Source organism: Pelodiscus sinensis, chromosome 30, assembly GCF_052426305.1.
Source record: "Pelodiscus sinensis isolate ZL-2025 chromosome 30, ASM5242630v1, whole genome shotgun sequence".
Lineage (NCBI taxonomy): Eukaryota > Metazoa > Chordata > Testudines > Trionychidae > Pelodiscus > Pelodiscus sinensis.
In genome coordinates this window covers 9,320,153-9,389,866 of record NC_143081.1, presented here as the reverse complement: position 1 = coordinate 9,389,866, position 69,714 = coordinate 9,320,153, and the positions used below count along the sequence as shown (strand labels likewise).

At 54.7% G+C, this 69,714-nt stretch overlaps 2 protein-coding genes and 4 non-coding genes across 6 annotated transcripts; all 6 read left to right on the top strand.

The window, feature by feature from the left end:
- Positions 1–6,841: 6,841 nt before the first annotated feature.
- On the top strand, positions 6,842–7,004 carry LOC142821393 (U1 spliceosomal RNA). The gene has a single exon (XR_012898167.2). It is a non-coding gene; the product is annotated as a U1 spliceosomal RNA (small nuclear RNA).
- An 8,538-nt stretch (positions 7,005–15,542) lies between these two features.
- LOC149521166 (U1 spliceosomal RNA) lies at positions 15,543–15,706 on the top strand. The gene has a single exon (XR_016348123.1). It is a non-coding gene; the product is annotated as a U1 spliceosomal RNA (small nuclear RNA).
- A 2,347-nt stretch (positions 15,707–18,053) lies between these two features.
- Positions 18,054–18,194, top strand: LOC149521165 (U4 spliceosomal RNA). The gene has a single exon (XR_016348143.1). It is a non-coding gene; the product is annotated as a U4 spliceosomal RNA (small nuclear RNA).
- A 12,368-nt stretch (positions 18,195–30,562) lies between these two features.
- Positions 30,563–31,504, top strand: LOC142821067 (olfactory receptor 10A7-like). The gene has a single exon (XM_075911854.2). The coding sequence runs from the start codon at positions 30,563–30,565 to the stop codon at positions 31,502–31,504; it is 942 nt and encodes a 313-aa protein (XP_075767969.2).
- Positions 31,505–46,131: 14,627 nt separating this feature from the next.
- LOC102460642 (olfactory receptor 10A7-like) lies at positions 46,132–47,073 on the top strand. The gene has a single exon (XM_006112953.5). It carries the CDS (start codon positions 46,132–46,134, stop codon positions 47,071–47,073), a length of 942 nt encoding a protein of 313 aa, XP_006113015.5.
- An 8,635-nt stretch (positions 47,074–55,708) lies between these two features.
- LOC142821395 (U1 spliceosomal RNA) lies at positions 55,709–55,872 on the top strand. The gene has a single exon (XR_012898169.2). It is a non-coding gene; the product is annotated as a U1 spliceosomal RNA (small nuclear RNA).
- Positions 55,873–69,714: the final 13,842 nt, after the last annotated feature.

Sequence of the window (69,714 nt, the reverse complement as noted above, 5' to 3'; positions counted from 1 at the left end):
CAAGAGCCCGGTTCCATTGTGTCAGTATCCTGCAGGGGGTCTCAAATCTAATCTCTCAGTTTGCGTCCTAACAATACTATCGGCTTCAGTGACTTTTTCCTGCAATAATCGCATTCACCTGCCAGCCACAGACTGGGGGCTGCTGGCTACGGTGACACCAGCTGACCAGCGGGGGGCGGGGGGGGGGAGGGCTCAGCAACTGAACATGTGGAACAATTCTCCTATTCTTTAAAAAAAGAGTCAGGAAATCTTCAGGGGACTTAACTACAGGACTCTCCCGTTCAAAACGGGACAGATGGGCACCCTATTTACAGGAAATGTATTATCGTGAGGGGGAGGAGGGATAAATTCAGGTGAATGCGGCAGGCAGCGCAGCCAGTAGAACACGAAGCAGCCTGTGTGTGGTAGAGGGGTCAGGGTGCGGCGGTGAGACAAAGGTTTGTGTCACCCTCCCCATGGGCACCATAAAGAAGGGTTCCTAAGGAGAGGGGGTTGTCACCCTGTTCAGCCTGCGGTGCTGACGCCCCAAATCCTGACTCCTGCTGCGGGGCTGAAATGTTGATCCCTGGTGGCCCCTTCCATGCTGAATTCCTAGCGCCTCCCAGGCTGAAACTCCGAACCCGGTGCAACCCCCTGAGTTTCTAGCACCTCCCCAGACTGTAGCCGTAATCTGCAGTGCCCGCTGAAGTCCCAGCACCCCACACCGCAGACTGAAATCCTCATCTTTGGTGCCCCCCTGAACCCGCAGCACACACACATGCGGTCCAAGCTGGGAGTGACAAGCCTCCAGAGCCCATGGGCAGAGTTGCGGGGCTCTCTAGCAAGTGCAGCGCAGTCCCCAGGAGAGCCCCCCAGCTCTTTGGCTCCCTGCCCCCGGCCAGGTCAGAGGCAGGCGCACAAGCCATGGGAATCACTCTCCGTGCCAAAATCTCCTGTAGGAAAAGTGCCGCGTATTTATCAGCAGGTGGCGCTTTTGCTGCAAAGGGAGGGACTAGCCCAGGGAAGAACCCCCTGCCCGCACATAGGTCGATGCCCTCCCAAAAGGGCTTTCGGAGCCAGGCCATTGGCTCCCATATCACGTGGCAAGTGCCAATCTCTCAATTCCTGTGAGAGGAAACACAATCACCGCCGGCTTCATTCCTTCCAGGGGTCCAAAAGTGTCAGGATCGTCCCTGTGCCCGGCGCTGCACAGACACACAGGCCGGATCAGTCTGACTCCTGCTCTCAGAGGCCTAGGGCAACTCAAGCCCTTCCCTGGAAGGAGCAGGGCGGGGCTCTTATCAACAACGAGGTATTCAAATGAGGAAGTCAGCGTCCTGTTTAAATCTGTCCCTCCCTGTGCCCAGGCTGCACCCGCAGGGACAACCCACAGCCCCGTGTCTGGGCAGTGAGCAGCCAATCCTGCACCGAGCCGTAATCCGTCCGCAGAGAACTTTCCCCGCCAGCGCCAGGGAACATGAACTTTGTGACCCTGCTATGTTCCGCTGTAGCGGTGTGGACAGGTATTTTCTTCTTCTGAATAACGGGAGGAGAAAATTAAGATCCTCTGCAGTAGAGACCAATATTTATAACCGGTCTGTTTCCCCAGGTGCCCGGTGACAGGTGCAGCTGGTGGAGTCCGGAGGGGATGTGAAGAAGCCCGGAGACTCTCTGCGCCTCTCCTGCAAAGCCTCCGGCTTCACTTTCAGCAGCTACGGGATGGTCTGGGTCCGGCAGGCTCCGGGCAAGGGGCTGGAGTAGGTCGCTTATCTCAATTGGGGATGAAATAGATTACCTTAATGCCGGGAAAGGCCGAGTTATCATCTCCAGGGACAATCCCAGCAACCTGCTGCACCTGCAAATGACCGGCCTGAAGCCCGAGGACACCGCCCGCTATTACTGTGCGGGAGACACAGCGACACGAAACCTATTGATGCTCCTGCAAAAACCCAGGCTGCAGAACCTGCGGCCGCCACGCGGGGGCAGCAGAGACACAAACAACCAGGCTCTGGGCACAGAACCGGGAACAAGTTTCTGCGGATGAAAGACAAACTCATTGGGGGATTCTCCATTTCCAAAGACATCGCCAACAGCCCGGTGGGCACCTTCCAGACTCACACACATGCGGAGAACCTTGTGTTTAGGTGGGCAAGACCCACTGCATCTGATGAGTTCTTTGTGACGTCACAGACTGAGAAAGTCCCACGCTGCCCCTGCAGACTCCTGTCCCTGCCCCCAGGCGTTCTCAGGTGCGTCCCCTCCCTACTGACACTGCCTGGGCGGGGCTTGTATTTGGTGCCATTATTTGCCCGGCTTATTTTGCGGCAAGGCACAGACACCACTGACTGCGCTGGCATTTGGATCCTACAATAAGACAGACAAGAGCAGGGGTGGGCAATGACACAGTAGCGACTCACCAGTGTTAGCTCCTGGAGGGCCGCTGCCGCCCACCTCCGCAGGCGATCCACGGCCAATGGGAGCTGTGGTCCCCTGTACCTGCGGTGGCGCAGGTCAATACGGCGGTGTGGGACTGGATCTGGCCCGCGGGCCGGTATTTGCCCCTGCCCCCAAGAGTCTCTCTCCCAACAGACAGCTCCGGCGGCTGGAGGTGTCTCTGCCAATACATCCCAACCGAGTGGACACCGGCATGGGACTCCCTGTCCCAGCGGGATCTGCGGAGTCTCAGTCAGGCCCTGTGCTCACAGCTTCCTGCCCCCTCACAAAACCGTCCCCCTCCATTCCATGTGCGCTGAACTGCAAGCGGACACCTGCCCCTGAGGGCACATCGCCCCGCACTGCGCGCTCAGCCCCTGGCCTCCCTTATAACCGCCTCGGAACCCGCATGCAAATCCCTGCCCGAGGGGTTCCAGTTAAATACCAGCCCCTGGTTCTAGGCGCCTCAGTCTCCGCCCAGACACAGACCTGCCCGGCCCTGCCCGATCCGGAGTTTCCCTCAGTGCCTGGGAACTAGAATGGAACCTCTGCTGCTTTTCCTGGCCCTGCTCGCCGCCCCCCGCTGTGAGTGTCTGTGGGGCACGTGGGGGAATCAGGGACACACACACACACACACACACACACACACACACACACACACACACTGTCTGGCTAATTCCTTCCTTAATTTGTTTCCCTTTCCGCAGCTGTTCTCTCTCAGGTGCGGCTTGATCAGTTCGGCCCGACGACAGCGAAGCCCGGAGAGACCCTCACTCTGAGAAGCGCTGTCTATGGGGTCTCCATCACTGACGGCAACTACGGCTGGGACTGGCTCCGGCAGCCTGTCGGGAAAGGGCTGCAGTGGCTGGGGGGTATTTATCCGGCAGGCGGGAGCACCAGGTACTCCCCGGCTTTCCAGGGCCGGGTCACCATCTCTGCAGTCACCGCCAGGAACCAGGTCTCCCTGCAGCTCCGCTCGCTGACAGCTGCAGACACCGCCACCTATTACTGCGCTAGACACACAGTGACACGGCGCATAGCAAGGACCAGAACAAAAAGGGGAAGCCGTTCTCAGAGGCCTTAGGAAGCAAGAGCGGCTGGGCACAGGATCCATTTATGGGAGCAGGCGGGGAATTGAATCCAGTTTTGTCCCTGTGCCTTACAGAACACGAGTCATTGCCCGCAGCTGGGACAGGACACACGCACACACACACACAGAGAGCACAGAGACACACTCAAGTCTCCTTTCCTCTTCTGAAGCAGTAGCCACCATAGTGAGCCTGTTTATCCTGATTTTCCCCTCACACACACAGGTGTAAATCAAGACTAACACCACTGATGTCCATGCAGTTACACTGTTGCAAAACGGGTGTACTCAACAGAAGGGTCAGTCCTTTTATATTTGACTGATCACTTTCCTTGAGCATTTTCCTGTCTTGTTTTCATGCCCACCTAACGCATTTCGACCCTAGTTTGTTTCCCAGAAGGACGGGCACACACACACACACACACACACACACACACACAGAGAGAGAGAGAGAGAGAGAGAGAGAGAGAGAGAGAGAGAGAGAGAGAGAGAGAGAGATTCATTCATGGACTCGCCCAAAGTGACTCCAATATGAATAAAATAGGTAAAATCGGGCTTTAAACTAGACAGACTTTGGGACATTTCTCGTATCACGTGCTCTGTCCGGGACACGCTCTGCCTAGTGCCCCACAATGGGCTGTCCCAAAGCTCTGTGTAAACTCAAAATCAGTCTCAACGTGGGTCTGCTCCTCCGACCTGCCATGGGGATTGTGTCACACGGACAGCCATGGGGAGAGGGCCCGAGCACAGAGGCCCACACGCGGCGGGCGGGGGCGCTCTCGGGCGCGGAGGTGCGCACAGACCCTCAAGGAAACACTCTCGGCGCTTGCAGTAGGGGGCGGCGGGCTGAGCAGGCGGTACCTGGGAACACTCCCTGTGGGCAGCTTGACCAGCGATCCTCGGGGAAACCCGCTGGTCCGTGCGCTGCTGGGGCTCGGGTCAGGCGGTCCTAGAGGTGCCGTCGGGACTCAATAGCCATGAGGCGATTCACTTGCCACTGACACAAACCACAAACTGCTGCTCCCCCTGCCTGTTAGCTCGGGGTTCCCCGGGTGCAGTCAAAGCTCTTCATGGCACGAACCCCAACGCTGCATTGTCCCTTCCGGTCTCCATTTCCTCCTGCCTCCTGGCACCTGTTTATCCGTAGCCCCTGCCCAATGCCCAGGTCTCTCCACCGCTTTCCCTGTTGGCTCTGTCGGCGCGGCAAGGCATGAGTTAACAGAAAGGAATCACTTTCCCCTTCACATCCTCTCAGCGGCTCATTTCCACCGGGGAGGATGTTTCTGCGCTTTGGTTTAATCTATGTCATCTCTATTCTCAGGAGCCGCAGCTGGAGGGCACCAAACCCCGCTAAGCCCTGTCCTCAGGGGAAAGGCTTTTCCTACCGCCTGTGACCGCCCCATCCCAGGCCGGATGCGATGACGAGTTGCAGGTGGCTCCGCCAGACAGCGCTCCCCTTAGACGTCCCTTTGTCACCTTATATCCGCTGGGTGCGACCCGCATGCAAATCCCGGCCCAGGCCTTGCTGCTTAAATACAAACCCAGGGTTCTTCGAGCCTCAGTCTTTGCCCAGACACAAGAATGGAAACTCTGCTGCTTTTCCTTGCCCTGCTCCCCACCCCCCGCTGTCAGTGTGGAGGAGACGGGGAAGGGAAGAAGGGGGAGGGGGAATCAGGGACAGAACCGTGGGTTGGTTCAGTGGCTAATTCTTTCGTCCTTTTGTTTCCCTTTTCCCAGGTGTCCGCTCCCAGGCGCAGCTGGTCCAGTCGGGCCCAGGGACTGTGAAGCCTGGAGAGACCCTCACCCTGAGCTGCGCTGTCTCGGGTGTGTCCGTCACTGGCAGCAGCTACATATGGAACTGGATCCGGCAGCTCCGCGAGAAAGGGTTGGAGTGGGTGGGGGCTTTGTATCCAGCTTTCGGGGAAAGCACCGACGTCCTGTCTGTCCAAGGCAGAGTCACTATCTCTGGGGACACCGCCAAGAACTAGGCGAGCGGGGCCCCTCAGAGATCAGGACACGCGCGGGGATGGATGCGAACAGCCCACAAGCTCCTGTCTGGCAGTGACCCGGGCGGGGCAATTGTCTGTCAGAGGAGAACACAGAGCGCAGGGACAGTCTGAGTCCCGGGTCTTTATTCCTGCGGGGTACAAGGGGTCTGGGAAGGACCATCCCCGCCCCCCGCTAAACGAGAAAGTCTAAATGATACAAACGGCAGAAACTCGCCGTGCCTCGTGCGCACTGGGGTGAGGCGGCTGGGCTCGGAGTCAGTCGCAGGGATTGGTTCCTGACTCTGTCACTCTCCTGTTCCTGGGAGAGCGCCTGTCAGATCTGTGCCTCTTTATCTCCCCGCCCCCCTTCCTTCTGGGGAGGGGCTGCAAAGCTGAACAAAGATTCTGGATTCTCAATTCGTGTCCATTTGGGCACCTGAACTTTGGATATGGAACCCAGAGAGCGACTCGGCCCGGGGCTAAGGACACTCTCTGGAGCTGGGGGGGACTCAAATCCCTGTTCTAATGGGTCCGTCTGGCAGCTCTGGGCGAGAAGGGCCCTGCCCCCTGAACGTTTCCGGCTGGCCCAGGCTGGGAGCTGGGGAGACGGGCGAGAGCAGGGGGCGATGTGTGGGGGACACAGGGACACATGCCCCCAGTGCCCTGGCAGAACGGGCAAGGGGCAGGCCCCGGATACTGGCGCGCCGGGTAGCTAGCGGATGGGCCTGGCACCCGCAGCAGGGGACACCCCAGCACTCACTGGCCGCGGCGGGAGTAGCAGAGCAACGCGCCTCCAGCTCCCCCGGTGACTGGTTCCGGGGAGGGGACAGGGTCACACCAGTGGGAAACGGAGCGAGCTGGGGCCACGCGGCTCTGTTTAACCGCCCAGGCCAGGAAGATCCCGAGCGTGTTCCCCGGGGCGCCCCGTCCCGCTGCGCCTCTTTCTCCCCCGTCCTGCTACTTTCCCTTAACCCCCCGCCCCTCGGGCAGCACTTGAGAGAGGCCCCTGGGTCTGTCTGCCGGCCGCTGAGCAGCTAAAGGGGCGGGTCTGGCTGGACAGGGGAGAGTGTGGACCAAGGGCAGTCAGGGGTGTGGCCCATCCGGAGGGGCGGAGCCGCGTGTGCACATATGCAGATGTGTGTGCGAGCGGAGCACTGTGGGAGTGGGAGCGGGCTGACGAGCGGGGCTCTAATTTGCAAGCGGGGCTCTGGGTGGGGTCTGGGGACAGGGGCGGGGCAGCTGACAGTAGCGGGAAGCGGTGCCGGCGGGGTTGGTTGGAGGTGGAGGTGGGAGCCACCGTGATGTGAGAGTTCGGGGCGCTTGAGGGCTGGCGGGGGCTCTGGGACAAGAGTTTATACTTACCTGGCAGGGGAAATACCACGCTCAGGAAGGTGGTTTTCCAGGGTGAGGCCCGCCCATTGCACTGCGGGTGCGCTGACTCCTGCGATTTCCTCGAATAGAGGAAACTCGACTGCACAATTTGTGGTAGTGGGGGACTGCGTGCGCGCTTTCCCCTGGTATAGTTGTTGAAAAAAAGACGATCCTGTTTTTGCAATGAAAAATTAAGCGACAGATTCCCCAAAAACCATTCCCTTCAGTGTGTAAATCAGAGTTAATGTTTGACGCTAGGAATTGTATTCGCTCAGCTTTGGAAGTTTATCATTCTGTTAAGTATGATCAGTTTATTTCCCCGCGGGGTTGGGCTTGTGTGACGTAGTGGGGGTACTTGCTGGGCTGTGGTGACCTCTGCTGTCTGGAGCAAGACCCAGCAGGGAAAACCTCATTATGCAAAGGTGACTCCATACCGGTTGAACCAGCCAAGCCCCCATGGGGAGAAACAAAGGGAGGTGGAATGCTGCCCTGGCTGGGGGCAGGGCTTGGAGAGGGGGGGTTAGTTTCTGTCTGGAAAGCAGGGAAGAAGGAACTGGGGAGGGGGCTGGGATCCCCCCATCTCAAGGGGGCACTGAGGCCTCTTAGCCCCAGTTCCTATAACCAGATTACATCTGTGCTATGCTGTATCGTGGAGAAGCAATAAACCACCCTCAATTCTACTGGCTGGTGCAGTCTGTTTGTGCCATTTCGGGGTGCAGGAGACGGGGGACCCCCCAACGCGCCGTCACAGCCTGAGACCAAGAATGGAACCTCTGCTGCTTTTCCTTGCCCTGCTCGCCGCCCCCAGCTGTGAGTGTCCGGGGGGGATGAAGGGGAACTAGGAACAGAGCCCTGGATTGGTTCGGGGGTTAATATTGTCTTGGCTTGTTTTCTCCTTTCCTAGGTGTCCTCGGTCAGGCGCGACTGGTCCAGTCCGGCTCGGGGGCGGCGAAACCCGGAGAGACCCTCACCCTGAGCTGCGCTGTCTCTGATACTGTGGATAGCGGCGCTGGCTGGAACTGGATCATGCAGCCTGCAGGGAAGGGGCTGGAGCGCATGGGGCAGAGGTGCTATGACAGCAGAAACGAGGATTGGGAAACTGCCTACGCCCCCTCCCCCCAGGGCCGAGTCACCATCTCTGCAGACACCGCCAGGAACAAGGTCTGGCTGCAGCTCCGCGCGCTGACCCCTACAGACAGCGCCCCCTAGTGCTGTGCCAGAGACACAGTGACACAGGGCAGAGCCGGGCCCGCTCTAACAAGGCGAAGCGGGTTTTCAACAGTGCGGAGACCCTGGGGACTGGGCCATTGGTCACACTGGGGGGCGGGGCTCTGGCTGTCAGTCTCCATTGCCTTTACCGGGGGTTGTTGCTCACAAAGCTCCCGTGTATGTGCCGGACTCAGGGTCCAGCAACCCCACGAGAATGGCCCGGCTCAGAGTCACGTAACATTTCCCGATCCCCTCCCAGCCCTCCAAGGCACCGCCTCTGCGCCCCTGCGCCCACCAGTGTGAAGCGCTCGGAGCCCATTTAAAGTGTCACAAACCCTCCTGGCCAGCGAGTGGTTATGGGGAAAGAACAGCGGGCAAACCTTCCAGAAACGGAGCCTCTTGTCCCTGGGAATACCAGGCCGAGATTTGCAAACTTCTCCTGGGGACATGGGAGCCAAGACCCCCCCCCCCCCAAAAAGCAATAGAAACATTGAACCGCCCACTTCGCTATCTACCTGTGCCTCCAATTGATAATCAATAACCAATAAGCTGAGGTCAATAATGCATCAGGGGTAAGTGTTTGCGGGTTGGAACAGGGAAGGGTGCGGAATAACTGGAGTCCCAGGGCCCAAAACTCGATTTCTTCGGCGCCTGCTTTGCTCACACGAATAAACCAGACACTAATGAGACAGACTGGAGCCGGGTGAGTTTAATTCCCTGCGGGCTTTCGTGTTTTCCTCCTTTGCAGCAACTGAGCAAAGTGTGAGATAGAGAGACAGAGAGAGAAGGTCTGTCCAGGGAGGCAGAGGGGCCTTTTGATCGGCTCCTTCTAGCTCCTCCCTTGGGCGCTGCCTCGTTATGCAAATCCCCGCGCCGGGCTCTGGGCTAAACTAGCGGCCCCCGGGAGCTCACAACCACCGTGTCCCCATCCGCCGAGCTGCCTCCTCCTCGTGCACCATGAACTCCCCGCTCCTCCCGCTGCTCCTCCTGGCCCTGGCCCCAGGTGAGTCACGGCTGGAGGCAGTGGGAAGCAGCGCGGGTTGGGGGAGGAGGCAGCTGAGTTGGAGTCTGACCGATCCCTGCTTTTCCCAGGTGCCCGGTCCCAGCTCCAGCTCCAGGAGTCCGGCCCGGGCGTGGTGAAGGCCGGAGAGACCCTCACACTCACCTGCTCTGTCACCGGGGGCACCGTCACCAGCAGCTACGGGTGGAACTGGATACGGCAGGCTCCGGGCCAGGGGCTGGAGTGGATGGGCTTATGGACCGGGGGCACGAGCTACAACCCGTCCCTGCAAGGCCGCATCGCCATCACCGTGGATTCTTCCAGCACCAAGTATTATCTGCGGCTCAGCGCGCTGACAGCTGCAGACACCGCCACGTATTTCTGTGCCAGACACAGTGACACGGAGCGAAGCAGGGACCGGCACAAAAAGGGGAAGCGGATTCTGAGCAGGGCAGTGAAGCCAGAGCAGCAGGGAGAGCCGAGCCCAGAGCCCCTCCCCGCCCCACACGGACAGGGCTGAATTCTCCAGAAGGGAGCAGCAGGAGCCTCCCCCCATCCTCCTCTCCCGCACACACCCACCGGCACGGGGAGGATACTGGAATGGGAATTCCCTGATATAAATCTCCTCTTCCTTAGAACACAGACTCATGGGACTGGAAGGGGCCCAGAGCGGACATCCAGTCCCGCTCCCTGCACTCCTGGCAGGGCCCAGTGTTATCCAGACTGTCCCTGAGACGTTCCCTTGGCCGCAGCTGGGGCTGGAATCAGCAAAACCCTTAATCTGGGTTAGATCCGGCAAACAGCCAGCCTTCCATTCACACACACAACCGGTCTGGAATTCACTGCAGCCCCTCGAGGCTGGGCTTCTGAGTAAGTCAGGCAGTAGGTGACAAGGGGAGCTTTGCCACCCGCATGGGCACCTCAGTTCTATTATAATCCCTCCGGAGCTTCCCAGCTACGCAGCCTGGGCACAAGGCTTATAGTGGACCACAAGCTAATTATGAGTGAACAGTTTGACGCTGTTGCAAAAAAAGCCAACATGATTCTAGTATGTATTAACAGGTGTGTTGTGAGCTTATTAGGCCTCAGTTGGAGTGTTGTGTCCAGTTCTGGGTGCCACATTTCAAGAAAGATGTGGAGAAATTGGAGAAGGTTCAGAGAAGAAGAAGAAGAATGATTAAAGGTCTAGAGAACATGATCTATGAAGGAAGAGTGAAAGAATTTGGCTTGTTTAGTTTGGAAAAGAGAAGATTGAGAGGGGACACTATCCCGGTTTTCAGGTATCTAAAAGGGTCTCACAAGGAGGAGGGAGAAAACTTGTTCTTCCTGGCCTCTGAGGATAGAACAAGAATCAATGGGCTTTGTCATGATTATGAGGGTTAGCCAGCAGCCTGGGGATTAAGGGGTTAACTACACCTAGCCAGGTGGAGTGACCACTAGGAATGTAGGTGGGATTTTTCAAACTGGGACAAAGGAATTTGGGTTTTTGTCTTTTCTCCTTTTTTGTCTCAGAGAGTTCTCTGCAGCTACAGAGAGGGACAAGCATGTCTCTCTCTCTCTCTCTCCAAGGCACCATTCTTCATTTTCTGTAATTAGAGTAAAGTTTAGGTAGTTTCGTTAGGTTTTATTGTTTTAAGGATTGGGTATGGGATCTGAGATCTGGCACTGGTTAAAAGATGTTTTGGCTTTTCTTTGTAACTAAGTTCTAGGCCCATGAAGTTTCTCCATGAGTATATTTTGTTACCTCCCTATCTAGTCATTATGTTTGCAACAGGAATATTGTTGTAATAATAAAAGTTCTTTCTTTTCTTTTTATTAACCTGGCAGTGGTTAATTGTGTGCCCTGATTTTTATTTTAGGGGGAAATTTTCCCAAATGATCTTTCCCCTGGTTTCTTTAGCAACATTTGGATGGTGGCAGCGGAAGTTTTATTCCCAAGATCTAGGTTTTTAAGATCTTGGGGGAAGTTTTAGACTAAAGCCTGGTAGATAAGGCTTTGGGGTACACTTGCTGGCCCCCACTTCTGCATTTATCATGCCAGAGTGGGGAAGGAGCCATGACAGGCTTAAACTGCAGCAAGGGAGGTTTAGGTTGGACATTAGGAAAAAGTTCCTAAATGTCAGGGTGGTCAAACACTGGAATAAATTGCCCAGGGTGGTTGTGGAATCTCCATCTCTGGAGATATTTAAGAGTAGGTTAGATAAATGTCTGTCAGGGATGGTCTAGACAGTACTGGGTCCTGCCATGAGGACAGGGGACTGGGCTGATGACCTCTAGAGGTCCCTTCCAGTCCTAGTATTCTGTGATTCTATGAATTCCGGAAGGACTGGAGCCTGGGGGGGGGGGGGGGGGGGCAGGAGTCAGACAGCCACCTGCCTGGGGCTCTCAGCAGGTGCTCAGGGTTAGCTCCACAAAGGGAACTCTGCACCTCACTGCCTCCTAGTACGGATACATCGGACGCACCCAGAGATGCTCAAAGCCCGCACCCTGTAGGTACCGAAAACCCCTCGGTATCTCGCTGGTGGGAGCTGGGGCGTGAATGAGCATCCATTGGAACCCTGCGCCCTGGGTTGGGGAGGGGTCATTGACTGAAGCGGATCAAGAGGCGTCATGACCTTCCCCCCTGAGCCCCTGGATAAAGGGCTTTGTCGAGGTGCCGGCACCTTTTGAACCCCCTGCCACTCCTCTCTAGCCCTTCCGTGGCTCAGTCTTGTACCGCCCTTCCACCCAGAGTTGATTTCCCCCCTTGTCCGTGGCACCGAGCGAGTTAAGTCCTCCAGCCCTTCGATCCTCCTTTTAAAGCCTGAGCCCATGTCCATGCGCTAGGACATTGTGCAGCGGAACAGCAGAGAGAGATAACGGGGCTGGGATGTAACTTTGCCCACAATGCTGAAGGGAAGGGAAGAGGGACAGACAGACAGACAGATCATACAGCCGGTGTCATTCAGTGGGTTTGAATTGTCCCATCACACCGGGGCAAACTGACCATTCTCAGGGACGCTCCCTCCTTGAATCGTTCTCAGGAAGCCCCCTGCCCTTATATGGCCCAGCGCGACGCTGCGTCACACCCCACCTGGGTTCCCTCCATTCTATTGGCCCCGCCCTGGCTCATGCAAATGAGCTCCCCGGGGCTATTTGTAGCCTGTCCGTGGGCATCTCCCACCGCTCAGAGCCAGCGCTGGGCTGCAGCTTCCCCTCCCGCCTGGGGAACAAGACGGCAGCCTCAGCCATGACCCCCAGCCTAGCCAGCGCCCTCCTCCTACTGCTCCCCGCGGGTAAGGGCGGGACTGCGCTGTTGTGGGGCGCCGGGACCTTATGTCCCCTAGTCACTGCGGCTCCGGAATCACTGTCGTATTTCCACTTTATGTCCTTCCCCTCTGCAGGTGTCTGGTCCCAGATCACCCTGGTGGAGTCCGGTGGGGGAGTCAAGAAGCCCGGAGAGACCATCACCCTGACCTGCACCGTGTCCGGATTTTCAATCACTAGCTACGGGGTGCACTGGATCCGCCAGCCGGCGGAGAAGGGGCTGGAACTGGTCGCAGTTGTATGGGCGGATGGAAGCAATACCTACAGTGATGCTCTTAAAAGTCGCCTCAGCATCACCAGAGATACCTCCAAAGGCCAAGTGTCCCTGCAGCTGAGCAGCCTGCAGCCCGCGGACACCGCCCTGTATCGCTGCGCCAGTGACACACAGCGAAGCGAAACCTGTCAGAGCCCGCACAGAAACCAGCAGTGCGGAGAAGCAGCCTCCTGTGCGAGCCGCCGAGAGCACCAGCTGCCCCGTTTCCCCCGCAGCGTTCTCTCTGCTCGGCCAGTCCTGCACGTTCGGTGCCTCTCGCAGCCAGTGCCCGGCCCGTGTCCCGTCCGCCCCTCCTCGCCCAGCGTCCCCCAGTGACTCAGACACACCGAGGCCGAGAGCGGAACCCGGGAGCCCTGAGCGCCAGGGCTCGGCTCTGCCCACGGGCCGGGTGCTCGCTACATTGCTCGCTACACCTGGCCTGCACTAAGGAGGGAGGCGGGTTTTCAACAGTGCAGAGACACTGGGGACTGGGCCATTGGTCACACTGGGGGGCGGGGCTCTGGCTGTGACTCTCCATTGCCTTTATTCGGGATTGTTGCTCTCAAAGCTCCGGTGTATCTGCCTGGCTCAGGGCCCAGCCGGCCTGATGGGCCCATGAGTATGGCCCAGCTCAGAGACCCGTGAAAGTTCCTGGTCCCCTCCCAGCCAGACAAGGCATCGCCTCTGGGCCCCTCTTCTTCACACTGACACAAACAAGTCACGTGTCGCCACCCAGAAGGGGAAAGTCCTCGCCCTCTGCCTTGTGCAGGCTGGTTCAATCCAACCATCCCTATCCCCTCCCTGCCACCCTGCCCTGAGCCGTACGAGGGGTCTGGGTGTCCTTGCGTCTTCTCCAGCGGGTGCGGTTCCGCCAGGACCTTGTATCGGGGTGTTCTGGCCCCAGCGCCCAGTGTGACCAATAGCCCAGTCCCCAGTGTCCCCGCACTGTTGAAAACCCGCCTCCCTCCTTAGCGCACCTATGGGAGTTGGGCGCCTGGGTATTTCAGATAAGGCCCAGGCGCCTTGCTCCGGGCGACACAGGAAGTCTGGGCCAGAGCAGGGAATCGAGCCTGGACTTGCAGGGTAACAAGTGAGCGCCCTGCCCGCTGAGTGATCCTGGCTCGCTCCCTTCTGCATCTCTGCGGAGGTGAATTGGGCTCGTTCAGTGAGAAGGTTTTATGTGTCACAGGGAGGGGATATGCAAATAAGGGAGTGAGTTTCCTGTTTAAATCTGTCCCCCCTTCTGCCCAGACTGCACCCGCAAGAACAATCCGTAGCCCCCTGGGTCTGGGCAGTGACCAGTCAGTTCCCTGAGAACCTCCCCCTTCAGGACCAGGGACAATTAGACTTTGGGTCACAGCTGTTTTCCTTGCAGCAGCTTTGGAAGGTATATTGTGCCCCTGATGAAATGACAGAGCCAAAAGCCCAGACAATTATTGTTTTTTTTTAACGGTTCTTATCCCTTTATTCGCAGGTGCCCGGTCCCAGGAGCTGGTGGAGTCCGGAGGGGATGTGAAGAAGCCCGGAGACTCTCTGCGCCTCTCCTGCAAAGCCTCCGGCTTCACCTTCAGCAGCTACTGGATGAGCTGGGTCCGTCAGGCTCCCGGGAAGAGGCTGGAGTGGATCGGGGAAATACACCCAAGTTCATCTTCCATCAACTACGCCCAGGCCTTGAAGGGCCGCTTCACCATCTCCAGGGACAATCCCAACAACCTGCTGCACCTGCAAATGACCGGCCTGAAGCCCGAGGACACCGCCCGCTATTACTGTGCGAGATACACAGCGACACGAACCCTGCGGCTGCTCGTACACAAACCAGAGCTGCGGAACTTCCCGGGTCTGCCGCACGGGGGCAGCAGAGACGCGCATAGAACAGCCCTGCCCTGGGCGCGCTGAGCAAAGGCCAGGCAGGATACAACACTCTGATGTTGAGGATTAACTCTTTCATGTCCTGACTCCATTGCCTGGCCGAGCGCGGCAGCCTCTGCAAACGGCTCCTCTCAGTGAAGCTAAAGGGATCCCAGGGAGCGAAGCCAGGCGCGAGGGGCCCCGTCTCCCTCTGGTTGCACCTGCCGGACAGTGTTTCTTTCTGTCCCTGCACAGGGCAATGGGGCGGGTCCGTGCTGGACCGGGGATTCATTCCCAGCCTCCTGCCAGAGCCAGGGGTGTCCCCGTCCTCAGGGACCCTGTGAGCCCCGCCCCCAGTACAGCCCCCTCCCTGCTCATGTGGCCGGAGCTGCAGAGCTGAGACTCGCCCCAACTTGTGAATATTTATATTTCCAAAGGGGCAACCGCATCGATTGGTTCCGTCTTTCAAACACCACTCACTGGCAGCGGCGGGAGCAGCAGAGCAACACGCCCCGGCTCCATCTGCTCCTCTAGTGCTTCGTTGCGGCGAGGGGACAGGACCACACCGGCGGGAAACCTGCGGCCACGTGGCTTCCCCGCCGGTGACAGTGAGCGCCCGGGCGTGTGGCCAGGTGCATCCTCTCCTGCTGCGCCCCTTTGTCCCCCGCCCTGCTACTTTCCCTTAACCCCCCGCCCCTCGGGCAGCACTTGAGAGAGGGGCCTGGGCTCTGTCTATCGGGCGCTGAGCAGCTGAAGAACCGGGTCTGGCTGGACTGGAGAGTGTGGACCAAGGGCAGTCAGGGGCGTGGCCCATCCGGAAGGGCGGAGCCGCGTGTGCACGTATGCAGATGTGTGTGCGAGCGGAGCACTGTGGGAGTGGGAGCGGGCTGACGAGCGGGGCTCTAATTTGCAAGCGGGGCTCTGGGTGGGGTCTGGGGACAGGGGTGGGGCAGCTGGCAGCAGCGGGAAGCGGTGCCGGCGGGGTTGTTTGGAGGTGGAGGTGGGAGCCACCGTGATGTGAGAGTTCGGGGCGCTTGAGGGCTGGCGGGGGCTCTGGGACAAGAGTTTATACTTACCTGGCAGGGGAAATACCACGCTCAGGAAGGTGGTTTTCCCAGGGTGAGGCCCATCCATTGCACTGCGGGTGCCCTGACCCCTGCGATTTTCTCAAGTAGAGAAAACTCGACTGCACAATTTGTGGTAGTGGGGGACTGCGTGCGCGCTTTCCCCTGATATTGTTGTTGAAAAAAAAAAAGATAATTTGTTCCAGGAATACAGGATTAAATCGAGAGAAACAGTTCTTATCTATTCTGTACGCGTTGCAGATAAATACTGTGAGATAGATTTCCCCAAAAGCTAACCCTGTCAGAATCTGTAAAGCGGGGCGGTGTCTGATGCTGGGGGTTGTGTTTTCTCCGCTTTGAAACTTGCCCTCGAGATTCAGTTTATCATCCCCGTAAAGCATCATCAGTTTATTTCCTTGCTGGGTTGGGCTCGTTGCTTGTTTCTGTTCCTTTGTGTCTCTCTTGTCGGTAGGACAATGGTCTGACCGAAACCGCGTGGTTCTCCGACCCTCTGGGAAGTTCTGGTCCAAGCTGCAAGCTCCCCACCCCCACGCAGCTCTGGGCCTGGCTTGGATGTTGGCCACCCCCGAGTAACGCAAACATTTAGGAAAACGAAGGTCGAAAGAAACTGCCCGGGCCGCTGTCAGGGCGGGGAGTGATCTAACAAAGCGGCCCACTCCAGGGCCTCTCTGTCTCCTCATGGGTGTTCTGGTCTCCGAACTCAGCCGTGGGTTCAAATCCCGCTCCGGGCACCGCCTTTGCTTCCTGTGCGGGGAAGTAACCGCATGTCCATGTCCCCCTGTCATTGCAAGGACACGCGCTTAGGAATCTGCCGGTTCAGGGCACCTGTGGCAGAGGTTTTGTTTCCTCTCCAGCAGAGATTATTTACGTCCTCTCGTCCCATGGCCCCTCCCAACGCCCAGCCCGTGTCGCTCCCTCCGGCTCTGTGTGCGGGCGGGGTGGGGGGTGGGGGGCAGATGCTGCTGCACATTCTTCCCAGCACACACACGGCAAGTAGGAAATCGGCGACCCTGGTTGCTAATGTTGCAGAAGTGACCTTGTCTCTCTCCTAACCTGTCACGCGAATGTCCCTGACTCTGTTCAGCTGCCACTAACCCGAACTCTCCGACTTCTAAAGCCCCTCTGGGGAGCCGGTGGAGTGAACAGTTCAATGGTGCACAGGTGTGAACAGGGCATCCCCGCATAAATGACCCCACCCGGTCACGCACCCCTTTGTGGCTGTTCTCTCTCTAGTCATTTCCAATGCAGAGACACTTGCGGGAAATGGACTGTGGGTCTCTGCCAAGGAGTATGTATTATATAATTCACGAGCACTATCCGACCAGTTGGGAGTGGGACTGGAGACTTGCACTCAGCGTGGCCTGGTTTGTTGCTGCAGGTGGGTTGCAGGAGTTATGTTCAGATTCTGTGCTGGGCGGTGCTGGCGGAGCAGGGTCACATTCCAGGGAATGCCGAGAACGAGGGAGGTTTGGTGTCTATTCATTTATTTCCTCCCAGATACTCGCAGAGACAAACGGGCTGGTGCATTCTGCGCACCCCCCACAACTCACAAATGCTGCATCGCCTCCCTGTAAACGCCATTCCCGAGAACGCTCCCTCGGTCACCCGCTGGCCAGGTGCGCTGGGATGGGAAAGGGGCGTTGGTCAGAGGCGGGTCCGATGGGAGCTGGCGGCGCAGCGCTGCGAACTGGCGGTCGGAGTCCGATGGGGTCGGTGCTGCCCTTGGCGTGAGACCCGCTCCCCGTGCGCGGCCATCCCCGCGCGTGTCCTGCGGAAGGGGCGGCCAGGGACGGTTCCGACAGTGGATCACCGCCCGGGCGCCTCCCCTCGGAAGCGTCCAGCCCCTGCGCGATGGGAAGCCCCAGGCAGGCGGAGCAAGGTCCTGCGCGGCGCTGGGGCAGCGATCCCTGGGGACAGCTGCTGTGTGTGTAAATGGCGCCCCCCTCTAGGGGGTGTTTCCCCTCCCCCACTGCAGGGCCGATCCGCACGCGCTGTCAGTCTCCGGGCGGCTGCGGAATGGCCCAGCGCCCTGCGATTTTCAGCTCCCATGTCCCGTGCCAGGCTGAGCACAAGGCATTGATGCCCCAGAGGCGACTGTTCTGCGCACGCGCAGTGGGGGCTGGTTTCCGTCCATGTCGAACTGCCTGGAAAATCTGGCGGGAATCACCCAGCAGCCCCCACGTGGTGTTGTGATTTCCAAGCATTTCAGCTGCAATGAGACAAAACAGCCTCTCCCACCCTCACCCCTCCCGCCTGGTGACGTCAGTCTCACATTTCCTCGCGCTCCCAGAGGCCTCTCCGGCCAGCTGAGGGTTCTGGGCGGCACAGAAGCGCTGAACCCCGCAAGCCCGCTGGGTCTGGCTGGGCTGCCGGGGCTCCGGAGGCAGCGGTGCTGGGGCACTTCGTACCCGGCTTCCCGCCACGGTACCGGGCCGCGCCCTAAGCTGGGAGCCCGTGGCCGGCCCGGGGTCACCGCGCCGGGGATTGTTTCATTATCTTTGCGCAGTGGCAATATCGTAACCGATGAGGTTAATCCGAGGTGCGATTATTGCTAATTGAAAACTTTGCCCAATACCCCGCTGTGACGACTTGAAATACAGTCGGCATCGGCAATTTTTGGTGGTCTCTGCGGAGGCTGGACAGCTTTGTTCAACAAAAGAAAAAAGTAGTGATTGTAATAATGTTGCTTATTGGCTATGTCACCGGACTTTACTTTAAGTTCGTTTTATGGTTTCTGCTGGCTTAATGTAGAGTTCTGTACTGAAAGCTCCAAAGCAGCCTTTCGTTTCTCGTGTTTTGTGGAAACTCAGGTTTTCCAGTGTGTTATAAACCGTTTCCTGTGACAAATGGTTTCTTGAATGTCTTTAATTTTATAATGGTTTATGCTCTTATTGCTACATCCAGGTTATTCCTAAAGACAATAAAAACCACCAGACTCAAAATAAATCCCTGGGGAGCCCCACTAGAGACCTTCCTCCAGTCTGACATTGTCCCATAAATAGCTACTTTCCCCAATCCTAAACAATTTAGCAGTTGCCATCACAGTCATGTCATGTCCTACAGTGACTTTTCCCAAACGTTGTCAAAATCAGTTTTTTAAAAGCTGCAGTTTGTTGCAGATGTGATTAGAAATTATATCTAAAAACACGCCCGATTTGAAACCTCTCTCCTTAAAGGTCCCTCATCGCGGGAACCGAACCCTGGGTCAGAGACAAAGGCCAGGTCGTCTCCACCAAGAGAGGCAAACGGAAGGAGGCTGTCAACAGAAAACTCCTCTTGCCCCCTAACTCCAGACACATGCAAGTGGTTTGTTCGGTAAATTGGTCTCTCACCAAAGCGAATGAAGCAAAGCCCCTTCCTCTAGGGCAGGGGTCTCCAAACTTTTCAGCCCGAGGGCCGCATTAACTATCAAACAGCAGTTCGGGGGCCGACTACACACTTGAGGTCCAAATAAAAAACAATCAAAACATGGATGTTGTTTTTAATTATGTATTTAATATTATTTTATTCAGTTATTATTTAATAACACATTCATACACTACACATGAACACCTGTATTAGTGTGAATGGTGAAATTGTTTCCTGGATGCCAAAATAGCAGACATTTCTGGCTTTAGATTTGTTGTCCCTAACATCAACAGTGACCTGAGATTATCATCGGACAAGTTTGTTCTCAAATTGTTCTTCACGTATTTCATTCTTGAAAATGTTTGTTCACACAGGTATGTTGTTCCAAAGATTGAAAGGTACCTTGATGCAAAAGTTTTGACATTAGGAAAGTCTTCCTTGGGCAAAAACTGGTAAAAACCCACCAGTCCTATTTTGAACTTGTCCCTAAGGAGGTCATTTGCTTGCAACTCAATGACTTCCAGCTGCAGTTCATCTGGGCAACTGGCCACATCTGCTTCAAATGGGTTTTGAAACAATCTCACTTCTTCTGCCTTTGAATCCAAAAAGGTCTCCACGGGCCGGATGAGAGGGCCTCGCGGGCGCATCCGGCCCCCAGGCCGTAGTTTGGAGACCCCTGCTCTAGGGCAATGAGTGAACTCCGGGCGGTTCGGTGATTGGCTCTTTTCCCGCAGGCTCTGTGTTGTGTCCAGAACCTCCACTCTCATTAGAACATAAAACCCCTCTGGCCGCAAGGATCGCAAAGACCCTTCATAAGAACCCGCAGGTTGAACCGCCCTGGTCTGGCAACCTCGGGACCTGCGTGCAGGTGCAGCGGGCTGCTGGGTCAGCTCTGGCCCCCGAGGGAGGGTGCGGGTGGAAGGAGCGGAGCTGGGAGTTGGCCTCCCCGAAAGGGAGTGGGGCTCCACCCACGCCCCACACGCCAATGCCTGCGGCTCGCCTGGGCAGTTTCAAGGGGTCCCGGCGGATTCGTCACAGCAGCTACCGGGCCAGTGGCCCGTCTGGGGCTCCTGGAGCCGGCCAATCCACAGTGTGTTTGTGCGCATGCTCCGTGCCTAGCGGCGCTCGTGTGTTTGCAGCCCCAGGCACGTTCTTACCAATGGCAGTGTGACGGCGCGTTGGGGGTTCCCCGTCTCCTGCACCCCGAAATGGCACAAACAGACTGCACCAGCCAGTGGAATTGAGGGTGGTTTATTGCTCCTCCAGCACAGCGCAGCACAGATGTAATCTGGTTACAGGAACTGGGCTAGGATGCCTCAGGCCCCCTTGAGATGGGGGAGACTGGGCCCCTAAACTCCAGCCCCTTCCCCTAGGCTCTCCTCCATGCCCTCCGACAGCCAGCAACCAACTCACTAACTTCCAGCCCTGCCCCCCAGCCAAGGCAGCATTCCACCTTCCTTTGTTCCTCTCCATGGGGGGTGCCTGGCCACTGGTTTGCATAGTGACTCATCCTGTTTTGCTGGGTCGTGGTACCCACGGCAGCCAGTGGGGGTTCCCCCAGAGCCAGCAGCATAGAAACCAGCCAGGTACCCCCACTACGTCACAGGCAGGTCTGGGGATTCCAATGAACCTGACTTGACTCTGGGTCCCACCCTGGGCCATGCAGGGGAGTGTGACTCCGCCCCCCGCACTCCGCTCCCTGCACAGCTGCGTCCCTCCCTTTATACCTGGCGAGGCAACCCGCCTGCAAATCCCTGCCCCGGCGGTTCCTGTGTAAATACGAACCCCGGTTCCAGGGGCCGCAGTCTCTGCCCAGACACAGACCAGCCTCCCTCATTGCTGGATACGGAGAATGGAGCCTCTGCTGCTTCTCCTTTGCCTGCTCGCCGCCCCCCGCTGTGAGTGTCTGTGGGAAAGGAGGGAAATGGGGTCCCGACCCGCAGATTCGTTCTGTGATTCATTCCTCCCTTTGTTTCCCTTTCCGCAGGTGTCCTCTCCCAGGTGCAGCTGGTCCAGACCGGCCCCGGGGCGGTGAAGCCGGGAGCGACCCTCAGTCTCACCTGCAAAGTCTCCGGTGTCTCTGTCAGCAGCTACTATTGGAGCTGGGCCCGGCAGCCCCCCGGGAAAGGGCTGGAGTGGATCGGGTTTATCCGAGATACAGCGAACGGGGGGACCACGGAGTATAACTCGGCTTTCAAACCTCGTGTCACCATCACCAGGGACACCTCGAAGGAGGAAGTTTATCTGCAGTTTGGTTCGCTGACAGCTGCGGACACCGCCACCTATTACTGCGCCAGACACACACAGTGACACGGAGCAACGCCGGGCCTGGCACAAAAAGGGGAAGCGGATTTCTAAACAGCCAAACAGCTCCCGCGCTCGGTGTCTGCGGGGACCGTGGATAGGAAAGACAGAGCGTTGCAACCCCCGGGTCTCCCCTGTAGCTCCCCTCTCCTCTCCGCCTTCCCTAAGGAATTCCCAACCCTCTGCTTCCTTATGCTGCGACCTGAAATGTGCCCCCAGGGAGACACGGGAGCTGGGGGAGGATTTGGGATAGCTCAGGCTTTGGACACGGGGCCAGGGATTGGGGGCAGGAGGGAGCACAACCCTCTCTCTGTTGGTACTGCCTGCTGCCCGTCCCCTCCCTGCCCGCCGCTGTCAAAAGCCAGGTGTGAGCAGCAATCAGCTGGTAGCAGGTAGATGCGGTGGCTGGAGGCGCCGAGTTGGGCCAGGAGGGCGGGGAGGGAGCTGACAATTGGAAGTACCCCTCTTCTTCCCCCCCGCCCTTCCTGCCTCTATCTCCTAGGTCACCGCCCGCTATTACTGCGCCGGGCACAGAGAGCAGAAAGCTGCTCAGCCCAGAACACAAACCGAGCTGCAGCGAGAGCCGCTCTGCCAGCGCCCGGCAGGGGGCAGCAGCGACTCGCGGTTCCAGGCTGTTCTGCCGGGTCAGCGCAGGGATCGGTGTGAAAGGGCAGGTCGGTGCTTTCGGTAACCGGGTTTGGTTCTTTAAAGGATTTAGGGTCAAACAAAGATTATTTATTTTTTCTATTTACTTTATAATCAATTTTCCATTTAAATCAATTCATTATTTTTGATTCTTTTAAGACAATATAATATACAAAGAAAAAGTAGAAAAACAGCACAGTTAAAAATAACAAGAAATAATAACTTCTCCTACTGATATACCCTCCTGAGTTACCTTTAAGAAATTTATGGAGTTAACTGTTATATAATACTCACGTTAAGAAAGATAGAAGCATTGCTTAGATTCAGGAGATATTCTTTTCTTTATGTTTTTCCTTTCTTTGGATTTTTCGTTGCAACTTACGACCGGTATTTGTTCCCCTTTCGGAGCTTATGTGCAGCAGCGAGATTCAGCGCCGGGGAGGGAGCCCTGGTTGATCAGACCTGGCTTTTTGGATTCGCAACCCGTCCGCTCGTGGTCTGTTTCAGCCCACCTTATATACCCTGTTTCGGTATTTTGGTACTCCTCCACTCGCCTGACAATTGCTGACGTTAGATTTTTGTTGTCTCATTCTGCCCTTACAAAAAACTTTCGTCTGCTCCATTTGGGGTAATCAGCACTTTGTTGCATACTGCTGTCTGAGTTACTTACTTCCCTAAAAGCGGGGTTATTGTTGGTCAACCAATCAAATTTTGTTTTTATTTTTATCTCCTGTATCTGAGAGTGCTGCCTTTCCTTTCCACTTACAATTAAACTGGTGCTCATTTGACATATTCTGGGTAGGCCTCAATACCTTCCTTTCACAAACTCGTATCTAATACTTTAAGGAGTACAGCTGTTTGACCTTTGTGTGATGGTACAGCCCACAGTATAAAAACGTTAGATTATTAATAAAATAGGAAGCTTATTCACTGCTTTAATGTGTACATCCTCACAGAACAAGACAATTTTGTCACCACCAGCATCTACACATATGGGGAGAACGACTCTGCCGCCTGAGTTTCTATATCAGCCTGTCGGGATTCCCCTCACTGGCTAGCAGCTACGTCTACACTGGCATGATTTTCTGAAAATGATTTTAACGGAAAAGTTTTCTGTTAAACGCATTTTCGGAAAAATCGCATCTAGATTGGCAGGATGCTTTTCCGCAAAAGCACTTTTTTCTGCAAAAAAGTTTTCAGACACAGTTTTCTGCAAAAAAGCCCCAATCGCCATTTTCGCGATCGGGACTTTTTGCGGAAAACAGTACTGTGCTGTCTACACTGGCCCTTTTGCACAAAAGTCTTTTGGAAAAAGACTTTTGCCTGAACGGGAGTAGCATCGTATTTCCGGAAAAGCACTGATGATTTTACATGAGATCGTCAGTGCTTTTCCAGAAATTCAAGCAGCCAGTGTAGACAGCTGGCAAGTTTTTCCAGAAAAGTGGCTGATTTTCCAGAAAAAGTGGCCAGTCTAGACACAGCCCCATACTGTAGGTCACCCACTGCCAAAGCCCAGCAACAAGCAAGGTACCTCCATACCACACTGGGTTATAGAGGAGACAGCACGCCCCCACTACGTCACAAGTTGTCACTGTGTCAACTCCATGACCGACTGTAGGGGGTCGAGATCTCACGGCTACACGTGGCATGGAGTAGCTAGTTCGGATTAGGCTTCTAATCCGAACTAGCTGTACTCCTCGTGGAGCCTAATCCGAACTAGCTACTCCGTGCCGTGTGTAGCCGCGCGGCATGGGGTTCGAACTAGCTGGCATTTAAAAATGGTGCTGGCCAGCTTCATGCAAATGAAGTTCGAACTAGCGGGGTAGTGTAGACATACCCTCAGTGTGTGTGAAACTGATTGTTTTTTCTTAAGTGGAGTACCTAGAAACATTCTAAAATAGTAACAACTGGGCTATGTCTAGACTTGCAAGTTTTTCTGCAAAATCATTTGATTTTGCGGAAAAACTTGTCAGCTGTCTACACTGGCCACTTGAATTTCCGGAAAAGCACTGATGATCTCATGTAAGATTATCAGTGCTTTTCCGGAAATAGTATGCTGCTCCCGTTCGGGCAAAAGTCTTTTTCCAAAAGACTTTTGCGCAAAAGGGCCAGTGTAGACAGCAAAGTACTGTTTTCTTCAAAAAAGCCCTGATCGCAAAAATGGCGATTGGGACTTTTTTGCGGAAAAGCGCGTCTAAATTGGCCACAGACGCTTTTCCGCAAAAAGTGCTTTTGCGGAAAAGCATCCTGCCAAACTAGACGCGCTTTTCCGAAATTGCTTTTAATGGAAAACTTTTCTGTTAAAATCATTTTCAGAAAATCATGCCAGTGTAGACGTAGCCCTGAAGTAATTCATTTCAAGAGTGACTTTGATGGAAGAAGAGTTTTGTGAGTTTTGTTTGTTTTTACTTTTGCTTTCACAAAAGTAAATTAATTTTTGTTTCATCCTCACATATTGTTTTCAGTTGCAAGGTCACTGAACACCTTCATTCACACCGCTACCCTCACACACACTCATTTGCTACAACTCCTAGGCTGTGTCTAGACTAGCCATTTTTCCGGAAAATCAGCTGCTTTTCCAGAAAACTTGCCAGCTGTCTACACTGGCCACTTGAATTTCCACAAAAGCACTGACTTCCTACTGTAAGAAATTAGTGCTTTTTGCAGAAATACTATTTGTGCAAAAGTCCCGAAAGTTTTCCGCAAAAAAGCTCCGATCGTGAAAATGGCGATCGGGGCTTTTTTGCGCATAAGCATGTCTAGATTGGCCACGGACGCTTTTCCGCAAAAAGTGCTTTTGCGGAAAAGTGTCCGTGACAATCTAGATGCTCTTTTCCGAAAATGCTTTTAATGGAAAACTTTTCCGTAAAAAGCATTTCTGGAAAATCATGCCAGTCTAGATGTAGCCCTACAGTCTCTAGTGTGTTTAAGAATGCAATCAATAGAAGTGCTTGAAAATGGATAAAGAATTGGCGACTCTTGAAAGGAAATATTTTCCAGTGTGTTTTCAGAGCAGCCTTCCAAACTTTGATGGGGGAAAAATATTGAAAAAAATCAAAATTCGAAATTCAAAAAAGCTGAATTAATTACCCAAATCTGTTTTAAAATTACAGAGTAGGATTTTCAAAGATTCCTATGGGATTTGAGCATCTGAATTCCATAGGAGGTTTGTACCTAAGTTCTTTAGGTTTTTTTTTTAAATGTCATCCATAAAGAAGATGACCATTTTTCTATTCAATGTGTTTACATAGCTCAACAGATCCTAGGAGACTTTTTGCATTTGTAATTTCCCACTGGTATTGGCAGAGCTCAGATGAAATCATCCCACTTTCAAAACTTTATTTATAGAATAGATGCAGGCAAAGTTTATTTCCCAGATGGGCAAAGGCAACACGCTCGGTAGAGCCAGTCTGAAAAGGTGAGATCGGTATAACTATCCACACCTATTCCTACGCTTTGATGTTCCATGGCTCACAATTTCACAAACAAGAAGGGACCGTTTTGATCTCCTAGGCTGAAATACTGTGTGACACTGCCCAAGAACTTCACAGAAAAAACTTGGTAAATTGTTAATTATCTTTATTGTTAAAATGTGCATCTTATGTCCAGTGTGAATTTGTCTTCTTTCAGCACCCGTTCATTGGGACATGTTTGAGTGTCTCTGTTAGATTGAAGAGTCCATTTGCTCCTCATGTAGGTACCACAGGCGTGCAGCCAAGTCATCTCTGAAACGTATCTGTGTTACGGTGAATGGATTGAGTTCCTGGGTGTCTATCCCTAGAAGGCAGATGTAAGTGGGAATTTGGCTGGTTGCTGTGTTGATGTTGTAGCTCTATGAAAGGGATAAAGAAGAATTTAGCAAGGAATACAGAATGATGGAGAGAAAAAAAAGCAGTTAAATTCAATCCAAATGGATTATTGAAGAACGGGTGGAGAGAAGACTTTGTGGGGAAAAGATTTCTGATAGCTGAAAACTGCTTAATCTAGCAGAAATTAGTGTCTAGTTAGACGCATTGAAACAAGAGGTAAGGTGTGTGTTTTAAAGGATGAAGGCTGTTAGGGTTGGGATTAGGGAGGTGGTAAATATGCCATCGCGTGAAATCTTTAAATTGAATCTAGATACCTTTCCTAAAGATATCCTCTATTTCAAATTCAAGTTGTGGGTTGACTGGTAAAATTGTAATACAATTGTATGGTTTATGTGATGCTGAGAGCAGATTAGATCTTTCTTTGGCAACTGTTTTCGGGGTGGTGAAATGAGAGGCAATCCGAGAGGGTTAGATGTAAGGCACTGACATTTTAAAATATGGTATATTTCTGATACAATGAAAATACATATTTTAGAATAAATTTGGGGTCATTAAAAGCTTCAAAGTTTCTGAGCTCACACGTAGTACTTGTATTAAACAGGCTTCTTGTTGTCACTGATAAAATATTTTATTCTTTATATCTACCATGGTGGGATTGTGAACAGATTTTCATGTCAGGGTTCCCCGCTTGAAATGCTAAAAAATATTGTTCTGTGTCTTGCACATGAGGGGCAATGGGGACCATCTGCATTTGAAAGTGCTTTGTGTGAGATATTCTAGGAGAAGTCTTATGGAAAATTGAGGTTGAAAAAAAAATCTCAAGATCCCTGGTGAATAATCAGCAGAACAGGAGCTTCCAGTTTGGTGCTGCTGTATCGCCCAGAGGCAGAATTGAACCTGGGCATGAGGCTCTACTGCTTGAATAAAAAGCCAGCTGGCTCCCTGCTCAGGCTGCAGAGCAAACTCTAGCAAATTCTCTCTCACTCACTTTAGGTGGTGTCAGTGCCACTAGATGGGACAGTGAACCACACCCAGCAGGTGCAGGGGTCACCCTGTGACCCAAGAGGCTGACATAACTCCTGGCTGTAAAATCAGGGGAATAGTTACTAGGCGAAGAGGTGTCATTTCTCCCCTGTATTTGCCACATGCTGAAATCCCATGTCCCATTTTGAAGTACCCAGCTGAAAGAAGCTACTGAGAAACAGAGGCACATTCATAACGAGCCACGAGAACAGTTGAAGCTCTGGAAAGTTTCCTTACAGTAACAGTTTCCGTATGCTCTTCTTAGCAAAGAGAGGCTGGCTGGGTAACTTGAGCACAGCCTGTAGGTATCTACTTGGGGAAGACAGAGCTGGGTCCAGCAGACAGAAATGTCATGTATTGAAATGGCTGGAAGTGGAAGCAAGAAAAAGAGAGACGGCATCAAAGGTTCCCAGTTTTGATAGTGAGGGGAGTGAGCCATCTGAAGAACCCGCCCAGTGTTGTGGGGGATTCTCCTTCTCTGGTCAGGTTTAAATAAAAGGTGGATGGTTTTCTGGGGCAGAGGTGGGCAAGTACTGTCCTGTGGCTGGGTTCGATCTCAGAGGATTAAGCCTTGGCAGGCCCCGTCACCACATCTACCTGCACTTCTTCAGGTACAGCGAACACTGCATCCATTGGCCACTGCGAGCTGCGATCACCAGGACCAGGGGAGGTGCAGGTAAATATGGTGGCAGCAGCCCAGCAGGGGCTAACCCTGGTGAAACGGTCCGGTTTTACTGCCCACCCCTGCAGTACATGATTATGATTTCACTGATCATCCATAATTGCACAATTCTGATGTTTTTCTTCTCCCCGCATTTGAAACTCTTTCCTAGCCCCTCATGTTTTAGTACCCGCTCGGGACCTTTTCCATACTTAATAGAGATTTTTTGGGACAGGACAACCACATCTGCTTGCAATATTCAAGGTGGAGCTGTACCATGGATTTATACTGTGGCATCATGGTATTCACGGCCTTGTTAGTGATCCTTTTGTCCTGTGGTTCCATTTATTTTAGATCCAAGAGAAACCAGCACAGCAGCCCAGGAAGATTTAAGCACTTTCTTATTTATTGCAAGCTCTAAGCAATTAATGCAGTTGTTTAAGTTTTACAGCCTTAAAACCAATGACTGTGCACTTTAAACCTTCAGTACTCTAAATTCTAAAACAATACAGCCCAAAGCGATAAAAAGTAAGTAATAGAAGATTATTATAATACAATAATTAAGCCTAGTTCGCTTACACTTCATCCATATACCACCTACAGAACCAGGCAGGAGGTAGTGGTCCCTTTGAACAGCAGGCATGGTGAGGGGTCCATTATTTCTAGTTACATCCAAAGCAAGACCTGTGGGTCCATCCTGCTTATTTCCTCCCATTGATTCTTCTTACTAAGCCCAATTTATAGCAAAGCGAGACTTGGTGGTTCTAGTCATATCTACCCATCAACTGCATATCGTGTACGATACCTATTATGCCAATATTTAGGAAACATTCTCCTGTGCCAAACTATTGCAAAAGTGCTCAATGAATAGTTTTTCGGCTGGCTCTGGAATTTTTCTTATAAAAAATTGTATGTACTAGAACCAGGTTGTTAATTGCCCTGGTCTCGCCGTCCTGACGCTCTCCTGTCAGCCGATGGTCAGAGCAGTGTGTGTGTGTGTGTGCTGAGAAAAGGTTTAACGTCTGTGACTTTACTGCTAGGACCGGGGTCCCATCGCAGAGGGCAGCCAACAGGCTGACAGGCGCCCCTGTTTATAGGAAGAGCTTATTACACCTCAGATTTTAGCTGCTAGGAAACAGGATCCTTTCGCAGCGGGCAGTCTAGGGAAGACTGAGAGATACCTCAACGGTTCTGTCACCTGGGAGTGACATGATCCAAACGCCCAAGCTCTCCCTATACCTATCCCTTATGACCGGCTGAAGTTCTTTTAAATTGTGCTTGGTTCTGTTACAGCAACTGAAGGAGTCAGGTTAAAACTTAAACAGTTACAGGCTTATTAAAAATAACTTATAAAAAGCATATGGTTACAATGGCTATTGCTCTCTTTCTTAACTGTTAGCAAATACAGATCTTAAAAATGGTTACAAAGAAAATAAAGATAGAAAATAGAAATAATGGTACCAAGTGACAGATTAATCTTTAAAGAGCTCGAAGTCTATGTGTACACTTATGACAAAGGACCACATCCAGGTACAATTTTTACCCCTTTCTGTGCCTCTCGACTCCAGTGGGTCAAGCTAGGGCCGGTCCCTCAATTCGTAGGAAAGACGAATACGAGGTGGGCGTCCCCGTGGAACCTCGGGAGGTCAAACACCTAACCCAACCAGCAGCTAGATGGTAGATTGACACTCAGGCTGTGTCTACACTGGGCCACTTATTCCGGAAAAGCGGCCGCTTTTCCGGAATAACTTGCCAGCTGTCTACACTGGCCGCTTGCTTTTCCGGAAAAGCAATGACGATCTACTGTAAAATTGTCAGTGTTTTTCCGGAAAAACTATGCTGCTCCATTTCGGGCAAAAGTCCTTTTCCGGAAAAACTGTTCTGGAAAAGGGCCGGTGTAGACAGCACAGTAGTGTTTTCCGCAAAAAAGCCCCGATCGCGAAAATGACGATCAGGGCTTTTTTCCGGAAAAGCACGTCTACATTGGCCACGGATGCTTTTCCGGAAAAAGGGCTTTTCCGGAAAAGCATCCTGCTAATGTAGACGTGCTTTTTCCGGAAATACTTATAATGGAAAACTGTTCCGTTTTAAGCATTTCCGGAAGAAGGTGCCAGTGTAGACATAGCCTCAGAGTAAATGTGCTGCTGGACCCATCTTTATACCCCTGGGGGCCCGTATCCTCTTTCTTATCTAAGATGCCAAATTGTACTGGTCCGTTTTGTGGCACCAGTTCTTACAAGCAAGTTTCAAGTTAATTTACACTTGCAAGAGAGATAACTAAATTGTAAGTTCTGGGCATTTTTTTACTGGGCGAGAGATTCCTCCCCCCGCGGACGGCTGTGTGTTCGTATCAATATGGGTTAAGTCAAGGGCACTCCTTGGCAGCCTCTTGGTCAGCAATTGGCATATATCTGTTTACAGCCATTCACGGTCACAGTAGCCTGGGCCTTCTGTTCAAGGCTCTTACTGTTCTGTGTGCCCTGCATGCTTCAGGCAAACAACAATGGATGTTACAGGGGGGTTCCTGTCTGGCTACATCTCCCCACCCCTGCCACTTTTTGACCTTATTTGCATGCACCAGAGCTGAGTCAGACCTCGGCTTTGCTTTGTGAGAGATCCAAGGACCGGATGAGGCCTGGCACTGGAGACATTGTTGCTCTGCTCAAGGAAGGGCTCCCCTACATGTGCCCTGCTTCTTTCCATCTAAAGGAGGAGAACCAGGGCCCAGCCAAAGGGAAGCTCCTCACCCGGCCCTTACAAGTCCCAGGCCTGTTTGCTTGGTTGGTTTCTCTGCTAGAGCTCCATGTCAAATATTCCCTGCTGGCCCAGCTCCCCAGTGGAACGGCACCTCCCTTGTTTGGCTCTTAGCCAGCAGGCAGTGGCGGGAGTGACTGTCTGGACCAACGTGTCACATCTGTCAGGGTGTCTGTACCCCCTGTCTCAACCCAGCACCCTAGGGTTTGAATGTCCAGTGCCATCTCTCAAGACCCTCCCCAGGGTGCAGAAACACTGGATTTTTCACCTGCGCTCTGCTCAGATATCGAACCTGTCCCTGAGGCCAAGAGATGGTAATTCCCTTCCCCAGCCTCCATTCCCTACTATGCTGCTGTGGAGGACCAGTAGAAGGAGGCGATGAAGACAAGGCTGCCATGTTTGCAATGAATGTTAGTTATTGCTCACAGTGACCCTCTTTCTGTTCCTCAGACACACCCCATGGCAAGCCAGGAACAAGGAAACCAAACGTCTGTCACAGAATTCATCCTCCTGGGATTTGGGGATCTTCCTGGTCTGCAGGTTCCTCTCTTCCTGCTCTTCCTCGTGATCTACCTGGTGACCATGGCCGGGAACATCCTTGTTGTGGTTTTGGTTGTGGCTGATCGACACCTCCACACCCCCATGTACTTCTTCCTGGGCAACTTGTCCTGCTTGGAGATCTGCTACAGCTCCACCCTCCTGCCCCAGCTGCTGGCCGGGCTCCTCACTGGGGACTGGACAATTTCCTTCACTGGGTGTCTCACCCAATATTATTTCTTTGGTGCTCTGGCAGGCTCAGAATGCCTCCTCCTATTGGGGATGTCCTACGACCGGTATCTAGCCATCTGCAACCCGCTGCATTACACAGCTCGGATGAGTAGCAGGTCTTGCCTCCAGCTTGCCGGAGGATCGTGGATAGGTGGCTTGCTTGGCTGTAGTATAACCACAGTGTCAATATCCCTGTTAAACTTCTGTGGCCCCAACGGTATCGACCATTTCCTTTGTGACTTGATTCCCCTTGTAAAACTCTCCTGCAATGACCCTCTGCTGATGGACATGTTGGCAATCGCAGTCAGCTTGATTTTCTTACTGGTCCCCTTCCTGCTCACCTTGACGTCCTACATCTGCATTCTCAGCACCATCCTCAACATCCACTCCACCACCGGGAGGCAAAAGGCCTTTTCCACCTGCTCTTCCCACCTCATCGTGGTGAGCATTTACTATGGAGCTCTCCTGATTGTCTACATGTTCCCGACCACCGACCTCCTGAGGAACTTCAAGAAAGTTCTTTCGGTCTCCTACACTGTCCTGACGCCCCTGGTCAATCCACTCATCTATGCGCTGAGAAACAGGGAGGTCCAGGAGGCCCTGTGCAAAGCTTGCAGGGAATTAAGAACATAAGAACATCCACACTGGGTCAGACCAAATATCCATCTAGCCCAGTATCCTGTCTGCCAACAGTGGCCAATACCAGATGCCCCAGAGGGAGGGTACACAAGAGGTAATCCTCACTGATCCCACTCCTTTCACCCATTTCCAGACAAACAGAGGCTAGGGACACCATTCCTACACATCCTGGCTAATAGCCATTCATGGACCTAACCTCCAAGAACCTATCTAGCTCTTTTTTGAACCCTGTTGAAGTCCTAGCCTTGACCACATCCTCTAGCAAGGAGTTCCAGAGATTGACTGTGTGCTAAATGAAGAAAAACTTCCTTTTCTTCCTTTTAGTCCTGCTGACTATTAATTTCATTTGACCCTGTGACGTAGTGGGGGTACCTGGCTCTGGGGGAACCCCCACTGGCTGCCGTGGGTACCACGACCCAGCAAAACAGGATGAGTCACTATGCAAACCAGTGGCCAGACACCCCCCATGGAGAGGAACAAAGGAAGGTGGAATGCTGCCTTGGCTTGGGGGCAGGGCTGGAAGTTAGTGAGTTGGTTGCTGGCTGTCGGAGGGCATGGAGGAGAGCCTAGGGGAAGGGGCTGGAGTTTAGGGGCCCAGTCTCCCCCATCTCAAGGGGGCCTGAGGCATCCTAGCCCAGTTCCTGTAACCAGATTACATCTGTGCTGCGCTGTGCTGGAGGAGCAATAAACCACCCTCAATTCCACTGGCTGGTGCAGTCTGTTTGTGCCATTTCGGGGTGCAGGAGACGGGGAACCCCCAACGCGCCGTCACACTGGTGTCAGAAGTGGGATGCACTGCACCCCGTGGATGGAGCTTCCAGCGGCAAGCGACAAGGCGCAGTAGAAGCAAGAGCCCTGGAGCCAGGCGTGCTGGAGACAGAGCGAAGCGGTTCCTGGGAATCGTGGGGCGCTGCAGCACTAGACTGGTGAGTCTGCACCGAGGGGCCCAGCGGGCAGATGGCCTACGCCCAACTCTTGAAGGCAGAGCTGGTGGGGCTGTGCAGAGAGAGGGGCTTGCCTGTGCAGAAAGCAACCAAGGCCCAGCTGATTGCTCAGCTAGAAGAGAACGACCAGCCACAGGGCCAGGATCTTGTCCCCAGGGGAAACAGCCAGACCCCCCCTGAGAGTGTGTCAGGCTCAGAGAGGGGGAGGAGCGCTGGAACCCACAGGAGAGATGAGACAGCTTCCCCCAGGAGGCCTGCAAGCTGCAGCCCATCTAGGGCAGGGGCCAGCCAAGCAGAGCTGCGGCGGCTGGAGATCCAGCTGCGGATCAAGGAATTGGAAGTAGAGGACCGAGAAAGGGATCGCCAAGATCGAGAGAGGCAGCGGCAGCATGAGCTGGCCATGGCAGAGCGGAGAACCGGCGGGGCACCGGCTGCGCCAAGTGCGGATGGGCCCCAGGGTCCCAGGACTGCCAGATGCTTGGAGAGGCCCGTGGTGGCCCAATTGAAGGACATGGGTGACATAGACGGGTTCCTCAGTGCCTTTGAGAGGGCCTGTGGACTGCAACGGGTTCCCCCAGCTGACTGGCTGCAGGAGCTCATCCCCGCACTGAGCCAGGAGGCGGCCGGAGTGCTCAGTCAGCTGGAGGACCTACAGCCCGGGGATTACAACCGAGTCAAGGAGGCCCTGCTGCACAAGTTCGGGCTGACCCCCGAGATGTACAGGAAGAAGTTCCGGGGGGTACAGAAAGGGCCACGGGAGACCTATGTGGATCTGGTCTCCCGCCTGGCGCAATACTGCCGCAAGTGGGTGTCTGGAGTCGGAGCCCAGACTGCAGAGGAGCTGCTCAAGCTGGTCATGATGGAGCAGTTCTATGCAGCGTGCCCACCCAAACTGAGGCTGTGGCTCAAGGACCGGAGACCAGAGAACCCCCAGGAGGCCGGGAGACTGGCGGATGAGTTCACGGAGAGCCGGTCCGGGTGTGAACGGGAGTCCCGGAGAGAAAGGGAACCGCGCAGAGACCGGATCTCGGCTGAGCGACGGAGGGAGTCAACTACGGGGCGAGACCAAGGAACAGGTCGTCTGCGCCCCAGAGAACCAGCCAGGGCCTGGACAGAGACAGCCCAAAGCCTAACTTGCCAGCGCTGTGGGCAAAAAGGCCACAAGAGGGCTCAGTGCACCAGGTCCCAGGACCGGGGACTTTCCAGGGTTAACTGGCTGGGGCGGGAGGAAGGGCAGGCTGCCCCAGAGGCAGGGGCTGGCAGGCAAACCTCAGCTCAGAGAGAGGGGAAGGATGCTCAGTGCACCTCCCCTGGGAGGTCTGATTCTCAGGAGGCGGATTTCTCCGTGTACCGGGTGGGGGCAGGACGGCCCCTGCGGAGCGAGTGCCTCATACCCCTGGAGGTGGATGGTAGGAAGGTGACGGGCTTCTGGGACACGGGGGCGGAGGTGACTCTGGCCCGATCCGACATAGTGGCCCCGGAGCGGATACTACCCCACGCGCAGCTGACCCTGAAGGGCATAGACGGGTCCCCGTTTAAGGTGCCTGTAGCCAGGGTGCATCTGAAATGGGGGGCCAAGGAGGGCCTCAAGGAAGTGGGGGTGCACCCGCACTTGCCCACCGAGGTGCTGATGGGGAACGACCTAGAGGAGTGGCCCCATGAATCCCAGCGGGCTCTAGTCACTACCCGGAGCCAGAGCCAGCGGGGGGCTGACAACGTGGGTCCAGGGAAGGACTCCTGGCAGCGTCCTCAGGGTCCCATCCCAGTGGACACGGGGTCCAGCCAGGCTGGGACTCCGGACCTAGGCAGAGGTGGGGGACAGGTCCCGATCCCTGCCTCAGCAGCTGAATTCCAGGCTGAGGTGCAGGCAGACCCCTCCTTGCAGAGGCTGAGGGACCAGGCTGGCCTCCGTGCAGCTCAGCCCCGGGGGAGAGGTGGCCAGGAGAGATTCCTGCGGGAGCGTGGGCTCCTGTTCCGTGAGTGGCTCCCCCCCAGGAAGGCGAGGGCATGGAGGGTAGAGCGGCAGCTGGTCGTCCCCCGAAAGTATCGCCTCAAGCTGCTGTATTTGGCCCACGATTCCCCCGTTGGGGGCCACCGGGGGATCCGGAGCACCCAGCTGACGCTGCTCCAGCACTTCTATTGGCCGGGAATCTTTACAGCCGTGCAGCGGTACTGCCGGTCCTGTGACTCCTGCCAGAGGGGCGGGAAGGCCCAAGACAGGAGGAAAGCGGCTTGGGGGTCTCTACCCCAGATAGACCCTCTGGGCTGGCTGAGAGAGTTATGGGAGGGGAAGTCCTCCCTGGATGGAGCATCGGGGGTGGAAGCCGCCCTGGCTGTCCAGAGAAGGCTCGCTGGGCTCATGGCCCCGGCCCGAGAAACCCCGGCCAGAGATCAAGGCCAGCGGAAGGGTGGGTGTGACCCCCGAGGACAGGCCTGCGCCAGTCGCCCTGGAGCGGGGCGGCGAGTGGACAGAGGGAAGCCAATTCATGTGGGGCCTCGCCACGGCCGGCCCGAGTCAAGGGGAGCACCCATGTCCCCGGGGCGGGTTCCCACGCAGAGGACCCGAACTTCCCCAGGTCACGAGCGGAGTGACCCTGCTCAGTTCGCTCTCGGAGGGGGGAGAACTGTGACGTAGTGGGGGTACCTGGCTGGTTTCTATGCTGCTGGCTCTGGGGGAACCCCCACTGGCTGCCGTGGGTACCACGACCCAGCAAAACAGGATGAGTCACTATGCAAACCAGTGGCCAGACACCCCCCATGGAGAGGAACAAAGGAAGATGGAATGCTGCCTTGGCTTGGGGGCAGGGCTGGAAGTGAGTGGGTTGGTTGCTGGCTGTCGGAGGGCATGGAGGAGAGCCTAGGGGAAGGGGCTGGAGTTTAGGGGCCCAGTCTCCCCCATCTCAAGGGGGCCTGAGGCATCCTAGCCCAGTTCCTGTAACCAGATTACATCTGTGCTGCGCTGTGCTGGAGGAGCAATAAACCACCCTCAATTCCACTGGCTGGTACAGTCTGTTTGTGCCATTTCGGGGTGCAGGAGACGGGGAACCCCCAACGCGCCGTCACACCCCCTAACTCCAGACACATGCAAGTGGTTTGTTCGGTAAATTGGTCTCTCACCAAAGCGAATGAAGCAAAGCCCCTTCCTCTAGGGCAATGAGTGAACTCCGGGCGGTTCGGTGATTGGCTCTTTCCCCGGAGGCTCTGTGTTGTGTCCAGAACCTCCACTCTCATTAGAACATAAAACCCCTCTGGCCGCAAGGATCGCAAAGACCCTTCACAAGAACCCGCAGGTTGAACCGCCCTGGTCCGGCAACCTCGGGACCTGCGTGCAGGTGCAGCGGGCTGCTGGGTCAGCTCTGGCCCCCGAGGGAGGGTGCGGGTGGAAGGAGCGGAGCTGGGAGTTGGCCTCCCCGAAAGGGAGTGGGGCTCCACCCACGCCCCACACGCCAATGCCTGCGGCTCGCCTGGGCAGTTTCAAGGGGTCCCGGCGGATTCGTCACAGCAGCTACCGGGCCAGTGGCCCGTCTGGGGCTCCTGGAGCCGGCCAATCCACAGTGTGTTTGTGCGCATGCTCCGTGCCTAGCGGCGCTCGTGTGTTTGCAGCCCCAGGCACATTCTTACCAATGGCAGGTCTGGGGATTCCAATGAACCTGACTTGACTCTGGGTCCCGCGCTGGGCCATGCAGGGGAGTGTGACTCCGCCCCCCCGCACTCCGCTCCCTGCACAGCTGCGTCCCTCCCTTTATACCTGGCGAGGCAACCCGCCTGCAAATCCCTGGCCCGGCGGTTCCTGTGTAAATACGAACCCCGGTTCCAGGAGCCGCAGTCTCTGCCCAGACACAGACCAGCCTCCCTCATTGCTGGATACGGAGAATGGAGCCTCTGCTGCTTCTCCTTTGCCTGCTCGCCGCCCCCCGCTGTGAGTGTCTGTGGGAAAGGAGGGAAATGGGGTCCCGACCCGCAGATTCGTTCTGTGATTCATTCCTCCCTTTGTTTCCCTTTCCGCAGGTGTCCTCTCCCAGGTGCAGCTGGTCCAGACCGGCCCCGGGGCGGTGAAGCCGGGAGCGACCCTCAGTCTCACCTGCAAAGTCTCCGGTGTCTCTGTCAGCAGCTACTATTGGAGCTGGGCCCGGCAGCCCCCCGGGAAAGGGCTGGAGTGGGTCGGGTTTATCCGAGATACAGCGAACGGGGGGACCGCGGAGTATAACTCGGCTTTCAAACCTCGTGTCACCATCACCAGGGACACCTCGAAGGAGGAAGTTTATCTGCAGTTTGGTTCGCTGACAGCTGCGGACACCGCCACCTATTACTGCGCCAGACACACACAGTGACACGGAGCAACGCCGGGCCGGGCACAAAAAGGGGAAGCGGATTTCTAAACAGCCAAACAGCTCCCGCGCTCGGTGTCTGCGGGGACCGTGGATAGGAAAGACAGAGCGTTGCAACCCCCGGGTCTCCCCTGTAGCTCCCCTCTCCTCTCCGCCTTCCCTAAGGAATTCCCAACCCTCTGCTTCCTTATGCTGCGACCTGAAATGTGCCCCCAGGGAGACACGGGAGCTGGGGGAGGATTTGGGATAGCTCAGGCTTTGGACACGGGGCCAGGGATTGGGGGCAGGAGGGAGCACAACCCTCTCTCTGTTGGTACTGCCTGCTGCCCGTCCCCTCCCTGCCCGCCGCTGTCAAAAGCCAGGTGTGAGCAGCAATCAGCTGGTAGCAGGTAGATGCGGTGGCTGGAGGCGCCGAGTTGGGCCAGGAGGGCGGGGAGGGAGCTGACAATTGGAAGTACCCCTCTTCTTCCCCCCCGCCCTTCCTGCCTCTATCTCCTAGGTCACCGCCCGCTATTACTGCGCCGGGCACAGAGAGCAGAAAGCTGCTCAGCCCAGAACACAAACCGAGCTGCAGCGAGAGCCGCTCTGCCAGCGCCCGGCAGGGGGCAGCAGCGACTCGCGGTTCCAGGCTGTTCTGCCGGGTCAGCGCAGGGATCGGTGTGAAAGGGCAGGTCGGTGCTTTCGGTAACCGGGTTTGGTTCTTTAAAGGATTTAGGGTCAAACAAAGATTATTTATTTTTTCTATTTACTTTATAATCAATTTTCCATTTAAATCAATTCATTATTTTTGATTCTTTTAAGACAATATAATATACAAAGAAAAAGTAGAAAAACAGCACAGTTAAAAATAACAAGAAATAATAACTTCTCCTACTGATATACCCTCCTGAGTTACCTTTAAGAAATTTATGGAGTTAACTGTTATATAATACTCACGTTAAGAAAGATAGAAGCATTGCTTAGATTCAGGAGATATTCTTTTCTTTATGTTTTTCCTTTCTTTGGATTTTTCGTTGCAACTTACGACCGGTATTTGTTCCCCTTTCGGAGCTTATGTGCAGCAGCGAGATTCAGCGCCGGGGAGGGAGCCCTGGTTGATCAGACCTGGCTTTTTGGATTCGCAACCCGTCCGCTCGTGGTCTGTTTCAGCCCACCTTATATACCCTGTTTCGGTATTTTGGTACTCCTCCACTCGCCTGACAATTGCTGACGTTAGATTTTTGTTGTCTCATTCTGCCCTTACAAAAAACTTTCGTCTGCTCCATTTGGGGTAATCAGCACTTTGTTGCATACTGCTGTCTGAGTTACTTACTTCCCTAAAAGCGGGGTTATTGTTGGTCAACCAATCAAATTTTGTTTTTATTTTTATCTCCTGTATCTGAGAGTGCTGCCTTTCCTTTCCACTTACAATTAAACTGGTGCTCATTTGACATATTCTGGGTAGGCCTCAATACCTTCCTTTCACAAACTCGTATCTAATACTTTAAGGAGTACAGCTGTTTGACCTTTGTGTGATGGTACAGCCCACAGTATAAAAACGTTAGATTATTAATAAAATAGGAAGCTTATTCACTGCTTTAATGTGTACATCCTCACAGAACAAGACAATTTTGTCACCACCAGCATCTACACATATGGGGAGAACGACTCTGCCGCCTGAGTTTCTATATCAGCCTGTCGGGATTCCCCTCACTGGCTAGCAGCTACGTCTACACTGGCATGATTTTCTGAAAATGATTTTAACGGAAAAGTTTTCTGTTAAACGCATTTTCGGAAAAATCGCATCTAGATTGGCAGGATGCTTTTCCGCAAAAGCACTTTTTTCTGCAAAAAAGTTTTCAGACACAGTTTTCTGCAAAAAAGCCCCAATCGCCATTTTCGCGATCGGGACTTTTTGCGGAAAACAGTACTGTGCTGTCTACACTGGCCCTTTTGCACAAAAGTCTTTTGGAAAAAGACTTTTGCCTGAACGGGAGTAGCATCGTATTTCCGGAAAAGCACTGATGATTTTACATGAGATCGTCAGTGCTTTTCCAGAAATTCAAGCAGCCAGTGTAGACAGCTGGCAAGTTTTTCCAGAAAAGTGGCTGATTTTCCAGAAAAAGTGGCCAGTCTAGACACAGCCCCATACTGTAGGTCACCCACTGCCAAAGCCCAGCAACAAGCAAGGTACCTCCATACCACACTGGGTTATAGAGGAGACAGCACGCCCCCACTACGTCACAAGTTGTCACTGTGTCAACTCCATGACCGACTGTAGGGGGTCGAGATCTCACGGCTACACGTGGCATGGAGTAGCTAGTTCGGATTAGGCTTCTAATCCGAACTAGCTGTACTCCTCGTGGAGCCTAATCCGAACTAGCTACTCCGTGCCGTGTGTAGCCGCGCGGCATGGGGTTCGAACTAGCTGGCATTTAAAAATGGTGCTGGCCAGCTTCATGCAAATGAAGTTCGAACTAGCGGGGTAGTGTAGACATACCCTCAGTGTGTGTGAAACTGATTGTTTTTTCTTAAGTGGAGTACCTAGAAACATTCTAAAATAGTAACAACTGGGCTATGTCTAGACTTGCAAGTTTTTCTGCAAAATCATTTGATTTTGCGGAAAAACTTGTCAGCTGTCTACACTGGCCACTTGAATTTCCGGAAAAGCACTGATGATCTCATGTAAGATTATCAGTGCTTTTCCGGAAATAGTATGCTGCTCCCGTTCGGGCAAAAGTCTTTTTCCAAAAGACTTTTGCGCAAAAGGGCCAGTGTAGACAGCAAAGTACTGTTTTCTTCAAAAAAGCCCTGATCGCAAAAATGGCGATTGGGACTTTTTTGCGGAAAAGCGCGTCTAAATTGGCCACAGACGCTTTTCCGCAAAAAGTGCTTTTGCGGAAAAGCATCCTGCCAAACTAGACGCGCTTTTCCGAAATTGCTTTTAATGGAAAACTTTTCTGTTAAAATCATTTTCAGAAAATCATGCCAGTGTAGACGTAGCCCTGAAGTAATTCATTTCAAGAGTGACTTTGATGGAAGAAGAGTTTTGTGAGTTTTGTTTGTTTTTACTTTTGCTTTCACAAAAGTAAATTAATTTTTGTTTCATCCTCACATATTGTTTTCAGTTGCAAGGTCACTGAACACCTTCATTCACACCGCTACCCTCACACACACTCATTTGCTACAACTCCTAGGCTGTGTCTAGACTAGCCATTTTTCCGGAAAATCAGCTGCTTTTCCAGAAAACTTGCCAGCTGTCTACACTGGCCACTTGAATTTCCACAAAAGCACTGACTTCCTACTGTAAGAAATTAGTGCTTTTTGCAGAAATACTATTTGTGCAAAAGTCCCGAAAGTTTTCCGCAAAAAAGCTCCGATCGTGAAAATGGCGATCGGGGCTTTTTTGCGCATAAGCATGTCTAGATTGGCCACGGACGCTTTTCCGCAAAAAGTGCTTTTGCGGAAAAGTGTCCGTGACAATCTAGATGCTCTTTTCCGAAAATGCTTTTAATGGAAAACTTTTCCGTAAAAAGCATTTCTGGAAAATCATGCCAGTCTAGATGTAGCCCTACAGTCTCTAGTGTGTTTAAGAATGCAATCAATAGAAGTGCTTGAAAATGGATAAAGAATTGGCGACTCTTGAAAGGAAATATTTTCCAGTGTGTTTTCAGAGCAGCCTTCCAAACTTTGATGGGGGAAAAATATTGAAAAAAATCAAAATTCGAAATTCAAAAAAGCTGAATTAATTACCCAAATCTGTTTTAAAATTACAGAGTAGGATTTTCAAAGATTCCTATGGGATTTGAGCATCTGAATTCCATAGGAGGTTTGTACCTAAGTTCTTTAGGTTTTTTTTTTAAATGTCATCCATAAAGAAGATGACCATTTTTCTATTCAATGTGTTTACATAGCTCAACAGATCCTAGGAGACTTTTTGCATTTGTAATTTCCCACTGGTATTGGCAGAGCTCAGATGAAATCATCCCACTTTCAAAACTTTATTTATAGAATAGATGCAGGCAAAGTTTATTTCCCAGATGGGCAAAGGCAACACGCTCGGTAGAGCCAGTCTGAAAAGGTGAGATCGGTATAACTATCCACACCTATTCCTACGCTTTGATGTTCCATGGCTCACAATTTCACAAACAAGAAGGGACCGTTTTGATCTCCTAGGCTGAAATACTGTGTGACACTGCCCAAGAACTTCACAGAAAAAACTTGGTAAATTGTTAATTATCTTTATTGTTAAAATGTGCATCTTATGTCCAGTGTGAATTTGTCTTCTTTCAGCACCCGTTCATTGGGACATGTTTGAGTGTCTCTGTTAGATTGAAGAGTCCATTTGCTCCTCATGTAGGTACCACAGGCGTGCAGCCAAGTCATCTCTGAAACGTATCTGTGTTACGGTGAATGGATTGAGTTCCTGGGTGTCTATCCCTAGAAGGCAGATGTAAGTGGGAATTTGGCTGGTTGCTGTGTTGATGTTGTAGCTCTATGAAAGGGATAAAGAAGAATTTAGCAAGGAATACAGAATGATGGAGAGAAAAAAAAGCAGTTAAATTCAATCCAAATGGATTATTGAAGAACGGGTGGAGAGAAGACTTTGTGGGGAAAAGATTTCTGATAGCTGAAAACTGCTTAATCTAGCAGAAATTAGTGTCTAGTTAGACGCATTGAAACAAGAGGTAAGGTGTGTGTTTTAAAGGATGAAGGCTGTTAGGGTTGGGATTAGGGAGGTGGTAAATATGCCATCGCGTGAAATCTTTAAATTGAATCTAGATACCTTTCCTAAAGATATCCTCTATTTCAAATTCAAGTTGTGGGTTGACTGGTAAAATTGTAATACAATTGTATGGTTTATGTGATGCTGAGAGCAGATTAGATCTTTCTTTGGCAACTGTTTTCGGGGTGGTGAAATGAGAGGCAATCCGAGAGGGTTAGATGTAAGGCACTGACATTTTAAAATATGGTATATTTCTGATACAATGAAAATACATATTTTAGAATAAATTTGGGGTCATTAAAAGCTTCAAAGTTTCTGAGCTCACACGTAGTACTTGTATTAAACAGGCTTCTTGTTGTCACTGATAAAATATTTTATTCTTTATATCTACCATGGTGGGATTGTGAACAGATTTTCATGTCAGGGTTCCCCGCTTGAAATGCTAAAAAATATTGTTCTGTGTCTTGCACATGAGGGGCAATGGGGACCATCTGCATTTGAAAGTGCTTTGTGTGAGATATTCTAGGAGAAGTCTTATGGAAAATTGAGGTTGAAAAAAAAATCTCAAGATCCCTGGTGAATAATCAGCAGAACAGGAGCTTCCAGTTTGGTGCTGCTGTATCGCCCAGAGGCAGAATTGAACCTGGGCATGAGGCTCTACTGCTTGAATAAAAAGCCAGCTGGCTCCCTGCTCAGGCTGCAGAGCAAACTCTAGCAAATTCTCTCTCACTCACTTTAGGTGGTGTCAGTGCCACTAGATGGGACAGTGAACCACACCCAGCAGGTGCAGGGGTCACCCTGTGACCCAAGAGGCTGACATAACTCCTGGCTGTAAAATCAGGGGAATAGTTACTAGGCGAAGAGGTGTCATTTCTCCCCTGTATTTGCCACATGCTGAAATCCCATGTCCCATTTTGAAGTACCCAGCTGAAAGAAGCTACTGAGAAACAGAGGCACATTCATAACGAGCCACGAGAACAGTTGAAGCTCTGGAAAGTTTCCTTACAGTAACAGTTTCCGTATGCTCTTCTTAGCAAAGAGAGGCTGGCTGGGTAACTTGAGCACAGCCTGTAGGTATCTACTTGGGGAAGACAGAGCTGGGTCCAGCAGACAGAAATGTCATGTATTGAAATGGCTGGAAGTGGAAGCAAGAAAAAGAGAGACGGCATCAAAGGTTCCCAGTTTTGATAGTGAGGGGAGTGAGCCATCTGAAGAACCCGCCCAGTCTTGTGGGGGATTCTCCTTCTCTGGTCAGGTTTAAATAAAAGGTGGATGGTTTTCTGGGGCAGAGGTGGGCAAGTACTGTCCTGTGGCTGGGTTCGATCTCAGAGGATTAAGCCTTGGCAGGCCCCGTCACCACATCTACCTGCACTTCTTCAGGTACAGCGAACACTGCATCCATTGGCCACTGCGAGCTGCGATCACCAGGACCAGGGGAGGTGCAGGTAAATATGGTGGCAGCAGCCCAGCAGGGGCTAACCCTGGTGAAACGGTCCGGTTTTACTGCCCACCCCTGCAGTACATGATTATGATTTCACTGATCATCCATAATTGCACAATTCTGATGTTTTTCTTCTCCCCGCATTTGAAACTCTTTCCTAGCCCCTCATGTTTTAGTACCCGCTCGGGACCTTTTCCATACTTAATAGAGATTTTTTGGGACAGGACAACCACATCTGCTTGCAATATTCAAGGTGGAGCTGTACCATGGATTTATACTGTGGCATCATGGTATTCACGGCCTTGTTAATGATCCTTTTGTCCTGTGGTTCCATTTATTTTAGATCCAAGAGAAACCAGCACAGCAGCCCAGGAAGATTTAAGCACTTTCTTATTTATTGCAAGCTCTAAGCAATTAATGCAGTTGTTTAAGTTTTACAGCCTTAAAACCAATGACTGTGCACTTTAAACCTTCAGTACTCTAAATTCTAAAACAATACAGCCCAAAGCGATAAAAAGTAAGTAATAGAAGATTATTATAATACAATAATTAAGCCTAGTTCGCTTACACTTCATCCATATACCACCTACAGAACCAGGCAGGAGGTCGTGGTCCCTTTGAACAGCAGGCATGGTGAGGGGGTCCATTATTTCTAGTTACATCCAAAGCAAGACCTGTGGGTCCATCCTGCTTATTTCCTCCCATTGATTCTTCTTACTAAGCCCAATTTATAGCAAAGCGAGACTTGGTGGTTCTAGTAATATCTACCCATCAACTGCATATCGTGTACGATACCTATTATGCCAATATTTAGGAAACATTCTCCTGTGCCAAACTATTGCAAAAGTGCTCAATGAATAGTTTTTCGGCTGGCTCTGGAATTTTTCTTATAAAAAATTGTATGTACTAGAACCAGGTTGTTAATTGCCCTGGTCTCGCCGTCCTGACGCTCTCCTGTCAGCCGATGGTCAGAGCAGTGTGTGTGTGTGTGTGCTGAGAAAAGGTTTAACGTCTGTGACTTTACTGCTAGGACCGGGGTCCCATCGCAGAGGGCAGCCAACAGGCTGACAGGCGCCCCTGTTTATAGGAAGAGCTTATTACACCTCAGATTTTAGCTGCTAGGAAACAGGATCCTTTCGCAGCGGGCAGTCTAGGGAAGACTGAGAGATACCTCAACGGTTCTGTCACCTGGGAGTGACATGATCCAAACGCCCAAGCTCTCCCTATACCTGTCCCTTATGACCGGCTGAAGTTCTTTTAAATTGTGCTTGGTTCTGTTACAGCAACTGAAGGAGTCAGGTTAAAACTTAAACAGTTACAGGCTTATTAAAAATAACTTATAAAAAGCATATGCTTACAATGGCTATTGCTCTCTTTCTTAACTGTTAGCAAATACAGATCTTAAAAATGGTTACAAAGAAAATAAAGATAGAAAATAGAAATAATGGTACCAAGTGACAGATTAATCTTTAAAGAGCTCGAAGTCTATGTGTACACTTATGACAAAGGACCACATCCAGGTACAATTTTTACCCCTTTCTGTGCCTCTCGACTCCAGTGGGTCAAGCTAGGGCCGGTCCCTCAATTCGTAGGAAAGACGAATACGAGGTGGGCGTCCCCGTGGAACCTCGGGCGGTCAAACACCTAACCCGACCAGCAGCTAGATGGTAGATTGACACTCAGGCTGTGTCTACACTGGGCCACTTATTCCGGAAAAGCAGCCGCTTTTCCGGAATAACTTGCCAGCTGTCTACACTGGCCGCTTACTTTTCCGGAAAAGCAATGACGATCTACTGTAAAATTGTCAGTGTTTTTCCGGAAAAACTATGCTGCTCCATTTCGGGCAAAAGTCCTTTTCCGGAAAAACTGTTCTGGAAAAGGGCCGGTGTAGACAGCACAGTAGTGTTTTCCGCAAAAAAGCCCCGATCGCGAAAATGACGATCAGGGCTTTTTTCCGGAAAAGCACGTCTACATTGGCCACGGATGCTTTTCCGGAAAAAGGGCTTTTCCGGAAAAGCATCCTGCTAATGTAGACGTGCTTTTTCCGGAAATACTTATAATAGAAAACTGTTCCGTTTTAAGCATTTCCGGAAGAAGGTGCCAGTGTAGACATAGCCTCAGAGTAAATGTGCTGCTGGACCCATCTTTATACCCCTGGGGGCCCGTATCCTCTTTCTTATCTAAGATGCCAAATTATACTGGTCCGTTTTGTGGCGCCAGTTCTTACAAGCAAGTTTCAAGTTAATTTACACTTGCAAGAGAGATAACTAAATTGTAAGTTCTGGGCATTTTTTTACTGGGCGAGAGATTCCTCCCCCCGCGGACGGCTGTGTGTTCGTATCAATATGGGTTAAGTCAAGGGCACTCCTTGGCAGCCTCTTGGTCAGCAATTGTCATATCTCTGTTTACAGCCATTCACGGTCACAGTAGCCTGGGCCTTCTGTTCAAGGCTCTTACTGCTCTGTGTGCCCTGCATGCTTCAGGCAAACAACAATGGATGTTACAGGGGGGTTCCTGTCTGGCTACATCTCCCCACCCCTGCCACTTTTTGACCTTATTTGCATGCACCAGAGCTGAGTCAGACCTCGGCTTTGCTTTGTGAGAGATCCAAGGACCGGATGAGGCCTGGCACTGGAGACGTTGTTGCTCTGCTCAAGGAAGGGCTCCCCTACATGTGCCCTGCTGCTTTCCATCTAAAGGAGGAGAACCAGGGCCCGGCCAAAGGGAAGCTCCTCACCCGGCCCTTACAAGTCCCAGGCCTGTTTGCTTGGTTGGCTTCTCTGCTAGAGCTCCATGTCAAATATTCCCTCCTGGCCCAGCTCCCCAGTGGAACGGCACCTCCCTTGTTTGGCTCTTAGCCAGCAGGCAGTGACGGGAGTGACTGTCTGGACCAACGTGTCACATCTGTCAGGGTGTCTGTACCCCCTGTCTCAACCCAGCACCCTAGGGTTTGAATGTCCAGTGCCATCTCTCAAGACCCTCCCCAGGGTGCAGAAACACTGGATTTTTCACCTGCGCTCTGCTCAGATATCGAACCTGTCCCTGAGGCCAAGAGATGGTAATTCCCTTCCCCAGCCTCCATTCCCTACTATGCTGCTGTGGAGGACCAGTAGAAGGAGGCAATGAAGACAAGGCTGCCATGTTTGCAATGAATGTTAGTTATTGCTCACAGTGACCCTCTTTCTGTTCCTCAGACACACCCCATGGCAAGCCAGGAACAAGGAAACCAAACATCTGTCACAGAATTCATCCTCCTGGGATTTGGGGATCTTCCTGGCCTGCAGGTTCCTCTCTTCCTGCTCTTCCTCGTGATCTACCTGGTGACCATGGCCGGGAACATCCTTGTTGTGGTGTTGGTTGTGGCTGATCGACACCTCCACACCCCCATGTACTTCTTCCTGGGCAACTTGTCCTGCTTGGAGATCTGCTACAGCTCCACCCTCCTGCCCCAGCTGCTAGCCTGGCTCCTGACTGGGGACTGGACAATTTCCTTCACAGGGTGTCTCACCCAATATTACTTCTTTGGTGCTCTGGCAGGCTCAGAATGCCTCCTCCTAACAGTGATGTCCTACGACCGGTATCTAGCCATATGCAGCCCGCTGCACTACGCAGCCCGGATGCGTAGCAGATCTTGCCTCCAGCTTGCCGGAGGATCGTGGATAGGTGGCTTGCTTGGCTGTAGTATAACCACAGCGCCAATGTCCCAGTTAACCTTCTGTGGCCCCAACGGTATCGACCATTTCTTTTGTGACTTTATTCCCCTTGTAAAACTCTCCTGCAATGACCCTATGGTGATGGACTTATTGGCAATCGCAGTCAGCTTGATTTTCTTACTGGTCCCCTTCCTGCTCACCTTGACGTCTTACATCTGCATCCTCAGCACCATCCTCAACATTCGCTCCACCACTGGTAGGCAAAAGGCCTTTTCCACCTGCTCTTCCCACCTCATCGTGGTGAGCATTTACTGTGGAGCTCTCCTGATTGCCTACATGTTCCCGACCACCGACCTCCTGAGCAACTTCAGGAAAGTTCTGTCGGTCTCCTACACTCCTCTGACACCTCTGGTAAATCCACTCATCTATACTCTGAGAAACAGGGAGGTCCAGGAGGCCCTGTGCAAAGCTTGCAGGGAGTTAAGAACATAAGAACACCCACACTGGGTCAGACCGAATGTCCATCTAGCCCAGTATCCTGTCTGCCAACCGTGGTCAATACCAGATGCCCCAGAGGGAGGGTACATATGAGGTAATTTTCACTGATCCTTCTCCTCTCACCCATTTCCAGACAAACAGAGACTAGGGACACCATTTCTACCCATTCTGGCAAATGGCCATCCATGGACCTAACCTCCATGAATATATCTAGCTCTTTCTTGAACCCTGTTGAAGTCCTAGCCTTCACCACATCCTCTTGCAAGGAGTTCCAGAGATTGACTCTGTGCTGAATAAAGAAAAACTTACTTTTCTTTGTTTTAATCCTGCTGACAATTAATTTCATTTGTTGACCTCTAGTTCTCATATTTTGGAAATAAATAAATAACTTTTCCTTAGTCTCTTTTCCCACACCAGTCATGATTTTATAGACGTCTAGCATATCTCTCCTTAGTCTCCTCTTCTCTAAGATGAAAAATCCAAGTTTTTAAAATCTCTCCTCATATGGGACCCATTCCAAACCCCTCATCATTTCTGTTGCTATTTTCTTTACTTGTTCTAATGCCAATAGATCTTTTCTGAGATGAGGCAACCACAGCTGTGCACAGTATTCCATTAAGGGTTCCAAGATACAGGCCCATTGAGTTGCTTAGGTGAAATGGAATAGCTGCAGCATGGGTGGGCGTAGGGCCAGAACCAGAGCCGACCAAATAGAAGGTTTTATTTCCACTCGCCTCTGGGAGTTTCTTGCCCTGCGCTTGCAGAGTCACAGCCCTGGGAGCAACGGGGCTGCAGGGACCTTTTCCAAACCCTTGCTCCATTATATTTATGGCCAATGGCCGATGCCCCCAGGGACGTATCAACGGGCTGCAGGGGGCATGAACTGGTGGCTACTCTAAATGAAAAGAGCTGGGGAGACTAAGGTCAGAGACAGGTGCAGGGGTCAGTCGCGTGCTCGGTGCCTTGGGCCGGCTTTGCGCCGAGAGCCAACCCAGCAGGTGCCGTGAGCAGCCCAAGACACCGGGCTGCGGGTCAGTAGCAGCAGCACCCGGCCAGCTGCACGAGAACAGCACAGGCCTGGTGCCCGGCCTGGAATCCGATGGATGTTGGAGTCTTTGGAGGCACGTGACGCGCCATGGTCTTTCCCCCCTTGGTAATAAACCTTCAGGTTCACACGCCGCAGGGCTGGGTGGGGGCAGCAGTGGGCGGGAGAGCCCAGCCTGGTCACGTGCTGCCCCTTTGGGGTCAGAAGGGCAGTTTGTACCTGTGAGAAGGGGGATAAATCCCTTCTCTGTGTCCCCGCCCTGGCACCAATTGGGAGCCAGAGAACAAGCCGAGCCAGCAGCCGAGCCAGAACCCAACGCTGCTTCCACACAAATTCCTTCAAACCGAGGCCTCCCGAAGGAAGCAAAATGCAAAAACTCTGCTCCTTGTGCTCACCTTTGTGGCCCTAAATCCTCTCTCGGCCCTCCCAGCGAAACCTCAACGAGGAGACTTCACGTGGCAAATACACGAAACTCTCGGAGACTGACCCTGGCCCTTGTCAGGGACTCTGCTGTCACTGCCGCACCCACCTGCCTCGCAGGGCTCAGGTCCTGTTGACCTGAGCAGGAAAGAGTGACCGGGAGAGAGACTCATTTGCCAGAGGAGCCCAGAGATCGCATCCCCCCCCCCCCCCGCCCGCCAGACTATTTGAAAAGACCCCGCATAAAGGGCTGTTTTCTCCCGTGTCTGGCTCCTTCGCTGATTGCTCCAGTAGCCGGCCTGGTTCTGCTCCATGCCCAGCTTTCCCCGCCTGCCAAGGCTGCCAGCCCCGGGTTCCTGGCTTAGCCTTTGCCCTCAGCCTGCGCACACAGAGCCCCGGCAAAGAGAAAAAGAGTGTGTGTGTGGGGGGGGGGGGGGACGGTGATTTGGGAACTGACCCTGCGACTCCTGACAGAGTCCAGCAGGGACTCGCACAAAAAGGGGAAGCGGATTCCGAACAGCGCAGACAGGCTCAGAGCAAAGAGATTTCCCGAACCAACCTCCCAGTCAATGGGGAAAAAACGGGAAGAGGAGGAATCGCAGATAGGCAGTTTCGTGATTGCTTTTCTGAGCAAGATGCTGCAGAAACAGAAGTTCCGAAATTCAGTGACACGCACCGGGTCACCCGCGGAGAGCACTCCTGGGAATTAAATGTATCGGACTTCCGAGGATCTTGCCATGATATTAGTCAATAAAATCCAGTTCTCCGTGAATGGCTTGGGGGGGATTTGGAGGAGAGAAGAAGGAAAGAAAGAAAGAAACCGATCCCTAGCCCAGCTGGAACAGCCGGTGTCTATAAGGCTTTGCGGTCGGTCCCTAGGACTTGCTCTTGTGCAAGCCAGTGTAGGCACAGCAGAAGTCAAGTGTCCCTGCGGCTGAGCGGCCTGCAGCCCGAAGACACCGCGAAGTATCGCTGAGCCAGACACACAGAGTGAGGGGAAACATCCCGGAGCCAGCGCTAAAACCAGCCGTGCGCAGAACCAGGCTCAGCGAGCGAGCGGCAGGGGGCAGCCACTGCCCGCCCAGCGGTCTCCCTGCCTGGTGGCTTCATCCCCATCCCCCGGCCAGGCGCTGCACTTGTGGGACAAACCCCATCTCCCCCCATTGACACCGAGCCCCAGAACCCCTGGGGCTGCGAGTCCGGGCCTCTCTCCTCCGAGCGGGGAAAGGCCGCAGGGAGGGTCAGTCCGAGCTCTGGCTACTGCAGCCGGGCTCACTGGCCGGTGCCTTCCTCTTCGCGCTGGCAAGACCGAGCCGGAGGCTGCAAATCCGATGCCGACTGGAGAGCCCAGGTCCCGCTCTCGTGCTAGGGGTGGGAATTCCGTCCCCAGCTCCACAGCATCTGAGCCATTTCCTGGCCGGGGCATTTCTCCAGATCAAACACTCAGAAAGGGGCCCTCTGTCTACATCGGCAAGGGGCGGAGCGGGCCACCCCCTTGGGCTTCCGCACTAGAGCCCAGATGCTCAGGTCTTGAGGGTTCGGATTCCCTGGTTGCGTCACATTCCGCGCGCAGTGACACCCCCAGTCACCCTGCAGGGGTCGCTGTTCTCTCGGAGCAGCTGGCGGGAGCAGGGCCCCAGCAAGTTTGTTTCGTCAGTGGCTCTGCGGTCACTAGAGCAAACCCACGTGGGACCTGGCCCCATCTCGATAGGAAACAGTGGGGATGTGGGATTTCGGGTCAGTGCGTTACCCCTCCCCCCTTTCCCAGCATGTTGCTGTCCCTCTGCACACAACACGGGAGTCAGTTTCACCCCCTGGACAGATGCACCAACAAGGAACTGAGATTCTGGAGGAATTTACCGACCGATTTCTCTTGCTCAGCCCCACCCCATCCGGGGTGTGACACTCTGTGAAACATGCAGGTAAACCGATTCCCTCGGGTCCCTCTTTAAAGAGAAACTCCAGAACGGCAAGACCCGAGTCAGTTCTAGGGAACTGAGCTGCTTACTCGCTGCGCCGAAGTGTTTTTTTTTTTCCAGTGAAGAAACACCATGAACCTGCCCTTGTTCTGCGTTTTCATCTCAGCCCTCCAGGCCTGTGAGTATCTGGGGGCTGACTGTGGGGAGAACTCTACTTGGGCTGGGTGTCGAGGAGTTAGGTGCCCGGTTCCCAGTCAATCTCAGTGGGACCTTGGGAGTCTCTTAGACAAAACCACCCTTCATTTCTGGTTTATTACCTCTTCCATTGACGCTTTTCCCCTCTCTTGACAGCCCTCATCTTGGGTTTTAAGATGACCCAGTCCGGGTCAGGAGAGGTGACGGTCTCAGGGTCCCTCAGTCTGACCTGCGCTGTCTCGGATTCTGCCCTCTCCACTGGCTCAGACTGGTGGCATTGGCTCAGGCAGCCCCCAGGGAAAGGGCTGGAGTGGCTGGCATTGATAGACAGGTATGGGAACACCCGCTACCTCCCTGACATTCACAAAAGAGCCACCATCACTGTGAACCCTTCCAAGAACGAGTTCTCCCTGCGAGTGGAGAATCTGACTCCACAAGACACAGGAACCTACTACTGCGCTAGGAGCACCTACCGGCAGAATAAACCCCAGTGATGCGCGTTAGCACAAAAACAGGCCTCAGGAAAAGAGTGGACCAAGAAAACCAGCGGTTCAGCAGAGTTAGCCCCTGGTGGGCCGCTGCTGCTGCGCTACGAGCGATCGCTGCTCTCATTGGCTGAGAAGGACCGATTGTGGCCAATAGGAGCTCGGATTCCCCCAGACCTGCAGCGGCGCAGGTAAATACAGCAGTGGTTAGCCCTGTAGGACCAGATCCGGCCTCGACGCTGGTATTTGCCCAGCCACCCCTGCCTCAAACTTGGGCCCCATAGGCCATTTTCCCCAGATTTTCATGCCCTCCAAACTGAGCACTGAGTCACAGGGGAGCTCGGAAGAAGGTTTCCCTAAATCTTGTAAAGTCAACGGGATTTAAAGCCCTAAATCCTTAAAATCACTCTTGAAAAATGGGGCAAAGTTTCTTGGGTCACTGAGGGCTTCCAAAATGAAAGGTCACTTTTGAAAATGGGACTTAGGCTTGTAATTTATGAGGTGCTTTTGAGATTTTTACTTTAGATTTGTGTATATTTGGGCAATGGCCTAAGGGGTTTTCACGGAATAAATTATCTATTGCCTTCAAAATCCATTGCTTTCAGTGGTCTCGATTCCTCCTTCAAACCTAGGCTCTGCAGAGTGTGCTGCTAAGTGCAATAGGAGAAAAGAAAAGAAAATTGGGTGTAATTAAATACTACAAGATTTACCCAGCATTGCTCAGATCCTCCAAGGCAGGGGGTTGAGGGTGCTGGAGGGGGTGTTCTGAAATCAGAGCTAGAATTTCCCAGGGACCTTAGGGAGTTAGGCGCCAGGTTTCTGTAAGACTCCAGCCTAACTTAATAGGAATGTTCAGTTCCTTTGAAAAATCTTCCTTTAAGGGACCTTGCCCGGGTCACAGATACAGTCGGTGCCTCACTCAGAAGAGAAGCCCCATCAAGTCCCTTGTGCTGTTCTAACCATTCGCTCCCGCCCGCTGCCCTCTGAGAGCTGGTAACAACTCAGGAGCCAGATCTTCCAGCCCGTTCTGCTTTACCCCATAAACCCTCATCTGCTCCCAAACCGGGGACAGGGCCACGGGCTCCTGGTTCCCAAAGACCGTCTGCCAGGAGCCAGCGGGGCCGATTCCCTTCCCAGATCTGGGACAGGGGCCAGGACTCCCACACGCATGGCCCCCTGCTCTGTGCGCTCCTGATCCTAATCTCCACCCCCGCCCCCTTTTCTAACCCGTTGGATCCCACGTTCCTCCGGAGCTGGGGGAGAACCCAGGAGTCCGGGCTCCCGCCTGCCCCTGCGCTCACATGCCAGACCCCAGCCCCACCCAGAACCGGGAGAAGAAACCTGGATTCTGACTCCCGGCCCCCGGCTCTGAGCCACCAGACCGGTTCCACAGGGAGAAAAGAGGAGACCCCGCCCCCTTCTCCAGTCACCGCCGGTTCTGGCTCCCTAGGAATGGCCCGGCCCGAGCTGCACAGATGCGTCCCCTAAAACACAGAGGGGGGGGGGGGGGAGGGTGTGGCCACAAAGGAGCCGCTGGCCTGTTTTTGTACCCGCCACTGAAGCACGGACGCTTCATGCAAATCAGCCACCTGGGGTCTTGTTTATACAGAAACCCCCAGAGGTTTCTCTCCATCCGCGTCTGGAATAATGAGGAAAGCTCCGGTCACTGCCCTTGTCCTCCCCCTGCTGTGGCCTTGTGAGTCTGTGTGTGTGTGTGTGTGTGTGTGTGAGAGAGGAGAGAGAGAGAGAGAGATTCCACCTTCTTTCTGTTTGTTGCTTATGATCTGGATTCTCCCTGAGGCCTCACTTCTCGGTGTCTCTCCCCTCTCCAAGGTGTCCTTTCCGGGATCCAGCTGGTCCCGTCCGCCCCGGCACTGGTGGCCCCTGGCGGGGACCTGATAGTGACTTGTGCGGTATCCGGGGACTCCATCTCCACCCAAGCCTGGTGGAACTGGGTGCGGGAGCTGCCCGGCCACGGACTGCAATGGGTCGGGCGCGTCCATTTCTCCGGGGGCACAAACTACGCGTCGGCCCTGAAATCCCGAGCGACCATCTCCAAGGATGACGCCAAGAACGAGTTTTACCTGCAGCTCCGCTCGCTGAGCGCTGGGGACACCGCCACGTATCACTGCCCCCGCTGGGACCCACCGTGATACGCGCTGCGACAAGATTCTCTCTTTTGAGAACACGACAAGGACCAGACTGGGTCAGGCCAAAGGTCCCTCTAGCCCAGTGTCCTGTCTGCCCACAGTGGCCAGTTCGAGGTGCCCCAGAGGGAGTGAACAAAAACAAACCTGCCGGGACAGGCCGCTGGGGAGTTTCCCTCAGTGCACGAAAGCGAGAATGAAATTTCTGTGGCTTTTCCTTTCCCCGTTCTCGGCCCCCGGCTGTGAGTGTGTGTTCGGGTGCAAGAGAACTGGGGTCAGGGCCAGAGATTCGTGGGCTGGCTCATTTCTTCCATGGTCTTGTTTCCCTGTCCCCACGTGTCCGCTCGCAGGTGCAGTTGGTTGAATCAGGCCAGGCGCAGTGACGCCCGGAGAGACCCTGAGCCTGACCTGCGCTGTGACCGGGTCTCTATCACTAGCAACAGCTCCGCATGGAACTGGGTCCGGCAGCCCCCCGGACAGGGCTGGAGCGGGTAGCTCGGATGACTGGAGCAAGTGGTTTGCCGCGTCTCTCCAAAGCCGGACCAGCGTCTCTGCAGAGATCGCCAAGAACCAGGTCTCCCTGCAGCTGCAGACACCGCCCCGTTACTGCGCCAGACAGTGACACAGAGCGCAGCGGGGCTGCTGCGAAAGGGGAGGCGCGTTGTCTGGGGTCACTGGGGCCCGGTCACACTCAGTCTGCATCAGAAGCGGGGAGACACTGGCCGAGGGGGTGAGGAGGGGAAGGGAAAGGAGGCGAGTCAAGCTCCGCGGAGCCCAATCCCCTGTCTCGGAGCAGGGCCCCGCACGGAGGGTCTGACTGAGACGCTCCGCCCTGCGCATCGGGCCTGGCCCGGTCTCCCACAGAGCCCGGCTAAAACCAGCGTCGCTCAGACTGCGGGGCTGGCCCGGCAGGTGGCGCCAAAACGTGTCTCCCGGCGCCCTCTGCAGCACGTGCTGTTAGAACGCGGGGCGAGCGGATTATTTGCCAACCCGGGTAACCTGCCCGGATGATCTCGCTCGCTGATTGGTCGGGCCAGTTACCCACTCGCACCACGTGATACACGGACTGGCGGTGAGAATGTGACAGGCGCAGGCAGAGCAGGTGTGACGTAGTGGGGGTAATGGCTGGGCTGTGGTGACCCTTGCTGTCTGGAGCAAGACCCAGCAGGGAAAACCTCGCTAGGCAGAGGTAATGCCAAACTTGTTGAACCAGTGGCCAGACACCCCCCATGGAGAGGAACAAAGGAAGGTGGAATGCTGCCCTGACTGGGGGGGGGGGGGGGGGGCAGAGCTGCAAGGGAATTTAGTTAGTTACTGTGGGAGAGCATGGAGGAGAGCCTAGGAGAAGGGGCTGGAGTTTAGGGGCCCAGTCTCCCCCATCTCAAGGGGGCCTGAGGCATCCTAGCCCAGCTCTGTGGCCAGACTACATCTGTGCTGTGCTGTATCCTGGAGAGGCAATAAACTTCCTCTATTCCACTGGCTGGTGCAGTCTGTGTCATTTCGGGGTGCAGGAGACGGGGAACCCCCAACGTGCCGTCACAGCAGGAAAAACTCTTCTGGGGCCCGGGGCGATGCGAGTTCCCGGGAGCTCCTAGGCTCTGCGGGGAAGGCCAGAAATGCGGGGTTTAGAGAGACGGGAATGTGGATGGAGTGTGGGGGCCACAAGGGGCACAGGGCCCCCGTACCCTGGCAGGATGGGCAAGGGGGCAGGGCCCGAGTACCTGAGCACCGGGCAGCAAGGGACCCGACAGCAGCCGGCCGGCCCCGAATCCCTGAGCGGCCCGGTAATTGCAGGATGGGCCTGGCACCCGCAGCACCTCCCGCCACCACTCACTGGCCGCGGCGGGAGCAGCAGAGCAACACGGCTCCATCTGCTCCCCTGCTGGTTCGTACCCGGGAGGGGGAGAGGACCACACCGGTGGGAAGCCCGTGTCCACGTGGCTTCCCCGCCGCTGACAGTGAGCGCCGGGGCATGTGGCCAGGTGCACCCTCTCCTGCTGTGCCCCTTTGTTCCCCGCCCTGCTACTTTCCCTTAACCCACCACCCCTGGGGGAGCACTTGAGAGAGGGTCCTGGGCTCTGTCTATCGGGTGCTGAGCAGCTGAAGAACCGGGTCTGGCTGGACTGGAGAGTGTGGACCAAGGGCAGTCAGGGGCGTGGCCCATCCGGAGGGGCGGAGCCCCGTGTGAACATATGCAGATGTGTGTGCGAGCGGAGCACTATGGGAGTGGGAGCGGGCTGACGAGCGGGGCCCTAATTTGCAAGCGGGGCTCTGGGTGGGGTCTGGGGACAGGGGCGGGGCAGCTGGCAGCAGCGGGAAGCGGTGCCGGCGGGGTTGTTTGGAGGTGGAAGTGGGAGCCACCGTGATGTGAGAGTTCGGGTCGCTTGAGGCTTGGCGGGGGCTCTGAGACAAGAGTTTATACTTACCTGGCAGGGGAAATACCACGCTCAGGAAGGTGGGTTTCCCAGGGTAAGTCCTATCTGTTGCACTTCGGGTGCGCTGACCCCTGCGATTTTCTCAAGTAGAGCAAACTCGACTGCACAATTTGTGGTAGTGGGGGACTGCGTGCGCGCTTTCCCCTGATTTTGCTGTTGAAAGAAAGATAATCTTGTTCTCAAAATACAGGACTAAACCGAGAACAACGATTCTTATCTATCTTGCATGTATACAGCTGAATACTGTGAAATAGATTTTCTCTAAAGGCAAACCCTGTCAGAATGTGTAAAGCGGGGCAGTGTTTGATGCTGGGGGTTCTGCTCCCTCCGCTTTGAAACTTGCACTCGAGGTTCAGTTTACCATTCTTGTTAAGTGTCACCAGTTTATGTTTTCGCTGGGTTGGGGCTCGTAGCTCGTTTTTGTTCCTTTGCCTCTTCCTTGTCTGTAGGACACTGGTCTGACCATCTGGAATATTGTGTCCAGTTCTGCCCCAGGGCCTCTTCCCCACTATAGGAAGGATGTGGGTGCATTGGAGAGGGTCCAGTGGGAGAGGTGGGGGGGATCAAATGATTATGGGGCTGGAGCGCATGACCTATGAGGAGAGATTGAGGGATTTGGATTTATTTAGTCTGCAGAAGAGAAGACTGAGGGGGGATTTGATAGCAGCCTTCAACTTCCTGAAGGGGGGTTCCAAAGAGGATGGAGAGAGGCTGTTCTCAGTAGTGACAGATGGCAGAACAAGGAGCAATGGTCTCGAGTTGTGGTGGGAGAGGTCGAGGTTGGATATTAGAAAAAACTATTTTGCTAGGGAGGGTGGTGAAGTGGTGGGATGGGTTACCTAGGGAGGTGGTGGAATCTCCATCCCTAGAGGTGCTTAAGTCCCGGCTTGGCAAAGCCCTGGCTGGGTTGACTTAGTTGGAATTGGTCCTGCTTTGGGCAGGACGCTGGACTTGATGACCTTCTGAGGTCTCTTCCAGCTCTGATTCAATGACCCAGGATGAGATTAAAGAAATGGGGTCAAAACGGTTGGAATCCCCAGCAAAGCCACAGGAGAAGGGGGGGTAATTTCTCTGTTTCAAATATTCAGTGCTACGAAGGAGCGTCCCCCGCTAACATTTGGCTGGGAGGGTTCAATGACCAAACGCTGTTGGTTTAAACTGAGTTTGCGCGTCCAGATGCCTCAGGCGGTTGCTCACTTCGCTGAGCTGCTCTCCCTGCCTGGGAGCGGGGCGGGTTGTGTCGCACGGAGCGATCCCCACATGCAGGCAGAGCTCGCGCGCTGTCCGCTTTTGTATCGATGCTGGGACCCGCCCATGCAAATCCCCGCCCAGCGGGTTCCTCTTCAAATACAATCCCCGGATTGGAGGAGGCTCGGTCTCTTCTCGGACACAGAACTGCCCGGGTCTGGCTGCTGGGTCCTGTTTTCACAGTTGCTTAATATGCGCCTACTACTGATTTTCCTCTTCATGCTGGAGGACTTCTCAGGTACGTGGCTCTCCGGATTCGGAGAAGGCTTCCTTGCACTAGCTGCAGAAGAGGAGCAGTTCAAGGCAGCTTAAGGGAATGAGGTTCCTGGATCCGAAAGCAATTCAGTTCTAGTTGGGTGACACTCCGAGACCGCGCCTAAGGGAGTGAGTTTCATTTTCACATGTTCCCAACGCCCAGGGGACAGGGCCTGGCTCACTCCGTCATTTCCGTTTTTCCCTCCCAGGGGTCCTCTCCCAAGTGCAGCTGAAGGAAACGGGCCCGGGAGCGGCGAAGCCCGGGGAGTCCCTGACAGTCACTTGCAGCATCTCCGGAGACTCGGTTTCCAGCACCAGCGCCATCTGGGACTGGATCCGGCAGCCCGCGGGGAAGGGGCTGGAATGGGTGGGGCGCATTTACTATAGATCTAGCGGATGGTCCAATTATTACGCCAGCGCCCTGCAGAGCCGAGTGACCATCGCGCAAGACACCGCCAAGAACCAGTTCTCGCTGCAGCTCCGCTCGCTGACAGCTGCAGACACCGCCACCTACTACTGCTCCAGAGACACACAGTGACACAGAGCGCAGCGGGGCCTGTCCAAAAAGGGGAAGCGGTTTATCTGCAGGGCAGAGATGCCGGGTACCGGACCAATGAGCTATTGCAGTGGAGTTTCTCTTTTTCCCTTTATCGGGTTCATTGCGACAAAGCAGGTACCGGCTCCCCTGTCCATGGCCGCAGTTACACCCGCACATCCGTGCCCGTGACAATGGCCCGGCTCAGAGACTCTCCGGACTTTCTGTTCCCCCTCAGCCAAACACAGACTCCCTGGCCGGGCCGGCTCCCTCCCCTTTACACACTGATACAAAGACAGCGAGGAGTCCTGTGGCACCTTATAGACTAACAGAAGTGTTGGAGCTAAGCTTTCGTGGGCAAAGACCCACTTCGTCAGATGCATGGCATGTGCATCATGTGAAATCTTAGGCTCTAATACTTCAATTAGTCTGAATCTGCAAAAGCGGTGAGGAGTCCAGTGGCACCTTATAGACTAACACGGCTACCCCTCTGATACGATACAAAGACGTTAGTTGTTCCCGCTCTGAAATGGCTAGTTCCCTTCCGCTCCCTTGTGCGGGTTGGTTGGATCGAAACGTCTCCACCTCTCCCTCGCCACCCCCTTGTTTTCCGATACCCGAGCCAGCTTCTGGGCGTCCGTTTGCACCACAGCCCTGTATGGGGGCGGGGCCCAGCACTTATGGAATGTGTTGGCGCCCAGGACACGCCCCCTCGGTCCCCGGGATGTTCCTCGGGGACATGACGTCACCGCATTCCTCCGGTCGGTCAAAGCATCCTCAGGACGCCACCGCGCAGGCGCTGCTCAGCACCCGGCGAGGCGGAGGGGCAGGGGGTGAGGGCCGTCTGATGCTGCTCCCTAAGGCCGAGTGTAAAACACAGGGCGCGAGTGTGCCTCATAAATGACGGGCCATGCGCCAGGGGAGAGAGGTTCCTGTTTAAATCTCTCCCTCTGTCTGCCCAGGGTGCACCCGCAAGAACAATCCGCAGCCCCGAGGGTATGGGCAGAGACCAGCCAGTCCCCGGAGAACTTCCCCCTCCAGCACCAGGCACAATGAGACTTTGGCTGCTTTTGGTTTTTATTGTAGCAGCTTTGGAAGGGATCGCTCATCGTGATTTCACTGCAGAGATTTACTGTTACTGCTGTTAATCTAATTTCAAAGCGTGTCATTGTTCCCAGGTGCCCGCTCCCACATGGAGGGGATGTGAAGACGCCCGGAGACTCGCTGCGCCTCTTTTGCAAAGCCTCACGCTTCACCTTCAGCAGCTACGGGATGCCCTGGGCCCGGCAGGCTCCGAGTGGGAGGCTGGAGTTGAGGGCTGTGATTGGCTCTGGAAGCGAATCCCCCCAGTGGCTGTCTCAGGCTATCGAAGGGCGGTTCACCACCTCCAGAGACAATTCCCTGAACTTGGTATATTTGCAAATGACCGGCTTGAGGCCCGAGGACACCACCCGGTATCAACGTGCCAGACACGGTGAGACAGACCGGGTTTGAGCCCAGACAGAAACCTCCAGTGGCGAGGATCAGGGAAGTCCCGGCGGCTCTGACGCTGACAGTCCGGGCGCTGGGCGTTCAAAAGAGGCAGCAGCGCGTTCCCTTTGTGTCTCTATCGCCCCTCAGCTTAATCGCTTTATTGATCACGTTCCCTCTTCGTCTTCTATTACTGACATTATTATTAATATATTCCAATGCGCAGTCTCGGAACACTTGGCAACCATGAATAAATTTTACAACCCCCTTGAGAGAGTTCTCAGTATCCCTATCCATCATGCTGCAGGAGAGGAAACTGAGGCACTGAGTGGCTTATCCAACGAGCAGCCTGTCCGTTTCCAGTTGAGTGGTTCATCCACGATGCTCCCCTTTCATCACTCACGAGAGGGCAGCTCGGCTCCTGTGACTAGCTGTGACTAGAAGACACAGGACATGGACAGGGATTTGAAGAACACTCTGAGTTATCATAACGGCACCACCACGCACGGGGAAGGGATGTTAAACCGGGTACTGCCCCCCCTTTACTGGAAATCAGAGTGAGATGCAATTGGGAAGTCAAGGGACCCACTGCGGGTTTCTCACTGGCTCTGGCGCTTCTGTCACTGGTCCCTGTCCCGGAGCTGCTCTGGGACTAGAGGAACGAGGGTCCGACCCGTGGGGCGGTGACCATGGTCCTGTGTCCGCCTGCCCCGGGCTAATTCTCTGCGGGCGGAGACAAGCTGAGATGTCGGTTCCGGCCGGGACAGGGCTGGATTCCCCGGTTGTGCCTGGGGATGACAGGTCCCCTCTGAGCCAGAGCCGCCCCTGCCGGCCCCTTTGTACCCCCGCTGGGTGAGACCCGCATGCAAATCCCTTCCCGGGGCTTCCTCTTTAACACCCACCGCTGGTTCTAGGAGCCTCAGTCTCTCCGCAGACACAGGCCCGCCCGCCCCGTCCCGCGGGGCTCAGTGTCTCTCTCGATCGCACGCAATGAAGCGCCTGGTGCTTTTCCTTGCCCTAGTGGCCGCCCCGGGCGGTGAGTGGCTGCTGCAGGGGCCGGGAAACACACAGCGAGGGGGCTGATCGGATTCATTGCCGCGATGTTTTGTTTTCCCCGCAGGTGTCCGCTCCCAGGTGCGGCTGGTCCAGTCCGGGCCCGGCGCGGTGAAGCCCGGACAGACCCTCACCCTGAACTGCGCTGTCTCCGGGGTGTCCCTGGCTAGCAAGAGCTGGGACTGGTTTCGGAAGCCTGCGGGGAAGGGGCTGGCGTGGCTGGGGTACCTCAGTTCTTCTGGGGGCACAAGCTACGCCGCGTCTCTCCAGGGCCGCCTGACCTTCTCCAGAGACACGGCTAGAAATGAGCTGTCCCTGCAGCTCCGCTCGCTCACAGCTGCGGACACCGCCACCTATTACTGCGCCGTGGCCACACAGTGACACAGAGCAACGCGGCCCCCGCACAGAAAGGGGAAGCAGCCTCCAAGCGCAGCTGAATCGGGAGCGCAGAGTCCCCGGGACAGAGAGATAGACGGGCCCCGGGAGCCGCGTCCAACCCACGGGCCTGCCAAGAGGAGGGCCACAAACTGCTTCTAGGATCGGCCTCAGGTCTGGCCCGCCTCGGAGCTGGCGGACGATGAACTTAGACACAAACCCCCAAGAGTTGATTTGCACGTTCTGCTAGGAACAGACAGGGAGAGAGTCACAGAGAGACACAAGAGGCAGTTTTCTCTCCCTTTCTGTGAACGAGAGAGCGAGAGAGACAGACAGACAGACCGATAGACAGGCGAACGAACAGACGGACAGAGATTTCTCTGTGAAAAGCCCCCAGCACCTTATGTCCCCCTCCCACTCCCGGTTTATCTGGTGCTGTCAGCACAGGCCTCGCTGTGACAAAACCCAGAAGCGGCTTTTCCCCCTCATGCCGAGTCCTCTCCCGTTCCATGACGCTGTTTGTCGGTCTCCGGGACGGTTACCAAAGGGTTAAACGGGTAGCTCAGGGTGTCAGTAGGGAGCCAGAAGAGCCAATGGGATACAGGTCTGAAATTTTAATTACCTGCTGTTGCTCCTGGCTGGTATTTGTCCTGCCTCAGACTCAGCCCCCGGGAGCCTTTTTCCCACTTACCCACTTTCCCACATCTGTAAGGATATAATCCTCGTAAGAAAATATGAACGTCCAGACTGGGTCAGACCAAAGGATGATCCAGCCCAGTATCCTGTCTGCCGACAGTGGCCAGTACTAGATTCCCCAGAGGGAGGGAACACAAAAGGAAATCCTCACGTGATTCCTCCCTTGTCACTCCAGACAAACAGTGGCTAGGGACCCCATTCCTAGCAATGCTGGCTAATACCCATTTGTGACGTAGTGGGGGTACCTGGCTGGTTTCTATGCTGCTGGCTCTGGGGGAACCCCCACTGGCTGCCGTGGGTACCACGACCCAGCAAAACAGGATGAGTCACTATGCAAACCAGTGGCCAGACACCCCCCATGGAGAGGAACAAAGGAAGGTGGAATGCTGGCTTGGCTGGGGGGCAGGGCTGGAAGTTAGTGAGTGGGTTGCTGGCTGTCGGAGGGCATGGAGGAAAGCCTAGGAGAAGGGGCTGGAGTTTAGGGGCCCAGTCTCCCCCATCTCAAGGGGGCCTGAGGCATCCTAGCCCAGTTCCTGTGACCAGATTACATCTGTGCTGCGCTGTGCTGGAGGAGCAATAAACCACCCTCAATTCCACTGGCTGGTGCAGTCTGTTTGTGCCATTTCGGGGTGCAGGAGACGGGGAACCCCCAACGCGCCGTCACACCATTGATGGGCCTAACCTCCATTAATCTATCTAGCTCTTTTTTGAACCCTGTGTGACGGCGCGTTGGGGGTTCCCCGTCTCCTGCACCCCGAAATGGCACAAACAGACTGCACCAGCCAGTGGAATTGAGGGTGGTTTATTGCTCTTCCAGCACAGCGCAGCACAGATGTAATCTGGTTACAGGAACTGGGGCTAAGAGGCAGGGAATAAGGAGCTGGGGAGGGGGCTGGGACTCCCCTATCTCAAGGGGGGCACTGAGGCCTCTTAGCCCCAGTTCCTGTAACCAGATTACATCTGTGCTGCGCTGTGCTGGAGGAACAATAAACAACCTCCATTCTACTGGCTGGTGAAGTCTGTTCATGCCATTTCGGGGGTGCAGGAGATGGGAAAATCCCGACGCGTCGTCACAGCAGCACCTAACCCTAACCCGGTCCTCCGAGAACTTTCCCCGCCACCACCAGAGAACATGACATTTTTGCTCTTTCTATGTGTCGCTATAGCTCGGAAGGTATTTAATTCGTCTGTTTCCTGGTTCCCTGTGACTAGGGAGTGCGGGCAAAGTGCGGCGCAGCCTGCTGCGTCCTATTGCTCCTGCCTCTCCAGGGGAGCGCAGAGACCGCAGCAGACTCAGCACTCCCCTCCTCTCCATCCCCCCCCCCCCCCCCCCCCGCCCCTGGCACAGCGAAAACGGGAACAACGCCCCGCTGCAGCTCCCCCCAATGGTCCCGGGGAAACCAGGGCGGGAGGTGGGGGGCGCCCCCAGCCAGACCCTTTAACCTGCCTCTCCGCCTGCTGCTAGCCTGGCTGCCGGCAGAGCCTCCCAACAGCAGCGCATCGCAGTCTGGGTGAGCGGCCAGAAATGGGCCAGCGGCATCGGCCACGCACCGCATCGCATCGCAGCCGGAAGGGAACGAGGGAAAGTTCCAGACACTGTACGAACTGGGGCTCGCGTGTCCCAGGGAGCAAGAATCGCCCTGAGTGTCTGTGGGATCCAGGCACCGAATTACATTAAACAGCCCACAGGCCCCAGGCCCAAGCTACAGTCTCCACCAAACCAGCCCAGAGAGGGGAAATGTTCGCTCCTCCGGCCTCGCCACAAACACGAACCCTCCCTTGCACCACGTGAGCAGAAGCCCACTAACGCCAGGGAAACGATTTCCCTTCCCCACAGCCGGCTCCCAGGCAACCCCTAGACATGAATGGGGAGCTAAGTGACGTCATGTCTCCTTCTCTCCCCAGCGCTGTGAGAGCCCATCGGGACCCCCGAGCTGTGCCAGGCGCTGCACAAACACACCGGGGGCGGGGGGAGATTCCTTCTGCCGCAGACTCCATGTCAGTGACTCGGCTAGTTAAGTGAAGGCGTTTGTGCCTCTGATAAGGAGGGGAATATGCAAATGGCGGTGACCGGGGCCTCCTTAAATCGGTGTTTCTCTCTCCCTAGTCCGCACCCGGAGAGACACCCCGCAGCCCCGGAGTCAGTGCAACTAGCAACCACCTCTGCCCCCTCCAACGGCGAAAATGAAATTGTGGGTCTCTTTAGTGTTCGTGGTGGCAGCTTTGCCAGGTATTTTCTATCTAAGCACACTGGAGAAGCGGACGGAGGTTTTGTATTTGTACGGAATATTTTGATACTAATGTTTGTATCGCGTCTTTGTTCCCAGGTACCCGGTCTCAGGTGCAGCTGGTGGAGTCCGGAGGGGATGTGAAGAAACCCGGAGACTCTATGCGCCTCTCCTGCAAAGCCTCCGGGTTTAACTTTGGAGGCTACTCCATGGGCTGGGTCCGGCAGGCTCTCGGGAGGGGGCTGGAGTGGATCTCTGATATTAGCACGGATGGGAGCACCACGCACTATGCAGACTCCCTGAAAGGCCGAGTCACCATCTCCAGGGACAACCCCAACAACCTGCTGCACCTGCAACTGACCGGCCTGAAGCCCGAGGACAGCGCCCGCTATCTCTGTGCCACACACAGTGACACAGAAACTTCGTGTGGTCAGACAAAAACCCGGGCTGCTGAATCCGCCTTTTCCCGTTCGCCACAAGAGGGCAGCAGATCCACAAAGAGCTCCGCCTGAGAGCTGCGGACCCCGCCCTGCGTTACTGTCTCAGAGAGGCAGCCGGGGCCCTGGGTGTAGCCCTGGGGGTGTCGGTGCGCAGGAGCGCGCTGTGGGCTCACAAGGGGCTGAGGCTCCTTCTTAGAACGCCGGGCTCCCCATGGAACTTACAGCCTCGAACCCACCGCCCGGCCTCAGCTCCGCCCTGAGCCAAAGACTGGGCCGCAGGGGGATCTTGTACCTCCCAGGAGAGTGCCCAGCCCCTGGGCTGTGAGGGTTTCCGGGGGTGTCGCCTCCAGGCCGTACCCCACAAAAAGGGATTTTCTTTCTTCCTTCCTTATGTTTTCCTGGCAGGGAAGGGGGAGGGGAGGACACCCCATTTCTCTCTCTTTTTTGCTGGAACCCAATCGGTTCTCCCTCTGGACCAATCCTTCCGTTAGTTGTAACCAGGCTGGACTCCCCTTTCCTGCACCCTACCGAGTCTAAACGCAGCGTGACATCACTGGTCTCTTTGAGAAACTTAATTAGGGATGTTCATCCCTGTCACTGAGGCGGGGCGGATCCGCCAGTTGCACCCCGGATGTCACTGGGAGCAGGACCCACCCGAACTATATTTACGGTTTGGGTGGCGAAGTGGGGGTGCTGTCTGCTTTGTGACCCGGGGTCTCCCTGCGCTGTGATGGGAGATTCTCATTGACTCTCCCAAATGTGTATTAACCCAGACACCCAGGCTCAGCCTCTCAGGGAGGGAGACAAAGTAAGGAAGGCGGAGACCAACACGTGGTTGGGGGGCAAGGCCTGGGGGGGGGCAGTGGCTGTCTGGGAAGCATGGAGAGGACAAGCTAAGATGTGCTGTATCCTGGGGAAGCAATAAACTCCCTCTATTCTACTGGCTGGTGGAGTCTGTTCGTGCCACTACGGGGGTGCAAGAGGCGGGGGAACCCCGTGAATCACTTCTCTAGTGTCCCGCTGCGGGTGCGACACCTCAGTGAGTTTCTTCCATGTAGCCCCGAGCCACCGCCCCGCCGATTCTTTTCATCTCCCGCCTTGGCTAGGTGCCACCCGCATGCAAATCCCGGTCCAGGGACTCCGGTTAATACCAGCCCCTGGTTATCGGAGCCTCAGTCTCTTCCCAGACACAGCCCTGCCCGGCCTGGCTGCGGGGAGTCTGTTCCTTCATCCAGAGCATCATGGACTCGTTCTTCGTCTGCCTGTTCCTCCTGGCCTCCCTGGCGCGTGGGAACTCTTGGATGCTAGGTCGTTCGTAACGTCCCCATTATTTATTTCGGGCAGTAGGTCCTTCTCGCATGACATTAACATGGAGGATTCAAGATGTGACTGTGGAAGACAATTTCGCCATTGGTTCAGAATATACTTCAGATTTGGAAAAGACCCTCGCGGGATTCCTGAGCTGCAGACGAGGTTAATACATATTTGTAGGCTAGAAAGAAGTGCCCGTACGCCTGCGTGTGCAAATCAAACTTGGCCAGAACCTGGTAACAACATGGCGGCAGGACAAGGTTTAACATCCCTGCCAACAGCTCCCCCCGCCCCAGTGTGTGTCCCAGCGCCGCTCCTGACCTGCCTCCTTCGGCTACAGCCCAGAACCTCCCTCCCGCTGTTTGCGGCTGTGACTGGGGCAAATGCAGCCTGTCTCCCTTTGCCGGTCACACCTCCGAGCTGTCGGGGAGCCCTCCGGCACCCTCCCGCCCCGAGCCCCCTTGGCACAAATCCCCGCTCCACTGACCGACTCTTGGTGCTTCCCTTCGCCGCCTTCGTCTGCGGTTTGTGTGAGCCCGGGTCACCCCCTGGATTGATTCCAAACCCTCATTCCCCGCCCGCGCCTGGGGACAGGATGCCGAACACACCGCGCTCGCCAGCCCGTCATTCACCCTCTGGTGAGTGTCCCGGCCCCGAGCAACGCTGTGACCCGGCCCCTCCCCAGGCACTGACCCCCTGGCCGGATGGCCGCACTGGTAGAGCCCCGGAGTCACTCCCCCACGACGGGATCACTAGATGACAATCGAGCCCTAAATTTAATACCGGAGAACTGGCTCACACCCGGCAGCTGCTTCTCTCCCCTTTAAACCCCCGCCCCGGGGCCGGGAGCTGCACAGACACAGCGAGGGAGGGTCTGACTCCGCCCTGAGCCCCAAGCCAGAAATGTTCTGCTAAGGAAAGGTGGCTGGGACCGTTATAAGCAGCGGGCCATGCAAATAGGGGAGAGAGGTTCCTGTTTAAATCTGTCCCTCTCTCTGCCCAGTCCGAACCCACAGGGACAATCCGCAGCCCCTGGGTCTGGGCAGTGACCAGCCAGTCCCCGGAGAAATTTCCCCTCCAGCACCAGGGACAGTGAGACTCTGGGTTGCTGCTGTTTTCATTGTAGCGGTTTTGGAAGGTATTTTCGTGTCCCTGTTCAAATAACAGGACCAGAAGCCCAGACAATTCTAGTTCGTTTTCTACCGGTTCTTCTAACATCCCTTTATTCGCAGGTGCCCGGTGCCAGGTGCAGCTGGTGGAGTCCGGAGGGGATGTGAAGAAGCCCGGAGACTCTCTGCGCCTCTCCTGCAAAGCCTCCGGCTTCACCTTCAGCAGCTACTGGATGACCTGGTTCCGGCAGGCTCCCGGGAAGGGGCTGGAGTGGGTCTCTGATATTAGCACGGATGGAAGCACCACGCGCTATGCAGACACCCTGAAAGGCCGAGTCACCATCTCCAGGGACAATCCCAACAACCTGCTTCACCTGCAACTGACCGGCCTGAAGCCCGAGGACACCGCCCGCTATTACTGTGCGACACGAAACCTGCTGGTGGTCAGACAAAAACCCGGGCTGCAGAATCCGCCTTTCCCCATTCACCACAAGGGGGCAGAAGATCCACAAACAGCTCATCCTGAGAGCTGCGGACCTCGCCCTGCGTTACCGTGTCAGAGACACAGACCGGCCTGAGGGCAGCTCTCGCTGTGTGAGGTCTCTGGAGCGCGCTGGGGGCTCGAGTCACACAAGGGGCTGAGGCTCCTTCTTAGAACGCCGGGCTCCCCATGGAACCTACAGCCTCGAACCCACCGCCCGGCCTCAGTCCCCCCCAGCTAGAGAAGGGACTGGCAGGGGGATCTTGTATCTCCCAGTCGAGTGCCCAGACCCTGGCTGGGAGGGTTTCCGGGGGTGTCATTGTGACGGCGCGTTGGGGGTTCCCCGTCTCCTGCACCCCGAAATGGCACAAACAGACTGCACCAGCCAGTGGAATTGAGGGTGGTTTATTGCTCCTCCAGCACAGCGCAGCACCGATGTAGTCTGGTCACAGGAACTGGGCTAGGATGCCTCAGGCCCCCTTGAGATGGGGGAGACTGGGCCCCTAAACTCCAGCCCCTTCCCCTAGGCTCTCCTCCATGCCCTCCGACAGCCAGCAACCAACTCACTCACTTCCAGCCCTGCCCCCCAGCCAAGGCAGCATTCCACCTTCCTTTGTTCCTCTCCATGGGGGGTGTCTGGCCACTGGTTTGCATAGTGACTCATCCTGTTTTGCTGGGTCGTGGTCCCCACGACAGCCAGTGGGGGTTCCCCCAGAGCCAGCAGCATAGAAACCAGCCAGGTACCCCCACTACGTCACAGTTCTCCCCCCTCCGAGAGCGAACTGAGCAGGGTCACTCTGCTCGTGACCTAGGGAAGTTCGGGTCCTCTGCGTGGGAACCCGCCCTGGGGACATGGGTGCTCCCCTTGACTCGGGCCGGCCGTGGCGAGGCCCCACATGAATTGGCTTCCCTCTGTCCACTCGCCGCCCCGCTCCAGGGCGACTGGCACAGGCCTGTCCTCGGGGGTCACACCCACCCTTCCACTGGCCTTGATCTCTGGCCAGGGTCTCTCGGGCCGGGGCCATGAGCCCAGCGAGCCTTCTCTGGACAGCCAGGGCGGCTTCCACCCCCGATGCTCCATCCAGGGAGGTCTTCCCCTCCCATAACTCTCTCAGCAAGCCCAGAGGGTCTATCTGGGGTAGAGACCCCCAAGCCGCTTTCCTACTGTCTTGGGCCTTCCCGCCCCTCTGGCAGGAGTCACAGGACCGGCAGTACCGCTGCACGGCTGTAAAGATTCCTGGCCAATAGAAGTGCTGGAGCAGCTTCAGCCGGGTGCTCCGGATCCCCCGGTGGCCCCCAACGGGGACATCGTGGGCCAAATACAGCAGCTTGAGGCGATACTTTCGGGGGACGACCAGCTGCCGCTGGACACCCCATGCCCTCGCCTTCCTGGGGGGGAGCCACTCACGGAACAGGAGCCCACGCTCCCGCAGGAATCTCTCCTGGCCACCTCTCCCCCGGGGCTGAGCTGCATGGAGGCCAGCCTGGTCCCTCAGCCTCTGCAAGGAGGGGTCTGCCTGCACCTCAGCCTGGAATTCAGCTGCTGAGGCAGGGATCGGGGCCTGTCCCCCACCTCTGCCTAGGTCCGGAGTCCCAGCCTGGCTGGACCCCGTGTCCACTGGGATGGGACCCTGAGGATGCTGCCAGGAGTCCTTCCCTGGACCCACGTTGTCAGCCCCCCGCTGGCTCTGGCTCCAGGTAGTGACTAGAGCCCGCTGGGATTCATGGGGCCACTCCTCTAGGTCATTCCCCATCAGCACCTCGGTGGGCAAGTGCGGGTGCACCCCCACTTCCTTGAGGCCCTCCTTGGCCCCCCATTTCAGATGCACCCTGGCTACAGGCACCTTAAACGGGGACCCGTCTATGCCCTTCAGGGTCAGCTGCGCGTGGGGTAGTATCCGCTCCGGGGCCACTATGTCGGATCGGGCCAGAGTCACCTCCGCCCCCGTGTCCCAGAAGCCCGTCACCTTCCTACCATCCACCTCCAGGGGTATGAGGCACTCGCTCCGCAGGGGCCGTCCTGCCCCCACCCGGTACACGGAGAAATCCGCCTCCTGAGAATCAGACCTCCCAGGGGAGGTGCACTGAGCATCCTTCCCCTCTCTCTGAGCTGAGGTTTGCCTGCCAGCCCCTGCCTCTGGGGCAGCCTGCCCTTCCTCCCGCCCCAGCCAGTTAACCCTGGAAAGTCCCCGGTCCTGGGACCTGGTGCACTGAGCCCTCTTGTGGCCTTTTTGCCCACAGCGCTGGCAAGTTAGGCTTTGGGCTGTCTCTGTCCCGGCCCTGGCTGGTTCTCTGGGGCACAGATGACCTGTTCCTTGGTCTCGCCCCGTAGTTGACTCCCTCCGTCGCTCAGCCGAGATCCGGTCTCTGCGCGGTTCCCTCTCTCTCCGGGACTCCCGTTCACACCCGGACCGGCTCTCCGTGAACTCATCCGCCAGTCTCCCGGCCTCCTGGGGGTTCTCTGGTCTCCGGTCCTTGAGCCACAGCCTCAGTTTGGGTGGGCACGCTTCATAGAACTGCTCCATCATGACCAGCTTGAGCAGCTCCTCTGCGGTCTGGGCTCCGACTCCAGACACCCACTTGCGGCAGTATTGCGCCAGGCGGGAGGCCAGGTCCACATAGGTCTCCCGTGGCCCTTTCTGTACCCCCCGGAACTTCTTCCTGTACATCTCGGGGGTCAGCCCGAACTTCTGCAGCAGGGCCTCCTTGACTCGGTTGTAATCCCCTGGCTGTAGGTCCTCCAGCTGACTGAGCACTCCGGCCGCCTCCTGGCTCAGTGCGGGGATGA

What these genes read in the sequence shown, in the direction of transcription:
- LOC142821067 (XM_075911854.2), top strand. Translation starts at nt 30,563, where the DNA reads ATGGCAAGCCAGGAACAAGGAAACCAAACGTCTGTCACAGAATTCATC.
- LOC102460642 (XM_006112953.5), top strand. Translation starts at nt 46,132, where the DNA reads ATGGCAAGCCAGGAACAAGGAAACCAAACATCTGTCACAGAATTCATC.